The sequence below is a fragment of the Symphalangus syndactylus genome, chromosome 1, assembly GCF_028878055.3.
Source record: "Symphalangus syndactylus isolate Jambi chromosome 1, NHGRI_mSymSyn1-v2.1_pri, whole genome shotgun sequence".
In the NCBI taxonomy this organism is placed as follows: Eukaryota; Metazoa; Chordata; class Mammalia; order Primates; family Hylobatidae; genus Symphalangus; species Symphalangus syndactylus.
Window position 1 is genome coordinate 117,797,098 of NC_072423.2, and position 65,806 is coordinate 117,862,903.

At 44.3% G+C, this 65,806-nt stretch overlaps 1 protein-coding gene across 1 annotated transcript; it reads left to right on the plus strand.

Annotated features, from left to right (window-relative positions):
• Positions 1-30,415: 30,415 nt before the first annotated feature.
• On the plus strand, positions 30,416-59,842 carry POMGNT2 (protein O-linked mannose N-acetylglucosaminyltransferase 2 (beta 1,4-)). Its single transcript, XM_055281113.2, has 2 exons — positions 30,416-30,664; positions 57,535-59,842. Exon 2 carries the CDS (start codon positions 57,640-57,642, stop codon positions 59,380-59,382), a length of 1,743 nt encoding a protein of 580 aa, XP_055137088.1. The 5' UTR covers positions 30,416-30,664; positions 57,535-57,639; the 3' UTR covers positions 59,383-59,842.
• The last annotated feature ends 5,964 nt before the right edge of the window (positions 59,843-65,806 follow it).

Consider the following 65,806-nt stretch of genomic DNA (forward strand, 5'->3'; position numbering starts at 1 on the left):
ACTTCCCAAATTTGATTAAAAACTATCTACACATCCAAGAAACTCAACAAATTCCAAGTAGGGTAACCTCAAAAACATCCACACCTATATACATCATACTCAAGCTATCAAAAGCCAAAGATAAAGACAGAATAACTACCCAGAAAGTGAAAAAATGACCTACAGAATGAAAGTTTTTGCAAATTATGTGTCTGATAAGGGTCATGTATCCAAAATATTTAAAGAATTCTTACAACTGAATGATAAAAAGACAAATAATCCAATTAGAAATGGCAAAGGAGTTGTATACATATCTAAAGAAGATATGCATATAGCCAATAAGCACACAAAAAGTGCTTGACATCATTAGTCACTGGGGAAATGCAAATCAAACCACGAGATACCACTTCATACCTACTTGCATGACTATAATAAAAAGGATAGAAAATAAGTTTTGGAGAGGATGTGGAGAAATTATATTTTATATATTATATGCATTAGAATATTATATATGTATCATCATATATTTTAATTACATATTATATCTTCATTTTATGTATCAACAAAAAATGAAAAAAAAGTCCGGACACAGTGGCTTACGCCTGTAATCCCAACACTTTGGGAAGCCAAGGTGGGCGGATCACGAGGTCAGGAGGTCGGGACCATCCTGGCCAACATGGTGAAACCCCATCTCTACTAAAACTACAAAAATTAGCTGGGCGTGGTGGTGCATGCCTGTAATCCCAGCTACTTGGGAGGCTGAGGCAGGAGAATCACTTGAACTGGGGAAGTGGAGGTTGCAGTGAGCCGAGATTGCACCACTGCACTCCAGCCTGGCAACAGAGCTGGACTCCATCTCAAAAAAAAGAAAAAAGAAAAAAAATACTGTAGTTGCCAATAGAATGATAAACATACCTGCGATATAAACTTTAGCAAAAGGAAAAACAGCTAAAATTGCAAGTTCACTGCAAATGTTCGGTGTATGTGGTGATTAAAACACAGCAATAGTCTTATGCTGGAGAAATTAAAGATTTTTCTGAGATATTACTTTTTAATTAGGTGAAAATTGAAAAAGGAAATATAAGCACTGCTCTAATTAGTTATTTTGACTTTCCTTGAATATTGTCACATCATGGCATAGATGCATGATAGTATTGTATGTATCTAATATTCACTGGAATTAATAGCCGACGTTAGCTAATTAATGGCTAAGTTTGTATATCCAATGTTAACTTATCAAGTTGCCAGAAAACAGAAAATTGTGAAGTAAATCACTTGAAAATGGTGTATTTTTAAACTTTTGATTACCCAGTACATCAGACATTTTCTTTCATATTGGACATCAGTCTCGTAATGAGCCTGAGCTACAATGGATACACACACAATGAGAGAATAGAAGAAGAAAAGAAAGAAATGGAAAAAGAGTGTAAGTGGAGAAGGCAGGAATAACAAAGAAAAGCTTGATACAAAGTGCAAGAGCTACTTACGTGCTTGATGAGAGTTAAATTCTGAGTAAGGGCTGTGATGAGAACCTGCCGATGGCTCTCTGTGTGTTGGGCTAGAGTTTTGATGCTAGGACAATGGACAGCTCTCAAATCCTACATAAAATGCAAATACTTTTCATTCATTTTGGAGCAAAAATAATTTGCTTCCTCCCTTCTAGAACCGTGTAGCCCAGATTTCCTTTCATTATAAAAATTTCAAATATTCTTAAAAACACAATAATACAATAAGCCTCTATCTACCCAATTTCAGTTATCTACATGTTGTCAGTCTCATTTCATCTACCCATCCTTTTGTATATTTGTTTTACGCTGGAGCGATTTAGTGCAAATCCTAACATCATGGCATTTCCCCCCAAATTACTTCAGTATGCATTTCTAGCTGATAAAGACATTAAAAAATATGACCACCACACCATTATCACACTTAAAAAAATTAATAAAAAATTCTTCATATAAATGCTCAATTAGCATCTAGTCAATATTGTGGCCAAGAATGCCTCAGAGTTGGTACTTTACACTTTGCATTGCATCACATGAGTAGGCATATAATGCTTGGTAATTCCATTTTTAGTAGTGCTGAGATGGAACAGTGGATCCAGGTGTTAACACCCTAATATATTCTTCTAAAGTTCTCTATCAACATTTCACCTAGTGGTTTCAGCATCCATTGAGGATTGTTGCCTAAAATTACTCTAAAATACTTACTAATTGTATCCTTCCATCTGCCTTTATTAGTTGGAATTGTCCACACAGAACTTGCATCACCTATTTGGTTACGCTGAAAAGCAGTTAAAGCAGTTCATGCAGGAGGGACGGGACAAATGCTTGAGTCTTTCCCTTTCTTTGTCAGAATCCCTAGTAACATTGAAGATTGACCAGTAAATGTCTATTTTTTAAAATTATCATTATAAACATAGATTTTGATTCAGTCAATGGCAATTCAGTCTACTGCATTAATTTTTTATGCTTAAATTGTTTCATTTTTAGCCAGTGGGAGACCCTTCAAGTTGACCCCTGGGTGCCTTTGATATGAACCACTAAAATTGACAGTTATCTCCTTTTGTGGCACAGCCAGGACGTCTTGTACATTTCCTGCCCTGGGTGTGAAATCAGCCATTCCTCAGGGAACCCTGATGTCTTTTAGTGGGAAATGGTATTTAGAGACTACAATTCAGGAATAAAGGTCACTCATTGCTCCAAGCCCTTTCAGCAAACAGATCTAAGATACACACGTCTTTTTAGAAACAAAGAAATAATGAGGTACTGGTATTTCCTATTTTCTTACGAGATTTCAGGGTTTTCCCATTATTTCTTTGGTTGTACAGTATCTTTTTTTCTTATATCCTCCCAGCTTTTTCTGCCTCCCTGAATTTGGTTGGATAGGCCCAAGACCTAACCCTACCGTGGCTTCAGATCCATCCTTTAGTTCCCTCCCCATTTTTCCATTCGAGCACCTCCCAGCTCTGAAATGTAATGAAATGTCTGAGAGTTTCCTCATTAGAACTAACGTAGTGGAAATGAAACGAACTTGAAGGCATGTGCTGAAAATCTTCCTATTCCAGGCCAGCCCAAGGTCATGTGAGCCATTGGATCCCGTAACGCTAACATTTCCATGTAAACCCCTCACAGCTTTCCCAGGAAATCACTCCTGGCAGAAATGCCTCCCCAGCGAAATCACAAGCGAAAGTAATTAAATGAGTTTGGTAGTCAAGAGCATATCGCCAGAAAGCCCATCTCTGATATTCCTCTGAGACAAAGCTGAGTGTTTTTCCATTCTTTCTTTCTTAAAAAATTGGAGTCAGGTTGAATTATGTTCCATAGCAACTTCCGCCAATGAAGTTGTCATGGTTACAGGTGAACTGGAAAGTGAGCAGTGACAAGCTGGGCTTGCAGTCCCTGAGCTACATGTCTTAAAGATACAACCATTTGTCTTCTGATCCTGGCCAGAAAAGTAATGAGAATTAATAGCATTTCCCAGCAAGGTATAACCTGTGGACAGATGCAGACCAGGGGAAGATAGAGCCACAGGCCTCTTCAAATAAATACTCTCCTCCAGAATCCAGGGTCACGTTATTCCCCCATGCCTTCATCTGCCCACGCATGGGGGATGGGACTGAATCACTGTGTGCTTGCAGCTTCCCAAATGCAGAAACCGTGAGCCACTCCCAGGAATTCTCCTTAGATTAAAAACGGATAAATAATATCTCCCTCTCATCTATGGTAGTGCTGTCCAATAGAAATAGAATGCAAACCATGTATGTAATTTTACATTTTCTAATAGCCTCATTTTAAAAGGTTAAAAGAAACAGGTGAATTTTAATAATTTATATTTAACCCAATATATCCAAAATGCCATTTCAATATGTAATTAATATTAAAATGAGAAATTTTACATTCTTTTTTCATACAAAATTTTTGAACTTTGGTTATACTTTACACTTACGGCACTTCTCAATTCATTATAAACTCTCATTGGAAATACTTGACCTTTACTGAGATTTCATAAATCTTACAGTTGAAAAAGTTGATTCACATACTCAAGTTAATCCAAACATACTTAAGGGTTTTAAAATAAACTGAGTATGTTCTAAATATTAAATTTAAATGAATTAAACTGAAATAAAATTTAAAATCTAATTCCTCCATCTCACTAGCCACATTTCAAGGACAAAATAGCTACATGTGGCTGATGACTACTACATTGGACAGCATGAGTCTAAGGCTTTGCTACTCAAATTGTGGTCCCAGATCAGCAGCATCAGTATCATGTGGGAGCTTATTGGAAATGTGTTCTTGGGCTCTACCTCTGACCTGCTGATTCAGAATCTGCATTTTAACATGATCCCCAGATGATCCTCATGAGCATTACAGTTTAAGAAGGTCTGCTTTAACGGAAAAAAAATCTAAAACTCTTAATGTGGCTTTTAAGGCCCTTGATAAACTGACCACTGCCCCAGTTTCCACTCTCATCTGTCATTCTCCAAACCCATTTTCTATCTCTTCTCCCACAATTCGGTATCTCTGTTCCTGCTGTTCTCCACTTACCTGGAAGCCTGTTTCTTTTTTTCCCATGGGCTCTCACCTTCCTTCCAGACCCATTCAGATGTCACTTTCTCTGAAACCTTTTCCGGTCCTTGCATTCTGGCAGTGTTAAACATCATTTCTCTGCATTTTGTATCACTCTGTACCTTTGCTACAGAGTCCTGTTGTTGCAGCCTGGCTTTAACACCTATTTGCTGTGAAGTCTTGGGCAAGTTATTCAACATCTCTGAGTTTCACTTTTTCACTGGGGAAATGGAAATTATAATACTGCCTTCATGCACTTGCGGGGACTATAGATGCAATAATATTTCCATGTAAAGGTATCAGTAATTTCTAAGTCATGGGGCACCTTTGGCCACTTATCATTTATGTAACATCTTGGACAGTCACTTAAGCCCACCAGGCCTCAGTTTCCTCATCAGCAAATAAAGGAATGAGACTAAGTATTGGGGTTTGAATATCTGTTCCTCCAAAACTCACGTTGAAATTTAATTGCTACTGCGGCAGTGTTGGTGAGTGGGACTTTTTGTTTTTGTTTTTGTTTTTGTTTTTTGAGATGGAGTCTCACTCTGTCACCAGGCTGGAGTGCAGTGGCTCAATCTCAGCTCACTGCAACCTCCACCTCCTGGGTTCAAGTGATTCTCCTGCCTCAGCCACCTGAGTAGCTGGGATTATGGGTACCCACCACCATGCCCAGCTAATTTTTGTATTTTTAGTACAGACGGTGTTTCACCGTGTTGGCTAGGCTGGTCTAGAACTCCTGATCTTGTGATCCGCCTACCTCAGCCTCCCAAAGTGCCGGGATTACAGGAGTGAGCCACCGTGCCCCGCCAAGTGAGTGGGACTTTTAAGAGGTGTTTAGGTCATGGTATTAATTAATGTCATTATTGCAGGAGAGGGTTCACCCGCTCTTGCTCTAGTTCTCTCTCTCTTTTTGCTCTTCTGTCATTTGAGGCCTTCTGCCATGGTATAGCACAGCAAGAAAACCCTCACTAGATGCCAGCACCTTGATCTTGGATGTCCCAACCTCCAGAACTGTGAGCCATACCTTTCCTGGTCTTTATAAATTACCCAGTCTATGGTATTCTATTATAGCTGCACAAAATAGACTAAGACACTGGAGCTCTAATATTACTTTCTGAATTACATTGTTCAGTGTGAAATTTCCTTGAAGACATTAAATGATGCTGAAATTTTTGCTCCTTTCAGCTTATGTGAGCACAGTCTTTAATTTCCCAGAGTTTGCTTTTCACCCATCTCTTTGGCTCTTCTCTAAGTCCTTCCCTTGGTTTTAATCGGTTGGATCTGCTTGTGATTTGATTGACTGGTTAGAACATTAGTCTGTAACACCTATCCCCAAGAGCATAGGTGGGATAAGCAATCTTGGTGAGAAGCCATACTCTATGCATTGTACATAGTCTGAAGCCATTCTTATTCATTCTTAGTGCATATTTGACATGTCCAATCCAATGGACATTGAAGAAGAAACATCCAAAACACAAAGTAACACACCTAAATTATGATTGAAAACATATGCATGTTCATCTGCTAGAGCAGAAGAATGAAGGAATCTATGCATATATGAGGGCATCAGGTGCTCAAATTCGGCCAAGAGGTGGTTTGTTGTGATTGTTCATGAGGCCCATGGGCTAGTGAGGTCCTTTGGTGGATTCCATCACTACTGCCTTCTTCAGGGGTTTCTCCCTCCAGCCGCAACTGTCGTGCACATGTTATTGCCCAGCAGCTGCCATTTTGATATGATCCTGACCCTCCCTATGTGAAGCAGTCGCTTGCTCCTGGAGAGGCACTTAATCTCTTCCTTGAGACTTTTTAGGAATTGGGAAATAGAGTAAGTTCCTCTTTGTTGGCCTGGCATTTCCAATATAAATCTTAAGGATTATGGTTTCTCCCATATGGTGGAAGCTGATCTATAGTGAAGGGAAAAAATTAAGCCAATATGTAGAGAGAAGCTGAGACAAAAGATGGAGCACACCCATATGGCCTCACTCCTGCTCTTTCAGGATTTCATGAACCAATAAATTCCATTTCTATCTATGGTCATTCCAGTTGGATTTCATTTACTTACAACCCATAAACTCTGAATTCCTCTCACATATGAGGTCCTGGTGTGGTTGGCTGATTAGCCTTCTGCCATTGCCACAGATACTGGGAGTGCTGACCAGGCTGTCTGGGGGAGGATGCTCTAGACCTAGATCATGACCTGGCATCCCAATGGCAGCAGCATCCCTAGCATGCAGGTGTTACTTCAAACCATTAGAACACAAAGCTCTTAAGCATCCAGGTCACAAAAGTAGCTCGCCTGGTTCCAACTCATTCTAATGCTGACTATGTGGGGAGAGAACATCAAGCCAGGGGACACAAGTGTCCAGGCCCCCAGCTTCTACATTTCTCCATGTGAATTGAAATTCAGATCCATAGCTTGTGGATATCAGCCTTTTGTGAGGATAATCAGTTTGAATCAATTCTCTCCAATTGATCATTTCTGGGGCAAGTGTAAGACAGCTTCTGGACTGTAAGTTTTTGTGGCACACTGAGTACTGACAGCTTCCCAGAACAGCAGCACCCTGAGGCCTTTTGCTGTTGCTCAGTCTTCTTCTCCTGGCACCCATAGCCCCACCATATGTCTGGCTTCAATGTTCCAGCAAGCTCCTGAGCCTTGTTTGTTTATTGTTTTTAGAAGCTCATACAGTTTTTGGGGTTTTTCTGAGATAGGGTCTGGCTCTGTCACCAAGGCTGGAATGCAGTGGTGTGATCTCAGCTCACTGTAACCTCTGCCTCCTGGGCTCAAGCAATCCTCCAACCTCAGCCTCCCGAGTAGCTGAGACTACAGGCACGTGCCACCATGCCTGAGTTTTTGTTTTTTTGTTTTGTTTTGTTTGTAGAGACAGGGTTTCACCATGTTGTCCAGGATGGCCTTGAACTCCTGAGCTCAAGCAATCCACCTGCCTACGCCTTCCAAAGTGCTGGGATTACAGGCATGAGCCACTGCACCCAGCAGAAAAGCTCTTATAGTTTTCATATGTCAAAAAGTAGGACTTCATGAAAGAATCTGATAATACTAACATTTTTAAACACAGAAAGAGAAAAATGTTTAGGTGAAGAGGTTATTTCCAAGTCACAAACCTACATGAGGTGTTAGGGCAACTCAAAATACTACAGCTCTGGAACAATTGTGCAGACAATACAAGATTCTAGGGGGTAATTTGATAAAGTTTACAATGGAATTTTGTTTGTTTTTTTTTAATTCTCATCTCCTCCAAAATTCTTTTAGGTTGATCCCAGACAAGTATTGGATCTGAATGTGAGGTTTAGACGCTCTCTTGCTATTAGGAAGAAAGCAATGCAAGAGAAGGGTGTGGAAAATGGACGAGAATTTTTAACAAGCAAACATTTCCCAGCGTCTGTACTGTCCGTGTGAATTAATTATAAACAAGAACAGTGCGATAGCCTGTCTCTGAAATGGCCCCTGCGGTCTCCCTGGCCTGGTAATTCACACTCTTGAGTAATCTCCTTCCCCTGAGTGCATCCTGGACCTAGTGAATCACTTTTAACATGTAGAATACAGCAAAAGTTATAAGATATCACTTCCCAAATTAGACTGCAAAAAGACTGTGACTCTGTCTTGCCGGCCCTCTCTCACTGTCTCTCAAAGCCTTTGCCCTGGAAAGCCAGCTGCCGTCTTGTAAGCTGCTCTATGGAGAGGCCCATGAGGCAAGGAACTGATGTCTTTGGACAATAGCTGGAGGACCCAAGGCCTCCCATCAGCCACATGAGCAAGCATGGAAGCAAATACTCACTGAGTCGAGCCTTCACATGTAACCAGCGGACATTGGTCCAAACACCTTGATTATAGCCTTATAGACACCCTGAGTCAGATAAGCTGCATCAAGAGTACTGACCCATAGAGATTGTGAGATAATGAATGTTTGTTGTTTTAAGCTGATAAGTTTTGAGGTACTCTGTTATAATACAGATGACTAATACAAATGACAATGTGAGAGCCAAGAGAGACCCCTGCCTACTTCTCCAGCCTTATTATTGACCACTTTTATCCTGTGCTCCAAACATAACAATTTATTTTTCTATTTATTTTATTATTATTATTATTATTTTACCATTTCCTAACACTCTATGTGCTCTGGCTCATTGGTAGGTTTCTGCCTATTCCATTCCTTCTTCCTAACATACTCTTTACCACCATCCCCCCAACTTCCTTGTCTATCTAATTCCTACTTATTTTTCACCTCTCAGCTTAAATATCATTTCCTTTGGGAACCCCTCCCTGAGCCCTCAGGTCTGGGATAGTGTCCATGATAGTGCCCCCATCACATCCTGTGTTGTATTAATGTTTACTCAAAAAATTGGCTGTCCACCAACCCTAATAGGCAGTGATTGCCACCATGACAGAGATTGTGTCTGTCTTGTTTATTGCTGCCTTGTGTCTCCTGAAGCAGGCACAGAGCCTGGCATATAATAAACAATCAATAAATATTTGTTGAACATTGCTGAGAACTAGGAAAACAGGATTGTAATGAAGGAAGATGGACTGGAAGCTAGAGTAATTAGCCACCACAAAAAGAATCAAAGCAACAACAAAGGAGACCCCAGCTTGGGATATTTCTGAAAGTAGAGCTAGTGGGATAGGAGTTAGGTGGCTTAGCTGTGAGTAGGGCAGTTGAAATTGTTCTCTGAGGTTCATGTATAAAAGCGGGTTGCTTTCCACAGATGCCCAGAAGTGAGAGAGAATTTAGGTGGGGTGTTGTGATCAAATCTAGGGGTGGGAAAGGAGGGAGGCTGTATGGAAGAACATGTCGGGGGCGGAGGACTTTAATTGGATGTTCACACCAGAAGTACCTGTCTTGTCACAATGTTAAAACATTTTCAAATCTTCTGGTTATGATCTTCTCACAAGGCAGAGGCATTTGGAAAATGTGCAAAGCATTTCCGGGGTCTTAAAATGTGTCATTTGCCAGCTTTACCATCCAAATCCAGTTCCATCATCTATCTTGGACCTCAATTTTCTGACCCATAAAATGAGGAGCCATCTAAATCATTGCTAAAGTCCCTTTAACCTCTGTAAAATAAATAATTCCTCTATGATCTGAAAGACTAAGCAATTGGCTCATGTTACTGGTATAAGTAGATTCTCCTCAATGAAATAAAATATAATAATCTCAAACAAAGTAAAAACATGCACCATAGCAACAAAGAAAATTAAGTGCTTATTAAAAATAGAAAATGATAATTTTACAACATCTGCGTTCATCTCTAAGGCACTTAAAGGAAAGTGGTTTGGGCCAAGGCAGATGAGTCAGTTCCCTCATTCCAATCTATTTGTGATTCCCATGAGAATTGCTGTCACTTCTTAAAGGCTCCTTTTGCCTAGACACTTGTGATCTATGGGTAAATGAAAAAGGCAGGTTACAAAACAAGGCACTCAGTATGACTTCTCTTGGCATGTTGATGTACTTACACAAAGAAAACCTTTTAGGAGGTGATATACCAAAAGGCTAACTGCAGTGCTCTCTGTATGGTTAAATTAAGGGTAATTTTAAATTACGTTGTTTTAGCTCCCATGGCTTTTGCTTTTGCTCATAAGAAACATACTATTACTCCTTCAATAAGGCAAGCGCAAAAGCTTTGTCAAAACTCCTTTTATTTCCAAACTTGCACATGCTGAGTAGTATAAGCCTTGCAGAAAGAAGACTGTGTCACAGACATCATTTTATCAACAGAGCTCCAGCGATCTGCAATGTGAGCAGGCTGGGCTCCCTGGGGCCTGTGTCCAGTCCACTCGCCACCTACATGCATGTCTCTGATGTGCCCTTCAGAAAACAGAGGGATTATTTCCTGTTTTCAGAATGTTGTGTAGTAGAAACTTTGATTAGGCAAAGGAGGCCTTTTCCAGCTTTTAATTATTATGACATCCACAATTCTTTTTAAATAATGTTTTCCAAGATTCAAATAAAATGCACTATAAGTTGATTGTAGACACTTTGGAGAATATAAAAAAGTAAAAATAAAATAAAAATCACCTATGATGTTACCACTCACAGAAACATGTTTCATCCATTGAAACATGTTGGAATATGTTCTATTTTTTTTCTTTGCTCTCTCCCAAGCTTACATATGTGAATGTCTGGATGTGACCAGTCATGTCCTATTTTTTCCATATAAAATTATATCTGGAGCATTCTTCCATATAGTTGTTTTTCAAAAGCAGGGGTTTAAGTGGATTCATGAGATGCTATCATAAAGATGTGTCATAAGATACTTACTCTCCTATTGTTGGACAGTTGGGTTGAAGTCTTGCTTTCTTTCTTTTTTGGCTACTGTAAAAATATAGTTATTATATTTTCCTGGATTGATGGTTTTGTCATGATGAAATGTACCTGTTTCTGCCAGCAATATACTTCTTGGCCCTTTAACATGCGTTATCTTCAGTTTTTATTTGGTTAATTCTTGCAGTGTTTGTAGTGTTTTCAATTCTTGTGCTTTCTTGTAAGCAGCACATAATCAAATTTTATTTTCCTTGATCTAGTCCGAACTTCTTTGTCTTTTAATGGAATATTTAGTTCATTTATATATAAATGTGGTTACTGATATCTTAGGGGTTTAAATCTACAATATTATTATTTGCTTTACCTCTGCTATGTTCCCTTTTTCTCTTTCCCTGTCTCTAATTTAATCATCTTTGTTGTTATTTCATTTTCTCTCCTGTTAAGGTTTATTAGTTATCTATCTTTTTAGTGGTTACTCAAGAGATTTCAACATGTGTCCTTGACTTTTGAAAGCCTAATATAAATTAGTACTCTTATCATTCTTCTTCAATTTTGTAAGGTTCTTAGATCATATAACTCAACTTCCTCCTCTTTTTTGTATAATTGTTGTCATATATTTTAATTCCATATGTACTTTAAACCCCACAAGACATTATCATTAAAATGGTGTGCTACAGTCAACAATCCTTTATATTTATTCACATATTTACCTCTACATTTTTTCTTCATTCTTTTGTGAGTTTCCATACTTCCATCTGGGATCATATCCTTCTGCCTGAAAAACACCTTCACTATTGGTTTTATTACAGATCTGGTAGTGGCAAATTATCTCAGTTATTGTTTGTCTGAAAATGTCTTTATTATCCCTCTATTTTTGAAGGCAGTTTTTGCTTGGTATAGAATTCTATATTTGTAGTTATTTTCTTTCAGCATTTAAAAAACATTTAAATTTTTAAATTAACATTTAATTTACTCTGAATTTTATTTTTTATTTTTATTTTTTTAGAGACAATGTCTCCTTCTGTCACCCAAGCTGGAGTGCAGTGGTGTGGTCACAGCTCTCTGCAGCCTCAAACCCCTGGGCTCAAGTGATCCTCCTTCCTCAGACTCCCAAGTAGCTAGGACTACAGGCGTGCACTACCATGCCTGGCTAATTTTTTACATTTTTTGGTAGAGAAGAGGTCTCGTTTTGTTGCCCAGGCTACTTAAAAATTTAACAACAATTTAAATTTTTTTAATTTTAAAAATGTTTAAATGTTTAAAGTTGCATTTTGATTTCCATTACTTATTTTAAGAAGTCAGTTGTCAACCTTACTATGACTTTTTAAAATGCAATGTGTCTTTTTTCTACCTTTTACGATTTTTTTCTTTATTTTTGTTTTATAGCAGTTTTACTATGATTTGCCTAAGTATGATTTTCTTTGTAGTTACCTTGCTTGGATTTCTTTGTGTTTCTTAATATTTTTAATCAAGTTTTATGTCTTTCATCAGTTTGGGAAAATATTTTGCTATTTTCTCTTCAAATATTACTTCTATACCATTTCCTCTTTCCTTTACAGAGTTCTAATTATATGCTTATTAGATTTTATTTTTACTGTCTCCCATTTGTCTCTTAAATCTTTTCTATATTTTTTCTTTTTTCTCTTCATGTGTCATCTGGATATTTTCTACTAACTTAACTTCCATATTGCTAATTATCTCTTCAGATACATTTAATCAGCTATTAAACCTATCTAATGTGTTCTTAATTTTCTTTACTATATTTTCCAATTCTTGGATTTTCTTTAAATATGTTGAAAAATACATTCCAATTCTCTGACAAAACTTTTCATTTTGTCATCTGCTTTCTTAAACATATTAAGAATAGTTATTTGAAAGACTATGTTTAATAATTCTAATATATGGATCACCTCTGGGTCTGCTTTTATTGTCTGATTTTTTCTTTCTGCTGTCTCTTGATATCCTGGGAATTTTGGTTGAATGTGAAACATCATGTGTAAAATATTGTAGAAACCCTAAATGAGCCTTTAGCTTATGGCAGGCAGTTAGAGTTAGGACAGATCATGTTAAGCCAATTGCAGATTGACGGTGAGTATCAGTTTTTTTGAAGTCTAATTTATTTTTAGCTAATCTTTACTCCCAGGGTGTAAGGTCTCTAGGGATTCCATCTGAAAGCCTGAGTTATTTACCAGAGTCTCTCTTTTTTAGTGGGACTTCAAAACCAATTTTTATCGCCCATCTCTCTGAGGCTGCAAAATCTGTTAATCTCTTCAACCTCTTAGCTGACACTATCTGCTCAGTTTCTCTAAGCCTACACTATTGGTGATTTTGTGATTCTGTATCACTTAAAAACTTCTTTTTGTTGCTTAGCATCTCTGACTACACCACTCATGAATCCACAGATCTTTTGTTTGTTTTTGTTTTTTTGAGACAGAGTCTTGCTGTATTACCCAGACTGGAGTGCAGTGGCACAATCTTGGCTCACTACAACATCTGCCCCCTGGGTTCAAGCAATTCTTCTGCCTCAGCCTACCAAGTAGCTGGGACTACAGGCACATGCCACCACGCCTGGCTATTTTTTGTATTTTTGTAGAGACGGGGTTTTGCCATCTCTACAAGACCAGCCTGGGTTGGCCAGGCTGGTCTCAAACTCCTGACCTCAGGTGATCCACCCCCCTCAGCCTCCCAAAGTGCTGGGATTACAGACATGAGCCACCATGCCCAGACTGATCCACAAATCCTTTGAGGGGAAAACAGCACAGAGTGTCAAGTCACCTTATTTGATTTCCCATGTATCCTGAATCTTGGATCCTCAAGTTATGGCTGTCTTCATAACTTTCCAATCCCTAAACAGATTTGCCTGAGTCTGAGCTTTCTAGCTGTTTTCAGTAAGATGTTTTTTCCTGCAACAAGCTAATCTAGCATTATCCTCTTTTTTTGCTATTCTAAATATTACTTCAGTTAGCATCCTTATACATAAACCTTTGTCTATATCTCTCCAAATTCCTTTGGATAGATTTGCCATAATGGAAATTTCTGAGTCAAAGAGCACACATTTTTAAGGCTTTTGATACATATTGTCAAATTTCTTTCTAGAAAGATCATATCAACTTACATTGCCAGCAGCACTGTGTGAGGGTGTCCGGCCCAAACTGTTAATTGATTGCTATATCATAGAGTATGCCAAGCTTTATAATAAGCAAAGATAGCTTCAAATGCTTGGAACCAATTTATTTTTACTTTTAAAATCAGAGTCAATTACCCAACATTTGTTGAAAAGGAAAGCAGATGTAGGTATTAAAAACCTACAACATGATTGGCATGTTATATATGTTACCTAAAAAAGTTCTGTTTTATAGGTATAGTCCATTACATCGATGCCCCAATTCCTGATCTGTCTCTGTGTACATGTTCTTTTCACTTCTAAGAATCATGGATTCAGAGTTCAGCAATGTGACTTTCTTTGGCCAATGGGATTGCTGACTGACATGATACAAGCAGAGGTGTGAAAAAGCATTTATACCGTTGGGCCAGTGCTCTTGCAGTTTTGCCAGATCCATTAAAAGGGCATGCTTCCCCTAGCTTGTTGGTACCAGGACAAGGGGAAGAGACATGTAGAGCAGAGCCGTGCAAGGTAAACTTCTCTGGCCAACCCACAGATGCATGAGCAAGCCCAGCCAGGATCAACTGAGCCAGCCCCTGCTGACACACAGACACGTGAGTTATAATCATAAATGATTGTTATTTTAAACCCCTGAATTTTGAGGTAGTTTGTCAGGCAGCAATAGCTAACTGATAAGAAGGTATCATTGTATACATTTTAGGAAGGAGAAAACTGAGGCTTAGATAGATTCAAGTTTATAGCCAACCTGTGTTACGTACTTACATATTTTATGCCAGGCACCTTTCTAAGTTCAAAGCTTATGTTATCATGTTAAGTCTCCTCGTAACCTATGAAATAGATTCTATTACTATTATTGCCATGTTACAGATGAGGAAACAAATAATTTGCCCAAGGTTAAGTACTTAGTAAGTGGTGAGTCTGGCATTGGAGCCAGGACTCTCTTATTCCAAATTCCATATTTTATCCACCTCATTATGCTGCTTCTACTAAACTAGGTATAAGGGAGTAGAGGTGTGGCAAAGATAGGGGGTTAAGTTAAAAACCCTGAACCCACAGAACTTACAACCTGGATGGGAAGACAAGGTGTACACACAAAGCATTCAATATGAGTATAAGGTAATGTTACAATATATCAGTGCCAAAGGCTTTCAAGGTCATATCTCCAGCTCAGCCCACTTCATCTGAGCTCCACACACATTGATCTGCAACTCTGTGCTTAACATCAATGGCTATTTCCCACTCTGATACATTCTCTGCCTGACAGCTATCTTTTTTTTTATGTCTATCTTTCAAAACTCAAAATCTAATCATATTGAATCTTGAGGACATTATGTTAAGCGAAATAAGCCAGTCACAAAAGGACAAATACTGTACGATACCCCTTATATGAGGTACTTAGAATAGGCAAACTCATACAGACAGAAAGTAGAAGGATGGTTTCCAGGGGTTTGGGGGAGAGGATAATGGAAAGTTATTGTCTAATGGGTATAGAGTTTCAGTTTTACAAGTTAAAAAGGGTTATGGGCATGGATGGTGGTGATGGTTGCACATTATGAATGCATTTAGTGCCACCAAACTGTACACTGACAAATTGCTAAGATGGTAAATTTTGTTATGAGTATTTTACCACAATAAAAAAATTTGGAAGAAAAAAGTGTGATCACTTCCTAGCTTAACACAGTCAATAGCTTTCACTGCTCTGAGAATAGAGATAAAAACCATGAGCACAGTTTACACGGCACTGCATACTCTGTTCTGTGCTCACCTCTTTAGCCTCATTCAGCTCCAATTCTCCCACTTGCTGTTTCCCTCTTGATCTCCAGCTTCACTACCCTGGTTCCTGGTCCTGAGGGCCTTTGCACATGTCATTCTTCCAGCATAAACTGCTTTCCAGAGTGCTCTCACCTCTATTTAGATAGCTCACATCTTCAAAGTAGCCCTCCATGATTTCTCAAACAGGAGCATGTTTTCCTACCATCCTCTTTTAGAGCTCTTGGTTCTTTTCTTTCACTTCACTTTGTCACTGGTTTTATTATATACTTCTGTGCTTATTTGATTAATTTTGGTCTTTCCTGCTAGATTTTGAGCTTCAGGAGATCATGGACAGTGTCTGTCTTGTTCTTCATTGCAGCTACAGCATCTGGCACAGGACTTCATACGAAGTGATAAATTAATGGATCAATGAGGCAAAGTACAGGAGATGCTGTTGGCTCCTGCTCCTACCACATCCCCTCAGCCTTCCTCACTCCCTTATATATTGAAGGCTTTCTAAGGAAAGTACCTGGGATTCTCCATCTGAGGGCTTTCTTTGGAATGTTCAGTCCACAGGTGTGGGGCAGAAGGAAGTGCTGAGACTCCTGAAAACAGCTCCTGCCAAGATGGACGGTAAAGCCTCCTCACTACCCTAGGGTGGCTATGAGGAGCACTCTGCACAGCCTCCAGAGTTTATCTCTGGACTGAGCTACCACTTCCTGCAGTGATGGCTTTAGTTCACCCTGTGTTTGGCTTCCTTTCCTTCCTTGTCTCACTTCTCACTCCCTGGTTAGCTTCCTGATACCCTCTCAAATAAACCAACTGAAGAGAATGTCACAACAAATGAAAATCATGGGGAGGGAGGAGACATCTCCACAGAGGGTGATTTGGACAGTTTCTATGCAGCACCTGGGCTGTTAATTGGACTTTGCAAGCCTGGAATTGGAGAAGGAGCATGGATGCAGCTCTATTTGCAAAGCTGCAAGGGAGAGGTGTAGAAAAATGAGCAGCCTGTGTTGGATCTCCTTCCCTGCCCACAGAATGAATGACTTTTCTTCTCTAACAAGCTGTCTTTGGGTTGTTTTAAGAATTCTTTTCCATCACCTTCAGGAACCTTCCTTTTCCTAAGTGGCAAATTTTAATGTGACAGTGAGATCATTTGTTCTTTAGGTCACATTGCCAAATCAGCCCTATTACTATTTTTGCTTTTTTACAAAATGTCTCTTTCACAGTACAGGATCAAATACTTGACAGAGTAACAAAATATGGGACAGAGCAAATTAAAGAGCCTGATCTCCAACCCTCAAAGTCAGGCCAAGGGCTGGCGATTTCTCCAGTGAACTAAGGAGAAAAGGGGTGATGGAAATATGATCAGAATAGGACAAACAGAAGGTTTCTTCTCTTTCACCCCACAGTCATTTAAAATGTCTGTCAAATGATTGCCCCCATCCAGCTTGGCTGTGAACCAGTAGATTCAATCAGACTAGAAGAGGGTTTTTTTGGTTTGTTTTTCTTTTCTTTTCTTTTCTTTTTTTTTTTAAATAAAGGAAGCGAAGCCAGCAAGCCTACAGCCTTCTCTTTGATGGATGTAATTCAGCCCAAATGCCCAAATGTACGTTGCAGATTCTCCAAAACACTGATAAATATCCCAAATGATATATTGCCTAGGGAAGGAAACTGTTGAAGAATGGTGTTCCCCATGCAGAACTAGGGACTCAAGGCTCCTTCTTGATTTGGTGCAAGAATTCCAGCAGTGGCAAGGCTGCTCATATAGCATCTGGGTAAAAGTCAACTCACCCATAGCTGGGCCTCCACAAGCTAATCTGCAGATATTTTCTTGATAGAATTTGTGTATGATATACAGCAGATCGTTTAGGTTGTTTGAAAAAAAAAATAAAGCAGAGTCTCAGTGAGAAACTCAATAACTGAGCATTCATTACTATCTTCCAAGCTTTCTGAGGCATTATTCAAGGCAGAGACCTTATCTATCTTGTTATTTTCAGAGTTTTTACCTGGATATAACGTATCCTCCAGTCCTGCACTTCTTGACAATAAACCAAAAATTTGTGCAGGCTGATGGAGATACACAGTGGAAACTAAGTCAGAGACTACAGATGACTCTGGAGTCTTGTGAAGAGCTGACTTGTTCGGACTTTCAACAGGTGGAGTCAATGCTAAGTGAAGCTGGTCATTCTAGTAGAATGAAAAGACATTCAGGGAGAATTGAAATGGAACATAGGGAGAAAATTAAAGGTCAATAATTTGTTTTTTTCCTTTTGAGACGGAGTCTCGCTCTGTCGCCCAGGCTGGAGTGCAGTGTGGCGTGATCTCGGCTCACTGCAAGCTCCGCCTCCCGGATTCAGGCCATTCTCCTGCCTCAGCCTCCCGAGTAGCTGGGACTACAGGCACCTGCCAACATGCCCGGCTAATTTTTTTGTATTTTTAGTAGAGACGGGGTTTCACTGTGTGTTCGCCAGGATGGTCTTGATCTCCTGATCTCGTGATCTGCCCTCCTTGGCCTCCCAAGGTGCTGGGATTACAGTAGTGAGCCACCGTGCCCGGCCTAAAGGTCAATACTTTTTTAATGGGTTCTCTCTCTCTCTGCTCTCCTTCTCTCTCTGCTCTCCTTAAGCATCTTGGGTTGGAAATCCTTTCCAACCTTGAAGGGCCAACTGAAAAGGTAACTCCCTACTGCCTCACTAGTTAATAGTTAGTAAGTACTGAACCATCACTATGTGATAGACGTGCCAATAACTTCCCAGGCGTATTCTATTTAATTTTACACTGCCATATACTAAGATAGAGAAAAAAGTCTTAAAATGTGGCAATAGAATTTCTCTTACTAAAAAAACTGTCTTTTGAAAGCATGAAGTATTTGATGAGTATAGGAGATCGTACAAACTGATTCACTGAGTGCTCTCTCCAATGCCCTTCCGCCATGCCCTCCCCTCCATGCTGGAGATGGAGAACTACAAACTCCATCTCCAGACTTTGTGCAGGTTGGGGGTCACCTAAGACCCAGGTTCCACCAAGCAGATGCAAGCAGATGTAACTTGAAAGAAGGAAAGGAATTCCACAAGGTGGTATCCTGCATGGGGAAATGGCAGAGAGGAGTTTGGCTTCTCTATGGCTGGCAGGGACAGGTCACTTCCTGCTCATAGGAGGGGCAGCATGATCCTGGGGCCAAGATGGCAGCTGTTCCCTCGGCAGTTTGGTTCTCGGACATTGTGATTGTAGGACTTGTTCCTAGAAACCCGTCTAGAGTCTGTTTCTTCTTCATCCCAGTGAATCTGTGGGTCACCTAACATCCCTTGATAAACCATCTTTTGCTTAAGCCAGCCAGAGTGGATTTTGTTGTGTGCAACTAAGATCGTTTCTAACACACAAGGCAGAAGATGAATCCTCAAGGGCCTGGGTCCAGCTAGTGCTGAAGCCTCAGAGAGCAGCAGTGACTGCCCTGCATAAGGCAAAGAGAAGCCATTGTGTTGAAAAAGCCAAGGGCAGGAGGAGAGGAGAGGAAAGCAGACAGCACACACATGGCATGGAGTAGAGGAAGCGGCAACAGAAGCCTCCATTGTAGTTGCAGACGGAGAGCAACTAACTTGGATGTTGTTTGCTATGTGGTGCATGGGACATGACACATCCCCAACTTTGTCAGTTCTTTGGTAAAGTCTATTACTCTATGACTCTCACAAATGCTTTATATAAGTGAGGGTTTGTTGCAGGAACTAGCAAAGCAGCAAAATTTCTTTGGACTGATGCCTAATAGCAACCATGATGGAAGTTCACTGAAGCCATGGGGCGGCCTTGCAACCAACCAGGTCAAGAAGCTGGGAGGATCCAAGTGCCTTTCCCTGATTCTCAAGGAGCAAGAAGCCCCCAGCTGACATCTGTGCATCATGCCTGCACAGCATCATTATTTCCATTTTCTGAATGAAAAATTTGAGGCTTAAAAGGGTCATATAGTGACTCAGGTGTTCATGGTTAGATCTGCCTGATTTCAAAGCCTGAGCTCCCGCTCATAGTAAGCCAAATTAAAGTACCAGGAAAAAGCATATGATAAATACCAAGCCAGCAAGTAGAAAATGCAAAGGGGACAAGTCCCTGTGCCACCCAGTCCCAATCTGGGGATCCCTTACTGTCCACATGGACATTGCAGAGTTGAGGGTTCTCTATGAGCTGCCTTCCCCTGGCCTTTGCTCTACGTGGCTTTCTGATGATCTCACCTTCTCTTGAGTCTCAGCTGTGAGCTCCCTCCTAGCTGTCTCAGAGATCACTAGCATTGTTGTGGCCCTGGTCATACCCTTGGCTGTGTTCTTTGCTCCCTAGAGTCCTTCAAAGGCAACATTTTATCCCTCGAGAACTTGAAAGATGGGAAAGAGAGAAAGTGGCTTTCTGTACTTTTTCAATGCCCTATCTTTATCACTTTGCCGCATGCCTAACACTGATGGAAACCTTACTCAAATTGGATCAAGCAAAAAAGGAAAACAAAGGAGAGAAGGGAATTAATTGGCTCATGTTTCTGAAAATCTCAGGGATTTTAGCTTCAGGTCTGGTTGGATCCAGGGACTCAGAGGGTCTCTCATTCTCTTACTCTCTTTCCTTTCCCCGCCCCATCTCTTTACTGCATTTCTTTTATTCTCCAGTAGAGCCTCACCTTAGGTGCCTCTTGGCATATTCCAGGCTCACATTCTTAATGACTCCCAAAGAAAGGGGCTTCTCTTTCTCAGGAGGTACAGCTCAAGTCCTAGAACTGACTCTCATTGTCCACTTCTGAACCAAATCCTGTGGTCAGGGGTAGAACTGCTGTAATGGCCAAGACTGGGTTATGTCCCACCCCTGGCACTGGGACAAGAGCAGCTTACTCAAACCACATGGACCAAGATAGAAGAGGAATGGCTTTCCATGAGAACTCCAGGGAGCATCCCCACAAGGAGAACAGATGCTGGCTGAGCTAAAACAAGAAACATCCACTGTTCTGCCTTTACTGCCTTCTCTACACCCAGTCTTCCCTTCTCCTTCACCATATACCTTGTTCAGAGCATCACTCCTGGGCTCTATTGGAATCTATCTGAATGCATCTCCTCCCTTTCTCAGTGGAGCTTTCCAGATCGTGGCTCTGCAAGGGACACACTCTGACTTGCTGGCCATGTCTGCCCAGCCTTGCCTCATTTTATTCCCAATGTTCGGCACAGTGCCTGGCACAGATACAGCGTTTGGACAATGTCTGTGTCCTGACTGGATGAGGCCGGGGGAGCAGAGAGGCCACCAAGCTCTTTTTCATTGCTGGGGTGGACCCAGAACAACTCCATGGTGCTGTCTCAAGACTGCAAGGGAAAGACCCCAGATTCCAGGCTGACAGAGCCATTGTGTTGGGATTTCACTTGGCTCTGCTTCTTCTTTCAAGTTGCCAAATTTCTTACAATAACATATGCCAAAGGGCTCACCATACATGGAATGTATCCCTTAGTTGAAAAGAGCCCCAGATCCAGGGTCTGGGGAAGGAGACGGAAGCCAGGATAGATGCTGCTTGGGAGTGAGGTACACAGGAAAGATGTCCCAGGGATGATGCTCTCTTCCTATCTGCTGAGGCCTGTGATGTTTTCATGGGGAGAGGGGAGGATGGAGGAGGCACCAGCTGTACTCCCACACGTGTTCCTGCCATGAACGTACAGCATGGGACGAATTGACAATGCTTCACTGGGATGACTCTCGAAAATCTCCACCCCACTGTGGCTGTTTGAACAGTCAGGGCAGTAAAAATGGTCATTTCTCCCCATCTTGATCGTATCAGAACTTTGAGTCCTTCTTTTCCAAATGCCTCACGAATTTGAAGAAAGTACGAAGCCATGGTTGGATGATAACCCAGGGCTTTTTCCTCCCCATAGATGGGGCTGTTCCCACACAAACCTCCAACAATGCCCTTCCAGGGGCCCTTTCGGGATTTCATTTAGCAGGAGCAGTTGTTAAATGGAGCCTCCAGGGACCTGGAGAGCCATTTGCTTTGAGCTACTATATTAGTGCTGTGTCCTTATAGCCAGCCAGGCAGGAGGCCCACAGCACACAGACCCAGTGGGAAGACTGGGCAGCGCCCACTCATGAATTGCCAACTTAGTGCTACTGGCACTCCTCTGAATATGGAAGAAAATGACTGCTGTTAACTGGGTAACTGTGATGGCCTTAGAGTGTCTGAGAATCTAGTTTAAGACAGACAATCTCCAATAAGCTGACCTAGAAAATTCCTGTCACCACTGCCCCTATGCCTCTCTGGGTCTCAGTTTCTTCCCCCGAAGATGAAGGGTAGACTCTCATTGTCTCCAAGAGTCTTGAGTGTTAACAGCCACACACTGAGCTTCGCCTTACCTGCTTCCTCTACCTGGAAAAGAACAAAAGGAGAACAGTTATTTACAGACCATTGAGCAGCCCTCTTCAAACTTGGAGATGGTCTGCCTGTCTTCTGACTTTCTGTTGAATGCTTGCTTTGGGGGCACTGCAGCTACAGGGGAAGTGTTTGTGTCATCTCCCTACTTTTGTGCTTTGGTTCAGAGAAGGGAGGCTGCACCCATACTTCTGCTCCATGTCTCTTCCCACCTACCTCCTGGGAAAAGGAGTTGATAATCCAATGGATCCAAGCCTGACATTTACTGGGGCTTTACGCTTAGTACAAATGCATTTCCATGAGCCCTTTCCTGCTGCAAGTAACAGCTTGTAGTGTGTAAGTGCACGCACATATGTTAGAACACATCTCCAGGATAAATTCCCAGTGGAGGAATTTCCGAGTCAAGAGCAAATGCATTTAAATTTTTAAACTTCTGATTGTCCTCCAAAAAGGCTGTACCTCATGGCAGAGAGTGCTAGTAATCTACCCAATATCCATTCTCCCTTAGTAATCAAAAAGCTACATATCTGGGCCTCTCTTGTAAATGGGGTGGCCAATGAGATGTAAGCAGACGTTTTGAGTAATACACTTAAGAAGGCCCCTTTGCTTCTGGACCTTCCTCCACTTTCTGTGTGGATCTCTGTCTTGATGGCATGAGCTATAGCAACCTTGTTATAACCTCGGGGATGGAAGGTGTGTACTAAGTACAGGGATAAGAAAGGCCAAATGAGCCTGGGTCCCTGAAAGTCCTTGTAGAGGCTTCAAACAGTTCTGAGCTGTTTCTCGTAAGTAAGCAAGCAAAGTCCTAATTGTTCTAAGCTATCTCAGTCAGGCCTCTACTGCTAACAGCTCAATGTAGTCCCTAACTGATTCACACTGACTTTCTCACCAATAGCCAATAGTGTATGTACATCATATGTGTGTGTGTGTGTATATATATATATAGTGTATGTACATCATATGTGTGTGTGTGTATATATACACGTATATATATACGTGTGTATATATACACGTATATATGTACGTGTGTATATATATACGTATATATGTACGTGTGTATATATATACGTATATATGTACGTGTGTATATATATACGTATATATGTACGTGTGTATATATATACGTATATATGTACGTGTGTATATATATATATATATATATATATAGAGAGAGAGAGAGAGAGAGAGATGGAGTCTCACTCTGTCGTCCAGGCTGGAGTGCAGTGGCATGATCTTGGCTCACTGCAACCTCCACCTCCTGTTTTCAAGCAATTCTCATTGCCTCAGCCTCTTGAGTAACTGGGATTACAAAGGCCTGGCACCACACCCGGGTAATTTTTTTATTTTTAGTAGAGGCGGGGTTTCACCATCTCTGGTCTCTAACTTCTGAACTCAAGTGAGGCCAGGCCAGGCTTACTTGGCCAGGCTGGTCTCAAACTCCTGACCCCAAGTGATCTGCCTGCCTCGGCCTCCCAATGTGTACACTATTTTTGACCATTACATTTCCAGTGGAATTATCCTCCAAGAAATCCAAGATGTGGGGCAAGAAAGACTGAAGTAAATTACTGAGTTGTAGATTTCAGAAGCAGCCATATTCAGGGGGTAGCTGTGTCTATTTGAATAAATGAGCCGCTAAACAGATCCAAGCAAGTGACCCATGATTGTCCTGTAGGGTGTGTGGAGGCCAGTTCATGGGGTTCTCGGTCATGTATTTCTCAGGATGTGTACCACATGGACTTTTTTTCAATGAAACCCAGAGTATTTACCACTAGAGGATGTGTGCTTCCTTCTCTCATTCAGAAAAAAAATCCCCTTCCGTAAGCCTGTATGGGCTGGACAATTCAAATAACAGTCATCTGCAGGAGCAAAGGAGAAGGGCAATGTTGAGGATGAAGAGGTAAAAGAAGGGAATGATTCAGAATTATGCAAATTGCACACAACCACAACTTAAAGTTGATTAAAGGCACTGCAATGAGTTAATCTTCCATTTCAGGAAATAAATGTCTTTTATAATTATCCTCCTCCCAGGTAGCATCTAATTATATATAAAAATCAGTGCATAGCAGGAGCCTTATCAATGCCCTGATTTCACCTCCCGCTCTTGCAGGATGGTGAATACTCACTGTGGGAGGGAAAGTGGAGGGTCCCCATGGCAAACAGACTTGATAAGCTCAGATGCTAGCAAAACGGCCTATCATGCTATCAATGAGCTGGCCAAATATAACCTTGAATTTAAAATATACAATAGGGAAGATTTACAAAAATTATATGTTATCAAAAATGATTATTACATTTTCAAATGCGTTCTTTTAAAATTCCTTCAAAACTTCATTTCAGTGCCATATCTGGAGACAGAAGGCCTGGATGCTTGGCTGGGGGAAGGACCCTCGTGCTTTGCCTCTTCTCTCACAGCAGCTCCCCCAGGCCTTACTCTGGCCTCGTTTTTCTGATGTGGGCACAGCTTCCACTGGATTATCTGGCTTCCCATTTCTCCACTTGCTTTGTGTCTGAAGATCACTTTTAAATACCCAAATAGATGCATGGGTTTTAAACTGAGTAGAGTTATAACAAGTTGCTAGAATTTCTTCATGCATTTAACAGACAAGTACTTTTTAAAAATCTTATATATTTTTTGAAATGGCCTACACATATAGGGCCACCCTGTAACAAAACAGTAGAAGCAAGACTGGAAGAGGATGGGGGGAAAGAGAGATATTGCAGGAATTTACACAACTTGGCAGTGGGGAGGGAGAGGGAGCAGAAGGGGTGCAGCGTGGCATTGGGGAGAATGGAGGGGGAGATGGCAGGTCAGAGATGTTAGTGTGGCATCACACCAAGCTGGGTTCCATCTCTGTGCCTCCATTTGCCAGCTACATGGCCTAAGGCAAGACATTGAATGACTTAGCCTCAGTTTTCTCATCTGTAAACTAGGGACAAAAATAATCTACTGCATAAGGTTGTAGTGAGGATTAAATGAGATAATTTCTACATAAAGCCAAACACATGATAGGCACTAAACAGATGGTATCTCTTATTATCATTGTGGTAGGCAGCCTCCAAGAAGGTCTACTATGATCCTTGCCTCTTGGTATTCAGCACCTTGGCATGATCCCCTCCAAAATGAATCAGTGCTGACCGATGTGATCAACAGAAGGCTGCAGAATTGATCATTTATGAGGCTCTGAGCCTTCTCAAGTGAGATCACAAAAAGGAATAGCAGCTTCTGCCTTGGTCTCTTGAATCAATTGCTCTGGAGGAAGCAAACTGTCTTGTCTTGAGGACATTCAAGCAGTTGCATAGAAAGGCCTGCATGGAGAGATGCAAACTTTCCACCCATTTGAGCTAGCCATCTAGGATGCAGATCCTCCAGGCTCACTCAGTCAATCCTTCAGTTGACTATAGCCTCAGCTGACATCTGACTGCAACTTTATAAGAACCAATCAGCCAGGTCACTTGCAGATTTTGGACCCAAACAAATGGTGAGACATAACAAATGATCATTGTTGTTTTATGCCACTAAGTTTTGGGGTGATTTGTTATGCAGCAGTAGATAATTAATATGGGATGAAAATATTCATTACCTAAAGCTACATAATCAGATTTGAAAACCTAGTGGCTCAAAAATAACAAAAATCATTGATTATTTATTGTGGTTTCTGTGGGTCAAAAATGTAGATAAAGCACAACAGGGACAGATTAACTTTGCTGTGATATTCAGGGTATCAGCTAAGGTGGCTTGAAAGCTATGGGCTTGTATTAGTCTCTTCCTGCACCACTATAAAGAACTACCTGAGACTGGGTAATGTATGAAGAAAAGAGGTCTAATTAACTCACAGTTCTGCAGGCCGTACAGGAAGCATGGCTGGGGAGGCCTCAAGAAACTTACAATCATAATGGAAAGTGAAGGGGGAGCAAGCACATATTCACATGGTGACAGGAGAGAGAGCTTGCAAAGCAGGAAGTGCCACACACTTTTAAACCATCAGGTCTCGTGAGATCTCACTCACTATCATGAGAACAGCAAGGGGGAAATCTGCCCCCATGATCCAATTACCTCCCACCTGGTCCTTCCCACAACATTGGGGACTGCAATTCACCATGAGATTTAGGTGGGGACACAGAGACAAACCATATCAGGGCTCGAGTCATCTGAGGGCTCATTTGCTCATATGTCTGGCAATATATATTGGTTGTCAGTTGAAAGCCTAGCTGGGGCTGCTGGCTAGTATACCCATTGTTATGGACTGTATGGTATCCCCCTGCCCTCAAATTCACAGGTGGAAGCCCAAACCTTCAATACCTCAGAACGTGACTGTACTTGGAGATATGGCCTTTGAGAGGTAATTGAGTTAAGATGAGGTGATTAGGCTCATTTTAGGGTTAGGCCATAATCCAATCTGACTGGTATCCTCATAAGAAGAGGAGATTGGGACATACAAGAGACACCAAGGATGGGCATCCACAGGGAAAAGGCATGTGGGGGCTCAGTAAGAAGGTGGCCATCCTCAAGCCATGGAGAGAGGCCTCAGAGGAAACCAACCCTGCTGACACCTTGATCTTGGACTTCCAACCTCCAGAACTGTGAGAAGTAAATCTCTGTTTTTTAAGCTGCCCAGTCTGAAATTTTGGTATGGCAGCTTTAACACATTAATACACTCATGCTCATCCTATCCTTGTAACCTGAGCTTCCTCACAACATGGTGAATCTGTTCCCAAGGCAACCAGAGAGACAGAAAGAGAGACAGAGAGAGAGAGAGAGAGAGAGAGGCTGTACCACTTTTATGACCCAGTTTCAGAAGTCACATAGCATCACTTCTGACATTTCCTGTTCATTAGAAGTGAGTCACCAAGTTATGCCCATATTTGAGGGAAAGGGAACTAGACTCCCCCTTTCAAAGGAAAAATAGTCAAATAATTTGCAGACATATTTAAAAACCATCCCAATCTTTACCATCACCACCATGTTCATCATGCAGATTTTAAGATGCTAGCAGGCCAGCCAGGTGGAGGTGTGTATGCCCCAAGCAACTTGGATTGGGAATGTGGATCTGGAACTCAGGGCTAGAGATGTGGGTTTAGAAGGCATCCACATAGAGAAATAGAAACGGAATGTGACCCCAGACAAAGGGAGAGGGCTTGGCCTTGAGGAATGCCAAACTCAGCTTGGTGCACATGAATATGGATTTAAAATGCTGGGAAAGACCTCAAAAAGCCAGCTACCTAACTCACCTTGGATATTTAATAAAAAGAAATGTACTAGTTTTTTCCAGTCCACTAAAGCTTCCTACCAGCAATGCTCCACAGCCAGAATAGTTTTCAAAACTGATGGACTCAAAGATGATCAGTGTCTGCAAACTGGGTCTTAGGTGACCTACAGGCCATCCTGTTAGATCCTATCCAGGAGATCTGGCTTTGGCCAGAACCCAATCCCTGTCCACCTCCAGCAAGGGGCTGCTCTCTTGGGCTGTTAGGTGCCTCTTTCCATCAGTGACTATGACTGGCTAGCTTGTAGAGACTCATAAACTCAACAAAGGAGCTTTTTAAAACTTAGAAGTTTTTAAAACAACTTATATTTAAAATAACAAACAATATATGTTCATTTCAGAATAAATTCATATAGGTAACCAGCAAGACGACAATAAAAAAACACCCATAATCTTACCACGCTGGGTCATGGCTCATTGAAATTTTGCTGGTATCTTTCTGTGCTCTGTGCTCTTACTGTGCACAAATACATCCTTTTTAAAAATGGGATCATATAGAATATTTGGTACTTTTTTCATTAAATATGATATAATGTGAAATGTCTTCCACTCCATTAAGTAAATATTATTTTGCAGCATCCTTTTAATGATTTCTGAGATGATCTGTGATTTTACTTAATCCTGTATGACTGAGGAATTAAGCAGTTTCCAAATTTGTTTTCTTCCTACTTTTTATCTTGAAATAATTATAGATTTGTGAAAATCTATAATAAGATAGTACAGAGAGGAATCTCTTCATCCAGTTTCCCCCAATGGTTACATTGTACATAATTATAATACAATATAAAAATCAGGAATTTAACCTGGTAGAAAGTTTGTGTGTAGTTTCAGTCATTTTATCACATGTGTAGATTTGTGTAACCACTACCACAATCAAGACAAAGAACCATTTCATCAGTACAAAGATTTCCCTCCTGTTACCCTTATATATTCACACCTACACCCTGTCTTCAACCTCTGACAACCACTAATATTTTCTCCATCTCTATAGTTTTGTCTTTCCAAGAATGTTATACAAATGGGAACCATAGAGTATGTAACCTTTTGAGAATGACATTTTTTCACCCAGCATAATGCCCAAGTTGTGGCATGTGTCAATTGTTCCTTTTTATTGTTGAATGATATTCTTTATATAGATGTAATCACGGTTTATTTAACCATTCACCTATTGAGGGGCATTTTGTTTGTTGACAGTTTTTGACAATTACAAATAAAGAAAGTAGGAACAATTGTGTACAACTTTGCATGTTTCCATTTCTCTGGAATAAATGCTCAAGAGTGTGATTGATGAGTCATATGGGAAATATATGTTTAGTTTTTTAAAAGAAACTACCAAGCTATACCCACCAATCAGTAATATATGAGAGATCCAGTTCTGTGCATACTCACCAGCATTTGGCATTTTATTTTTTAAGCTGTTTTGTTGCTGTTGTTTGTTTGTTTGTTTTTGAGATAGAGTCTTGCTCTGTCGCCCAGACTGGAGTGCAGTGGCGTGATCTCGGCTCACTGCAACCTCCGCCTCCTAGGTTCAAGTGATTCTGCCCTGCCTCAGCCTCCTGAGTAGCTGGGTTTACAGATGCGCACCACCACATCCAGCTAATTTTTGTATTTTTAGTAGAGGCGAGGTTTCACCATGTTGGCCAGGCTGGTCTCGAACTCCTGACCTCGTGATTCGCCAGCCATGGCCTCCCAAAGTGCTGGCATTACAGGAATGAGCCACCATGCCCTGCATTTTTAAGTTGTTTTAATAGGTTTATGGTGATATCTCAGCATAGTCTTAATTTGCATTTCCTTTATGGCTAGTGATGTTGAACATCTGTCCTTATTTGCCATCTGTATAACTACTTTGGTAAAATATATATTAATGTCTTCTGTATGTTTAAAAATTTATGATCCAGGATACAGTTTATCTTAATATATATACCAAGGTTGCTTGAAAAGAATGTGTATTCTGTTGGTGGGTGAAGTATTATGTAAATATCAATTAGATCAGGATGGTATTAGTGTTGAGCTTTTCTATATCCTTGCTGACTTTCTGTCTAGTGTTCTATCAGTTGTTGAGAGAGGGATGCTGAAGTCTCCAATTACAATTGCAGAGTTGTCTATTTCTAATTATAGTTCTATCATTTGATTTATTTATGTTGAGGCTATGTCGTTAGGTGCATCCACATTTAGAATTATGTCTTCTTGGTGAATTGACCCTTTTATCATTATATAATTATCCCTTTTTTATTCTTGGTAATTTTCCTTGCTGTCGATTCCACTCTCTCTGAAAGTAATATCACCACTTCAGCCTTTCAGTTTATTATCATCTAAACAACACTATTCAGCCTTTGCAATCATCCACAATTATTAGAATTTCTTGGTTAGAGTCTTGACTACATGTTTTTAAAGGTTTTTGGCTGTATTGACAAACTGCCCTGCAAAAATTTACCAACTTAATACCTCAACATTTGGGCAATCCTAAATTAAAGGCAGGGCTTTCCCAATTTGATAGGCAGAAATCTTATAACTCTATGGAGGTGGAGTTGGTGGTGGTAGGTGCATCTCTAGATGACTTAAGTTCAAAAAAAGTCAAGAGATCTAAAAAAGAAGTCAAAAGATCTAAAATTCATAAATCAAGAAATAGGGGCATATGCATATTCTGAGAATCCGCGGGAATGCCAGATGCCACAGCCATTAGTAGCTGCCCTTGAGGACTGGACAGCCAGGACTGGACAGTGGGATAAGATGACAGCTGGTTAATGGAATGGTGCCACAGAAGACTGGTGCTTTTGTATTTAAGTTCTCTGTAGCATTACAATTTTTAAAAGCATGTAAACGTATTAATTACCTTGACTTTACAAATGACATTTGGTTGTTGGTTAAGCTTGCATTTAAATGTATTATCAGAACTCCCATAACTGTGTAATCCTAACACTAAGTAAAACTCAGCCTCTCTGGGCGCAAATTATCACTCCCAACATTCCGCAGGCTGGTGGCGGCGCGGGTTGTCTTCGGACGCAAACTACACCTCCCAGGATTCCGCGAGCCAAGGTTCTGGCCGGGGCCGGGGCAACTGAACTCGCGGTTTTGCGCACGCGCACAGGCTCCGCGCCGGGCTCGCCCGCCGGGCAGGCGCACGGCGCACACCTGCGAGCCTGGAAGTGGCGGTGGCTGCGAACCCGGCGGCGCGGCCAAACCTGCGCTGGCTGCCTGGGCCTCCTGGGCCAGAAGCTGGCGCCGGGGGCGGCGGCGGGGTGGGAAAGCGGCGCCGCGGTAGGGCTTCCTGGACGCGTCGGCAGAGGTGGCTTCGTTCCGCCGAGCCCAGGCTTCAGGTAAGACGCGCGCGCTCGGGGCTGGAGCGGACACCGACATCCGCCTGGGACTTGAAGTGGAGGGGCCGAACCCTCGACCCCCTGGAGGGGACGACGCGGTGCCGGGCCCCGGGGTGACGGGGAGGTTCTAGGACGCCTTCGGGAGCCAGGAGTTTGCAGAACGGAGGGGTGACGTGTGAAGCGAGCTGAGGGAGGCGCGGGAGGTGGGCGGGGCGGGGGTGGACCCTCAGGGTCGGGGGTCGGGGACCGGGGACCGGGGACCGGGGCAACGCCTTGGGGCTTGCCAGTTGGAGCCCTCAGCTCGTGGCAGGCACTGGCGTCGGGTCCTCAGGCGCTTTTGCTTTGGGAGGTGATGGGTAGTGCACATTTGGCGGGGGTGGTGGGGAGCCACGCCAGGTGCGCGGAGCGGGCCTGGCCCTCCCGAACTGCCTTTGAAGGCAGAACCCGGGCAGGCCTGCAGCTGATCCCTGGGCGTCTTGGGGGCCAGTAGGGCACCTACCGTGTGTGTCCGGTGGTAAGAGCTTGCCACGGCCTGCTTGGCAGTGCCGGAGTAGCCTCTGAAGAAGGAACCCAGTGAACTCCTGACCCCATGTGTGTGTTTAGGAACCCGTCTCCCGCTCACTGATGGGAACTCTCTGCTAAAGTATGTGACCCTCAGGCCGGAGTCTTGCACCAGGGGCAGAGCGACCAGTGTCCGCCTACTTTATGCCAGCCAACACTTAGAGCCTACTCTTGGGAGAAACAAGGCTCCGCGTGGAAAGGGATGACTTCAGGGTTATGGGGCAAGCTTGATAGGGCTTAGTAGCTAAGAGCATAGACAAAGGAGGTTTCATTCACCAAATGTTTGCTATAATATGTGCCCCGCCTTCAAATCTTGGTTCTCCGCTACTAGCGGTGTGCGTTTGAGCAAGTCACTTATCCTCTCTTAGCCTCTGTTTCTTTCTCTGTGAAGTGGAGATGAAAGTACAGTGCCTTTATCACGGGGTTGCAGTGAGGATGAAATAGTGCCAGGCAAGTCCTCAGCCCAGTATGTCTAACAGTGTGTGGCAAATATCAGCAGTCGTGGTGACTAACGATAGAAAGTGTTAGAGGTGCTTCGAGTCCAGGTTCATCTTTAATGGGACTAGCTGCCCTCTCTGGCTCTCGTGAATCTTACAGATCTTCCAGCTCATCCTTTCATATTAATCTTGAGGAATCTCAGTCCCTGCAGAGCTAGGAAAGAGCATAGGTCCCCTCATGCCCAGGGATGGTCAGCACGTTCCGTCCTGAGCCTTGGGACCCTGCGAGAATGAGAAGAGGAGAATGGAGATCTTCAGCAGAAAGGAGGGCATGGTGCTGGTGGCTGGGCCCTCCGTGACCATGTAAGCATGCTAGTTGGCAAGTTCTTGCTCTGACCCTTGCTTTAGAAAATATTTAGCAATAAACAAAGCCTTCTAGTAAGTATTGCACTAACTAGAAAATTAGATTACCAAATCCCCCATTCCAAGGGTCCTTGCCAATCTCAGCTTGGTTGTCAGTGGGATACTTTCCCCCAGGACCTACCAATCACGTGATTTCCAGGGTTTCTTAAATTGGATGAAATAATGAATGTGAAAGGTGGAACCTGCAAATGTCATCATGGGCTTTGGAGTCAGTTTTGGTTTTGAATCCTAACCCCTCCACTTAATCGCTGTGTGTCATTGGGCAATTCACTTAATGCCTCTAAGCATACTTCCTTAAATGTAAAATTGAATTAATAGCATTTACTTCAGGTTTGTAGTGGGGAATAAATGAGATAATGCATGTAAAGCAGTTAGCACTGTGCCTGGCTGAGAGTGAAAACCAGTGAACAGGAGTTATTTTACCATTATGATTAATAATAATATTAGAAAATAATTGTCAGGCATGGTGCTTTGCCTTTGCTGTCTCTTTGAATTCACAAAACCACCCTGTGAAGTAGGTATAATTGTGTTTTTCAAGCCAGGAAGTGAAGGCTTGGAGAGGTTAAGAATTGGCCTAAGGTCACATAGCCGCTAAGTGACAGGGATGGGAACTCATATCCTGGCATCTCCAGCTCCAGAACTGGCGCCATGTAATTCTCCTTCTCTGCAACCCATCGTCCTTGCTGTTCTTGCATTCTTGAAACCCAGTTATGACCTGGGGCAGCCTCCAGTCTTGCAGCAGGGAGTCTTCTCACACCAAGTGGGTTGGAGGCAGGACCCTGCAGCCTGGCTATGTGTTTCCTCTCTGTGGCTGGTGTTGGATGCGTGGTGAAGCTGTAGGGGACAGTCCCTGAGTGAGTTCAGGGGAGGAGGTGTTAGGAAGAGGCAGCCCAGGCAAGCCCCGTGGCCTCTTTAGGGTCTCATCGCAGGATGGCAGGGCTGGGTGAGGGTGCAGGCTGGGTGGGACCTGGGAAGCTTGTGTATGAGAAGAAATGCCTTCGTTTAGCTCCTGGGAAATGTTCTGGGGCTGCATAATTCTCTGAGCCTGATCTCTGCTTTGCGAAGGAGAGCAGCCCTTGAGCTGTGGATAAGGGAGGAGAAGGAGCCCCAGACTGAGAGCCAACATTCTGCCATTTTAATCCTGGCTGCCTGTGAGAGCTCACACTGCCTCTCAGGACCTCTTTTATGAAATAAAGAGTTGGAGGAAATCATTCCTAAGGGTTCTTATATCTCTTAAAGGACAGTGGTTTTGTAATTCTAAATTGATGGCTTAACCCTCTCAGCACAGTACCAGGGAACATGGGATAATTATCACAGTAGTATGTTACCTAGACTCTCCTTAGGGTGAGAGAATGGCCACAGCTCCCTAAGCCACCTGTCACAGCCAGGTACTCTCTGCCTGGCTGGGTGGGGAGGAATTACAGCAAGAAGCATTGGGTTGCTAAGTTACAGTCCAGGGTCTGTGGTTCTACATTTCCAGGGCCACCACACCTGCTCTGCCCTTTACTAATAAAAAGTCACTGCTCTACAGTCTACTCTGCTTCTCTGCCATTGAGTGTTCCTCCGAGTCTAATGACAGATGAGCACAGTACTAAGAACAAGACCTTAGTGAGAGGCACATTCAAATCCTGGTGCACCTTCTTGGCTTTAAGACCTTAAGCAAGGTACTTAACTCCACTAAAACTTGGTTTTCTCATGTTAAAAGAAAATGGGGATAATACTGGTACTGCTTTGGAGGGTGAGGCTTAAATGAAATAGGTCAGGAAAAAGGCTTAAGACACCACCTCTCGCATAGTAGGTGCTCAGTAAAGTAAGATGGTGAGACCATTCATCTCTATCCCCTACCCAGAGGCCAACATCCTTTTTTTCTTAGCTACCCTGGACAAGGATCAATCCTTTTGTTTTCTCTGGCTTCCCATGTCCTCACTGGTACATACTCCAGCACCTCTAAGAGAATCAGATCTTTCACTCTGCCAGTGGTGACTGCCATTGGTACAATCTTATGCTACAGATTTAACTGTTTTCTCCATTCTGAAAAGGCTAAGAGAAGGCCCCTTCTTTGCTGTGTAGTTGCTCTTCAGCCCTGAGCTAAGCCTTAGGAAGGGATTGGGGACCTGGTCTGCTGTATTGCCACACCCAGTGATGAAACACACCCCGGGGTCCTTTGACAGTGGAGGTTTGTGGCAGGAATCATGGCACATCCTGGAGTGGCATCTGGAGTTGCTACAGTTGTGCTGGGTCCCAGAGCTTCCAAGAGAGTCACACAGTAGCCATTGTAAGGAACTGGAGATGCTGTCCAAATTTGCTCTGTTCAGGAGCTCCTTTCTCAGGGGACCTACCTCCTCTCTGCTGGCCTGCAGGGATGGCCATCTCCCTATGTCCTCTACTGGTGGCTGCTTTAGACCCAGACTCCATCCTTAGTCCATTTAGCTGTGGCCAAGAGACCTGGACTCGTTTCTTGCCACTCCCACACCACAAGTGGTGCACTTTGTGTGGGAAGGAATGGGTTGGGGCAACTTGTCTCAAAAGGGAGCTTAGAGTCTGGCAGGCTTCTCAGATTGCCCCAGAGCTTAGGCTTATGCATCATCTTAGCAAAAGCTGGGAACAGAATTTATTTAGCCTTTACTGATACTTATGGGGAGGGTTATTCTCAATTGAGTTAGTTGTTTAACCTGGGCTAGATGGAAATGCCTTGCTGAATATCGCAAAATTGTGAAATGTTAGAAGAACCTCAGAGCAGTTCCTCTCAATATTGTGCACACGTAAGAATCACCTGGAAGCTTTATTAAGACACAAGTTCCTGGGTCCTCCTCTCAGAGAGATTCTGGTTCTGCAGGTCTGAAGTGGGGCCCAGGATTCTGCATTTCTCAGATCCCAGGTGATGCTGCTACAACAGGTCCACGGATCCACTGAGTCCTGCTTTGGAGGACACCATGGCCAGCCCTACTCCCCGCTGTGGAGTAGCCCACATGGGTTGTTTTTGTTTTTCGCTAGACCACTTCCAGGCAGGGGCTCACTGCCCTACAAAGTAGCTGGTCCTCCATGCTCAAACAGCTCTAGTCTTTAGAAAAGTCTTCCTCCAACTGACCATGCTGAGCTCCACCTCCCTGTGACTTCTTTTTGCAGTTCTTACTCTAGGTCCCTGAGCAGCTGGCACAGCTGTGCTGGGCAGGACAGAATGGGAATCATATGTGCCCACAGTCCACACTTGTGCCTGGGGCTTGGGTTGCACGTGTCACCATCATGCATGTGTGTCCAGTCAGGTAGAAGGGGTTGCATCCACTCCTTAGAAGCAGCCTCACTCTTGTGCAGCAACTCAGGTATTTGAAGACACCATGGGTGCAGGGGCTTCTTTTCTCCAGGAAAGTGGCCCTACTCCTTCTAGCATCCTACGCAGTATAGGGGTTCTCAGTCCTTCCTCATCCTGGCTGCCCCAAGGTGAGTGTCCCAGAAAGATTCACATAGGGTGGGGTCGTATTAATAACTAATTATACAGACTCTAATTCCTGACAAAAATGCATAACCTGAACCTAATCATGAGAAAACATCAGACATTGAGGAATATACTAGAAAATAGCTGGCCCTGACTCCTAAAAATTGTCAAGATCGTAAGTCGAAGATAGACTGAGAAGCTACCCCAGATCGGAAGGAACTAGAGAGAGGTGATAACTGGATGCCATGCTTCATCCCGGACTGGATTCTGGACCAGAAAATAGAAACCATATGTTAATAATAATATCATTATCATTATAGTATCAATATTCATTTCGTGAAGTTTTGTTGTGTAAGAGAATGTTTTCATTCTTAGAAAATACATGCTAAAGTATTGAGGGCTAAAGGGGCCAGATTTCTTCAACTTATTTAAAAATGATTCAGAAGAGAGATAGAATTTGTATACAGTTGCCCTCCTCAGGGAGACTTGTTCCAGGACCCCCCACAGATACCAGAATCCAAGGATGCTCAAGTCCCTGTTATAAAATGGTGTCATTATTTGTGTATAACCTACGCAATCCTCCTGTATACTTTAAATCATCTCTAAATTCTTTATAATACCTAATACAATGTAAATGCTATGTAAATAGTTGCTATACTGTATTGTTTTTAAATTGATACTTTTTTTTGTATTTTTAAGTTTTTGGAATATTTTTGATCCACAGTTGGTTGAAGTCACATATGCAGAACCTGCAGATATAGAGGGCTGACTGTATATAGAGAGAATGATTAAACAAAGATGTCAAATGAGCAGTTAGTGAATCTGGGTAAGACTGTAGGAGAGTTCTTTGTCCTATACATGCAACTTTTTTTAAGTTTAAAATTATTTCCAGATAAAAAGGAGATTGCAGACCCTGTAGCCAGCCTACTTGGGTTAGTCTTACTTCCTCTGTAAACTTGGCTTTCTAACCTTTCTGAGCTTTGATTTTTACCATCTATAAAATAAAGATTATCATTGCAAAGTGAAGAACCTGGCATCTAGTGATTGGCCAGTTGATCTTAGCTATGATAATATCATTATTATTAGGAAAGGGAGGAGTTGAGGGTGACACGGTGGTAATGAGACCAAAGGAAAACTCAGCCTAATCCTGTCACCTCCTTCTGCTTGCTGATGTGGGATCTCAGGGTCCCTGGGTGTCTGGCAGGGACCAGGCTGCCATAAAGCATCACCCTGCAGAAGGCTTTGCAAGTAGTCACCTGAGCCCATAGGGCTCCATTGTTGAAACCCAGGTCTCCTGGCAGCTTTATCCCCTGCCTTCCCTGGCACTTCTGTGCCTGCCCCACAGCCTGGGCTCCCCGGGCTTTTCCTGTCTGGGTATGCAGTGCCCACTGAACTGCACATGGCTTTGGGCCTGGCCATCACTGCCCATGGCTTGGAGACTTCGTGGTTTGCTGGACATTTGTGAGAACTAGACAGTGATGCTTGCTGCAGACAGATTTATAGCAGTCGTGAGTAATTGGGACATGTAGACACATAACAGAGATGCTTATCTTATCCTCCATCACCACCAAAACACCTCCAAAAACTTGCTCAAAACTCACCCACCCTCCAGCCAGCTTCCCTGGACGATTTCTTGTTGTGCACACTTCCTCATGTTTCTTTGTGAATGTTTTATGCTTCCTATACTGGGTGTTTTCGGCTCTCTTGATCAGTTCAGCCCTCTCAAATTGGGCCTGAGGGTCCATCTGGATCTGTGTACACACTGGAGTCTGAGCATTCCCTGTAAGAATTGTTTTCATTTGATTTTGCAGTTCCACCTAGAAAACCTGGTGTAGGCATGTTCTCCGTTACCTTTATGAGCCACACAACAAAGGTTCCCACCGTTCTCTTCCCTGTTTGCGTCCCTGTTTATGACCACACTGGTATACAGTGATGCCAGAGAGGGCCAATACAGGCACATGTCACTTCCAAGTGACCCATTTGTGCTAAGCAAAAGCCAGATGACACGGCAGGCTGTGTGGCAAGCAAAGATTTCTGCGTTATTTGGAGGCTGAAAACCGGTGAGAGGGTTGCAAATGAGCTGGTGGAAGGCCGAACGTCCTGCCCCACACTCAAGCCTTGGTTTATCCTCAGCAAAGACTGACATCACCCTTCTCACCAAAGTAGTACAGACTTGAATTCTGTTGGAGTTTTTCCTGCTTTAAAGGGGTTCCTTTTCTATTGATAAGGCAATATAGTCACAGTTATCAGCCATTGATGGTGGATTAATGTCTCCAGCTTTGACTTTGCTTTGCTTTTTATTCTAAAGCAAGAAGATACTACCCATGTCAAAGTTTTAATCTAAGAAAGTGAGCCTTTAACTAAATGTTAAATCTGCCTTGATAATTAAATATGTTAAGTTTTACAAGAACCACTCAGGCTGCCAAGATTTTGCCAAAGGATAAATACCTTGGTCAGAAAACCTGATTTATAAATGCCTGAATTTATCAATAGCGTTAGGTTAATATTTAATTTAGGAGCAAATGTAAGCATTATGTTATTAATACCAGTTCCACGTACTACTTCCGATAACCAAAAAAAAAAAAAAAAAAGGAGGGGGAAAGAGATCATTCCAAGGATAAGCTTGAGTTAGTGAAACATGTTTACTCCTTACTAATTCACAACATGTAAGACAACAAATCAATACAGGACTGAAAGCTTCCACAATCTAGCACTAGTACTTCAGGCTGCATTTAGGACAAAAACACTTTTCAGTGACAAAATAAGATTTCTATAATTTTCAATTGGAAGTGTGAACAATCCTTAAAAGTCAAATTGCTGTAAAAGTAAAATATAAAACCTTCTGCACCATTGCTGACCCCCTCCTGGCCTAGGCCGTGCCTGATCTTCTGCAGCCTGGGTCTGGCAGGTGCTGGCTGTCTGGTCCCTCCACCTCCGTAACCCTTCTCGTGGAGGAGTGACCTGTGAGCAGCTGGTTCTGGCAGTCACAAAACTGGGAACCCGGGCACAGGCCATGGTGAGGCCAGTGGGACGGGATTTGCTTTAGACCAGAGCTTGCAAACAAGCATCCGTTTTTACCCGGCAACCGAGAGGCCAGCAGCCCCAGGCCTTGGTGCACGTTGTCTTCACTCAATTTGAATAATTGCCAGAAGTTACAAATTAGGACATTTCACATTTTAAATAGATTTTTGCTTCTCTGGGAAAATCAGAAGAGTATTGCTATGGACTGAATCATGTTCCCCGCGTTTATATGTTGAAGACCTAACCCCCCCATGATAGTGTTTAGAGATAGATCATCCTAATAATGAAGCTTAAATGAGGTCATAAGGGTGGGGCCCTAATCTGATAGGACTGGTATCCTTATAAGAAGAGGAAAAGAGATCAGAGTGTTTCTGTCTCTCCCCACCTCCCTCTCCTGGCTTCCTTTCTCCCTTCCTTTCCCCCTTGCTCACCTGCCCCTCTCCTCCTTCCCCACCACACAGAGAAGAGGCCATCCACAAGCCAGGAAGAGAGGCCTCACCAGAAACCAACCCTGACAGATCTGTGAGAAAATGCTGTCATTTAAGACACCCAGTCTGGTATTCTGTTACGGCAGCCCAAGCAGACTGATACAGATAGGTACCACCAGGCTGCTTTCCCGCCATTCTCTCATCAGCTGGCATTAGGTGTTCAGTCTGCAAGTCACACAGCCCACCCTCAGCTTTACTTTCTCCAGTGGCTCTGGCCCTAGCAGGCATGTGAGTGTGCACCTCCTACTCTGGGCCCCGAATTCCTGGGGCTTTTACTCCTTATCAAACCTCAAAGCCCTTATGGGCTTTTCTGTGCCTGTGTCTGGGGCTGGCCAGGGCCCCCAGAAGTGCAGCCTGCATCCGGCACCAATGACCAGCCTCACATGGTGAGATCCCCAAGGCAAGTGGCCCCACCCCACCTGCCCAGCTGTTACGGGGGTCTGCAGTTGCAACAGCATTTTTGACACTATCCTCTGATGCTCAGAAAAGCTGGGATCCTAGAAAGGAGGATTCACTAAGTCTGGGAATCTGATAACATTTAGCTGTTCTTGGGAGCTTAGTGAAGTGGTTTGGGGGAGTGAATTGGTAGTTTCCTCCTGTCTGCCTCAGTTTCTAAAGGGATTTTCTAGGCATGTTTTTAATCTCTTCTTGACTTCTTTTTTCTCTTTCTTTTGAAAAAATTTTTGTTTTATCATGCTTTGTCCTGGCTGAGCCACTAAGCCCTTTGTTCCCCACTCCAGTTGGTCTCTAAATTTGGTGCCCAATGTGGAGGAGGCAGAGGCAGATAAACATGGTGGTGTTGGAGTACCCTGGTCTGTGTGGGACTGGAATGCCAAGAAGGTGAGGTCCAAATGGTGCCTGGGCTATTAGCATAAGACAGTGCTTAGAATCCATGTTCAGCCATACTGCCCAAGGTAATTTATAGATTCAATGCCATCCCCATCAAGCTACCAATGACTTTCTTCACAGAATTGGAAAAAACTACTTTAAAGTTCATATGGAACCAAAAAAGAGCCCGCATCGCCAAGTCAATCCTAAGCCAAAAGAACAAAGCTGGAGGCATCACGCTACCTGACTTTAAACTATACTACAAGGCTACAGTAACCAAAACAGCATGGTACTGGTACCACAACAGAGACATAGATCAATGGAACAGAACAGAGCCCTCAGAAATGATGCCGCATAGCTACAACTATCTGATCTTTGACAAACCTGACAAAAACAAGAAATGGGGAAAGGATTCCCTATTTAATAAATGGTGCTGGGAAAACTGGCTAGCCATATGTAGAAAGCTGAAACTGGATCCCTTCCTTACACCTTATACAAAAATTAATTCAAGATGGATTAAGGACTTATATGTTAGACCTAAAACCATTAAAATCCTACAAGAAAACCTAGGCAATACCATTCAGGACATAGGCGTGGGCAAGGACTTCATGTCTAAAACACCAAAAGCAATGGCAACAAAAGCCAAAATCGACAAATGGGATCTCATTAAACTAAAGAGCTTCTGCACAGCAAAAGAAACTATCATCAGAGTGAACAGGCAACCTACACAATGGGAGAAAATTTTTGCAACCTACTCATCTGACAAAGGGCTAATATCCAGAATCTACAATGAACTCAAACAAATTTACAAGAAAAAAACAACCCCATCAAAAAGTGGGCAGAGGACATGAACAGACACTTCTCAAAAGAAGACATTTATGCAGCCAAAAAACACATGAAGAAATGCTCCTCATCACTGGCCATCAGAGAAATGCAAATCAAAACCACAGTGAGATACCATCTCACATCAGTTAGAATGGCCATCATTAAAAAATCAGGAAACAACAGGTGCTGGAGAGGATGTGGAGAAATAGGAACACTTTTACACTGTTGGTGGGACTGTAAACTAGTTCAACCATTGTGGAAGTCAGTGTGGCGATTCCTCAGGGATCTCGAACTAGAAATACCATTTGACCCAGCCATCCCATTACTGGGTATATACCCAAAGGACTATAAATCATGCTGCTATAAAGACACATGCACACGTATGTTTATTGCGGCACTATTCACAATAGCAAAGACTTGGAACCAACCCAAATGTCCAACAACGATAGACTGGATTAAGAAAATGTGGCACATATACACCATGGAATACTATGCAGCCATAAAAAATGATGAGTTCGTGTCCTTTGTAGGGACATGGATGAAACTGGAAAACATCATTCTCAGTAAACTATCGCAAGGACAAAAAACCAAACACCACATGTTCTCACTCATAGGTGGGAATTGAACAATGAGAACTCATGGACATAGGAAGGGGAACATCACGCTCCGGGGACTGTTGTGGGGTGGGGGGAGGGGGGAGGGACAGCATTAGGAGATACACCTAATGCTAAATGACGAGTTAATGGGTGCAGGAAATCAACATGGCACATGGATACATATGTAACAAACCTGCACATTCTGCACATGTACCCTAAAACCCTAAAGTATAATAAAAAAAAAAAAGAATCCATGTTCAGATCCTGCCTCCATTCCGTACATGCTGAGGGACTTGGACACATTTACTTAGCTTCTCCCAGCCTCTGTGTCCCAATCAATAAAATGGAGTAATAGAAGTAGTGTTAGCCTCTTAATGTTGGTTTGAAGATTGAATGAGAAAATATACCTACAGTGTTCAGTATACTGCCTGGAACATAAAGTGTTAGAGGCTGGTGATTTTGAGTGTGTGTTTCAAGGTAAGAGTGGGTTCATATTTAATAGTTGTTGGTAATCTGGGAATCAGTTTTAGGTGCTGATTGGATCCTTGCTTGGTAGCAGGATGGGATGGGAGGTACAGCACAGGAATCAGCTGCTGGTCCCAGAGCAGTGGAGGGGCCAAAACTCCACTTAGGGCACGAGTAAGAGGAGTGATAGGAAGAGCCAGCTTTTCCTAGTTTAATTACCTCCACTTTTCTAAAGGAAGGCAAACAAATAAGGATCAAGGTTGTTGGGTCCCCTTTGAAGCCCTTTCGTCTCCTTCAAGAGTTTCACCACTGGGCACTGTGATCACATCCACCCAGCATTCACTCATCTTCCCTTCTCCCTGCCCCAAAGTCTGATGACTTTCAGCTGGTCAACCGGTGTCATTCTCTGGTCATTGTCATGGGTCCACGAAGGGACTGGGCTGCAAAGTAGGGTGGGATGTGCGTGCCCTTATTTGGGCTTGCTCCTCCCTGATTGAGTCCTCTGAATGTCTGAGGTGTTTCTTTCTCTTCTCTGCCCCTTGCCCCACTTTAGTGAAGACTGGATCTTCTGTATCTTGAGGGTGGTTTTCAACACAGTCTTTAGAGTCCAAGAACATTGAGTTAAGACCTAAGCTTCACACCTGTTGTAACCTTGGGCAAGTCACTGACCCTCCTCAACCTCTGGTTCCTCATCTAAAAATAGGGAATAATGATACTCCATAGGGTTGGGGCTAGTACCTAGAGGAACGCTTTAGGGCAAGACAGCCGGGAAGCACTGAAGCACGCAGCTCTCCTGGCATGGAGCAGGAGCAAGGCTGGAGGACCCTTTGTTAGGGCACCTGTCATGTCCTTGCCAAAGCAGGAAAAAGGCTGATCTGTTTGTTTTTTTTCCTCTGTGTGGAATGGCTCGTGTCAAAGACCATCTGTCCTGTACAGATCCCATCTCATTGGAGGCTCTGTAAGCCCAGAGGGCGATGGGGTCCTTTGCATCAGTGACCATCGGACCTTCATGCCCACCCGCACATCCTGAAGAATCAGCCTCTGTTTTCAGGAAGGCACTAAGTAGAGACAAAATGTATTATCCTGGGTGGCCCATGCCTCCAAGTGCCACCTCTCACCTCCTCATGACAAGACTCCATCTGGGCAGCCCTTGTCTCTGAGAGGCAGCACAGGTGGATGTGCTTGGTGTTGAATCCTGGACTGTTGACACATGGCTCAGCCTCTGAGCCTCTCTCTGGATGGAAAATGGAGACAAAGTGCACCACCCTGCTGAGCAGGGGTAAGGAAGGATTTAGCAAGGCTGCGTATGCGTGTGAGGGACCTAGCATAGCACTGAGACGTAGCAGGAGCTCAACAGGTTGGGGTGCTAGCCAGATCTGACTGCAGACAGGGTGAGCTTGCATGACTGCTCAGAAGTGAGTTCACTGGGAGACAGGATTACGGACAGCAGGTGCAGGAGAGGCACATTCCAGCTCTGCTTTTGTGCTCTCAGAGTAAGTGCACAAAGGAGGGTGGGCTGCTTAGGACTGAGAGGGAGTTCCTCGTCACTGCACAGTCAGATTTCTTGTGATGCTGGGATCCTGGCCCCTGCACATTTCAGCAGAGCCAGGAGACAGATGAAGTGGGGCATGGAGGCCTTCAGTCTGAAAGAATTCTTATCCCTTTGTCACCAGTGCCCTGGGGAGGCAGTTGGTGCACAGACTGCCCTGAACAGTCAGACATTAGGACCAAACAGACAGTGTCAGTCAGACCAGGCCGCAGTCCTGTGGAAGACAGCGGCTTAGCTCCAAGTCTCTTCAGTCTCCAAGGCCAAGGAGGGCCACCTGGGCTCCCTCACTTCCCTTGCCTCCTTGCTGCTGTTCTGTTGTCAGTGAGACTGGCAGCCTCTCCAGGCTGTGATAGCCCCACAGCAGTGAAAATTGGCCTGGAGAAAGGGGAAATCACTGGGTCTGTTGCCCAGTAAGCAACTTGGCCCAGTTATTCTCCAACATTGTGAATTTTCCTCCTAGAGAATTGTGTGTTTATTATCCAGGAACATTTCGATGTGGTGATGGGGAAAGGCCTCTTTATCTTCTTTAGGGCTGGAGATCCGATTAATATACTCCTTGCCTCCATCTGTTGTCTTTTGAAAACCTTCCTGAAGATTTTGCATGATCCTTCAGTTCGGCTGGCTTATGCAGGCTGTTGGGAGGAGGGGCAGGTGCCACAGGAGTGTGGGAAATAGACTGACAGTGTTTTGTAGTGACCACTGACTGCCCAAGTACTTGTCGGCTTCCTACTACCACACTTTGGCTACCTAATTCACAGTAGGTAGAAGTGCAAGGGTGGCTTTCCGTGTCTCCATAGTGACAAAATACAGTAATATCTATGTTTATTAAGGTTCTCCTCTGGATTCAGGACTAGATCTGTTTTTTTTTTTTTAAGTCTCCCAGGAGAGATCCTGAGATCCTAAGACAAGGATTCTTTAGCAAGTAGATGATTTGTATTCAGTCCCAATAGACTTGTAAACATGAATGGGGAGTGAGAAAGTGAGAGAGGGAAGGGAAGGCAGCCAAAAAGTGTGTGTGTCATGCTTGTTACCAGTGTGGACAGCTGGGGCTCAATCCCACTGGGGAACCCTGGGAGCCAGTGTAGAACATGTCTGAAAGCTAACCTGCCTGAGGGGTATGGGAGTGGGGTATTCATCAGACAGTGGTGTAGGCTGCCTGCTCGTAAGTGGTAAAGTTGGTAGAAACTCCCAGGCAATCAGAACTCCAGGACCTATGCTCTAACCACCATGCTGTTTCTAGCAAAATGTTGTTCTGTCCATCCCCAGCAAACCTTTCTTCCCATTTTCCCCTTGGAAGGGTAACTCAGAAACCTGAAATGCCCGGTGCAGGTCCATGCAGGCCAGTCTGTCCTGCCTTCCATCAACACTATTCTGGCAGGGCCTGAGAGTGGGGATAGGAAGATGGTAGTTAGGAGGGGTTAGGGACTGGGGGATTGGGAAGACTTAGCAGCTAATTAGAAGCAGCCCCCATGTCCCCCAGTCTCGAAGGCTGGTCTCTGCTTAGTTGCCAATTTGCCTCACCAGGCCCCCACCCATGTTTCCTGGTTTATGAGCTTTGCCCTAAGGCCCTGATCTCAGTGCTTTGCTGGGATTGGCCACTGCATGTACAGTCAGCCAGGTCCAGATGTGGACCCTAGACTCCTGCCTGCGGCCACTGCCCCATATCCCCACCTGCTGCCAATTCTGCTTAAGAGAGGGACAGGTGGCAGAATGATCACTAGAGAAATGATGCCTGGTGGCTGAGATGCCCACTCACATTGGAGGTAAGTCTTTCCTCTCTTCTAGCTGATATTCCCTGGGTTTGTCTGTTTTGGCTTTAGCTTCTGTTGGAAACTATTCTTTGATCAGGGCAAAATGTGCATCAGCTCATAGGGCATGCATCTGCCTCCCGTCTCTCCAGAGAGGGCCTAGTTTTGTTTTTTCTGAATATCAATTTATTTCTTGTTTACTCTTCAGAATTCTCTTGTAATTTATAAATAGTGATTTCTTTAATTCTTTATTGTTTCCTTTTTAACTTATTTATTTATTTATTTATTTATTTATTTATTTATTTTGAGACGGAGTCTCGCTCTGTCACCCAGGCTGGAGTGCAGTGGCGCAATCTCGGCTCACTGCAAGCTCCGCCTCCCGGGTTCACGCCATTCTCCTGCCTCAGCCTCTCCGAGTAGCTGGGACTACAGGCGCCCACCACCACGCCCGGCTAATTTTTTGTATTTTTAGTAGAGACGGGGTTTCACCGTGGTCTCGATCTCCTGACCTCGTGATCCACCCGCCTCGGCCTCCCAAAGTGCTGGGATTACAAGCGTGAGCCACCGCGCCCGGCCTAACTTATTTATTATGTCAAGTAAACACAAAAGAGTACAAATATATAAAGAACTCCACCATCCTCCACAGTGATCAGTATCCCCCTGTCGGGTTCTGTCTGTCTACTTTGTTCGCTGGAGGATTTTAGAGCAAACCACATTCATGTCATTTTACATGTCATTAACATTTATAAAGACTCATGTTCTCAGCTGGGTTCGGTGGTTCACACCTGTAATTCCAACACTTTGGGAGGTTGAGGCAGGATTGCTTGAGGACAAGAGTTCAATACCAGCCTAGGCAACATGGCCAGACCCCTTTCTCTACAAAAAATTTAAAAATTAGCCAGGCTGGTGGCCCACGCTCATACTCCTAGCTACTTGGGAGGCTGAGATGGGAGGATCGCCTGAGCCCAGGAATTTGAGGTTGCAGTGAGCTGATATCATGCCACTGTACTGTAGCCTGGGCAAGGCAACAGTGAGACCCTGTCTCAAAAAAACAAAACAAAACAAAAACTCATGTTTCTTATCTAATTTATTTTAAAAATAAATAATTTAAAATAACTTTTTTATTTTGAATACATTTTAGACTTACAAAAAAGTTGCATAAACCACTCCTCCCCACTTCCCCTACTATTAACATCTTACAGAACACAGTATAATGATCAAAACCAGGAAATTCACACAACACATTAAACCATAGACCTTATTCAAAATCGTCCCACTAATATTCCCTTTCTGGTCCAGGATGCAAACCAGAATCCCACACTGCATTAAGTTGCTGTGTCTCTTTAGTCTCCTCCAATCTGAGGCAGCTCCTCCATCTTCCCTTGTCTTTTATGACCTTAGCCCTGTCAAGTACTGGCCAGGTATTTGGTAGAACATCCCTTAATTTGGGTTTAAGGTCTTTTCTATTAGCTAACCTACAGACCTTATTCAGAGCTAGAACTGGAACGAGAATCACAGATTGAAGTTACGCATTTTGGGCAAGAAAATCACAGAAGTGAGGTCCTGTCTTAGTGCATCATATAAAGGGGTACATTACGTCAATATGTTATTACAAGTGATGTTAATTTTGATTACTTGGTTCAGGGCATGTCTGCCAGGCTTCTGTACTGTAGTTTCTATTTTTACCTTTGTAATTAATGTGCACCTCATGGGAAGAATCTTTGAGACTATGCAAATATTCTCTCATCATACTTTTTCACCCACTAATTTTAGCATCTATCAGCAGATCTTGCCTGCAACAGTTATTACTGTGATGTTTGCCAAATGGTGATCTTCTATTTCCATGATTGCCTCTACATTTTTTAATTGGAATTCTCTAAGGAAGATCTGTCCTTTCTCTCCTAATTATTTATTCATATCAATATTGACTCATGGATATTTTATTCTATGGGTTATAATTCATTACTATTACTTTTTAATTTTGGTACTAAAATTATCCAAGATTTAGCTGTTGGGAGCTCTTTCATGCTGGCTCCTGTGCCTTTTCACTGTCTCTCCATCATTTTTTTTCAATACTTTTACATTCTGGCACTACAAAATGTTCCAAGCTTGTCTTGTACTTTCCCTGCCCTAGCCCTGGAATAAACCATTTCTGCAAGGAGCTCTGGTTCCTTTTTGTAGAGAAAGATTTTTAGAAACCCAGATCTGGGTGCTGGGTATACTGATTGCTACTGCACTGTCATTGCTTCCAGGCCCTCTTGGTGAACTGAACTAGGGACGCCTATAATTCCAACCATTTCCTTAGCTATGATAGTTATCACTAGATACTTTGTGGGAGGAGAATCAGTGTCTGAAATTAGCACCTTGATATTTTGTGTATACAAAAAGTGTTTGAACTGTGCTTGACATAGTTCCTCTTACACCTGTCAGTCCAGACATTCCTTTAGGGTAAACACTCACAAATATTCCCACTGTTCCTCCTGCTCATCTTCCTCCCTGGTGCCTTCCTCCCTGCCACCCCAGCGTGAGTTCCTCTTCAGTTCCCTGGTCTAGATCTGAGCTGAGGATCTCAGGGTGGTCTCCTTTCCACCCCCTGGTAAGACAGTCTCTCCTCGCTGTATTTCCATTCTCTTTAAACCTTTTCTCCCTTTTCTTATTTTATCCTTTTTTTTTTCTTCTCCTAACCTCAAATGTCAATGAACTCTCCCTCTTTCTGGTTTCTTTCTAGCTCCTGGCTTCTCCTCTTTCCTCCTAGAGATCAGATGTCGGAACTCCAGCTGAGGGCATGTCTTACTGGGCACACAGGTGTCCTCTCTTGAGAAGAACTGTCCATACCATGGTGGTGGTAAGGATAGCTGGTTCTTATGGCAGGACCATGGGACACTGGTCAAAAATGGTCATATCAGCACTTTAGTGTGGTTCAGCACAGTAGTTCTTAGCTGGTGGGGTTGTATGGAGAATGTCCAGTTGGGGGCATGCCTATTTGAAAGAGCATGTGCAGTGATATAATTTTACATTGAAAAGTAAAATATATAGATAGATGTTGATATAAAATACCGACTTCAGATAGTAAAGGCTGATGGAATCCACTGGTCTTGAGGAGCAGACTTTGCAGAAGAGAGTCTTATGAATGAGGGAGAAGGGGATACTGAACTTTACACGTCAGTTTGGGGCATGAGAGAGTTTCTCTTTATTATCAATGAGTGTATGGGTTGGAAAAGACTGAGGAAACACTGAGTTTAATTAGATTTCTCAGCTGCAGGGTTTCTATGCTCACAGAGACACTCCCCTAGAGATGAACTAGGCTGACTGGAGGTGCTGTTAAAACCCAGCTAAGAAGGCAGCCACAGAGCTCTGGCCTCTCACCTGTGGCTGGCCCAGAAGTTCTCAGCCTGTGTTCCACAAGAGCTTTGAAGACCTGAATGAAGGACATGAAGTCAGGGCCCCACTGTATTCTCCTTTCTGCGGGGCCCTCAAGATAGCTGTGACGTTATCCTCTTCTCTCACCACCAAGAAGGCCCATTAAGATGTGAATGAGTGGAAGCTTTATTAAAGGATGAGCTTTGAGTTCGTCAGAATTTATTTAAATTTAAATCTTCTGCAGACTTTGGGACTTGAATTGCCATCGGGAACATGCTCCTGTGCCCACTTCATGCAGACTGTGACCCACCAGCTTCCTCTGTGCGCTACCTTCTAGGCCCCCCATTCTAACACTCAGGCTCTCCTCTCTTGTGTTAAATGGGGAGACTGACCTTGGGAGCTCCTAACTGGTTTTTCTATCTCTGTTCTCCCAGAGAACCTCCAGGCTGCTCTGCTCCAAAACCTATAATAGCTACCTATTGCCTATAGGATACAGTTCAAACTCCTTGATCTGGCTTCACACCCTCAGCTGATTTTTCTAAGTTTCTCTCTACTTCTCCTTGTGAACCATCCATTCCAACCAGACTGGGCTGTGTGGTGTTCTTGGGTCACATTCCCTGGACTGCCTCCTAGCCCCTGCCTTTATACTGTTCAGATATCACATCTCGGTCCCTCTGAAAGCTCCAGGGAACAGCCACACCAGAGGACTTGTTTGCTCCTCAGGAGGGGTCTGGCACTTCCTGACTGCAGGGCTCACTGAGGCCCACCTTCTGCCCATTTTGTGACACTTTGGTGGCCTTAGTTCTCATTCCCTACTGGCAGGTGGCACCTGTATAGAAAATTGTCGCAGATCCTCTATTTGATTGTTTTCATGTCTCATGAAAAGGTTTCTTAGGGAGGGGGCTTCATTTGCCCAAGTTATAGAAGAGTCCAGGGGAAACTGATGCCAAATAATCCCCCTGGGCTAGAGCACAGAGCTCAGGAACAGGAGACGCAGCCAGACCCTGCATGTTTGCCTCACGCATGACACTTTGCAAACAAGTTCTCCCTCCATACCAGTTGGAATGTTCTGGCTGTGGGAAGCCAAAATCCCAATCCAACCTGGCTTTAGCAATGAGGAGTTACCATTTCTCACAGCAGGATGTCCAGAGATGGGGCTCGGAGATGTCACCAGGGTCCTCTGTATCTCTTTGGCCATGCCATCCTAGGCACTGTATTTGCCTCAAGCTGGTTTCCGCATGGTCAGCAGATGGCAGCCAGCAGCCTTGGGACAACACCTTCTTTTTCTGTCCAGTGGGTAGGAACATGGCATGCGACACCTCATTCCTCAGCTGAATTGGTCCCATTCAGGTAACTTGCCATGGCTGGGCCAGTAACTGGCCGAAGAAGTAGGCTTTGCTGACAGTCCACCTGAGGTGCAAGGTCTGAGCTTCTCTGAGCCTCGTGGGTGTCAGCAGGAGGGTGGCTGTCTGGACACACTAGGGATGTTGTTAGGAAAAGGAAGAGGGCAGAGGGCCGTGGCTGCTGGGGGAAGCAATAGTGTCCATTGTGTTGTCTTGTCAGTACACTCGACCTGGACGCCCAAGAAGCAGAGGGTTGGCGACTGACCAGGCCCAAGGTGCCAATGACATAGTGACAGCGTTCACTGTCTGGTCTGTCTCCATCTTCTTTGGAAGGAATCTTCTCCTGCTTAGCTATAAAATCCTTTGTTTCAAATGACTGATGAAAAGTGACAGTGCCTGCCTCACCACTGATCAGTTTTTGCTTTGAGTCAGATGAAGGCAGCCACGTATGTCCAAAATGTTTTAAAATGCCAATGTTTTGTCTATATCCCAGTGGCCCTTTATTAGCTATCTGGTGCCTTAAAACCTTTTTATTTTCCTCTCCGCTATATACTGCATCTGTTAGGTTGAACCTGATGGAATGAAATTGTGGTTTTTATAAGTGAAAAGTGGTTGAGTATCACCATTCACGAAATTCAACTATACATCATTTCTGACCTCCACATTCCTGTGAGGTGGGTACTGTACCCCCATCTTCATTGATGAGGAGCCTGAGTTTAGAAAGGACATGCAGTAGGTCAAGGAGCTGGGGTTTGAACCTGAGTCTTTCTGTCTTTTTATCCTCAAACTTATCCAGACAGTGCATATCCTCTTCTGGGAGCTACCTGCAACCAGTAGTGCATTGGAAGCTGAGAGCCAGGCTGGTTTGGGAGATGATGTGATAGCTACTGATTGATCAGTGATACCTTTAAAGGTGTCTCCAGAAGAGCAAATCCACAAGTCAAACTAATGTATGGAGTTGATCTCCCGAGACTGAGGTGTTCTGACCGTCCTAGATACAAGTTCCCCATCCCTCAAGAGAGTTCGAGCAGCTCATCCATATCAGACTGGCCCAGGCCCTGGAGCTAGGCAGGTGGATGGCGAAGCGGAGACCTAACTTCATGAGAACCTGAAACAGAAGCTGCACAGCTGGGCCTGCTGGTGACCTGCTGGTCTCCCCAGTCATCCCCACTGGGAGGCAGCGCTGCAGCAGGTGTGTGTATTCTAGAACACTTCCATTCTTATTCCTGATTTGCTGTGTGACGTTGGGCAAATTGCTTCTCTGGGTAAAATGAGGACTTGCTTAGTGGTTGTTAACCTTTGTAGCAATGGAATTCCTTCTTAAGAGCACAGAACCCCTTTTTCAAATGAATTCTTATGGTCCCTGTATTAGTTTCCTAGAGCTGCTGTAACAAATTAGCACACATTTAGTGGCTTAAAATGAAAGAAATTTTTTCTCTCCCAGTTCTAGAAGCCAGAAGTACAAGATTCAGGTGTCAGCAGGGCCATGCTCCCTCTGAAGGCTCTAGGGGAGAATCCTTCCTCGCTTCTATTTTGCTTCTAATGGTTTTGGTCATCCGGGCTGGTTCTTTGGCTTATAACTGCGTCACTCCAGTCTCGTCCTTATCTTCACATGGCCTTCTGTTTCTCTGTGTGTCCTTTTCTGTCTCTTTTAAGGGTAGTCACATTGGATTTATGACCCATCCTCATCCGGTATGATCTCATTTCAAGATTCTTATCTAATTGCCTGTGCAAAGAGCCTTTTTCCAAATAAGGTCATCTTCTAAGGTTCTGGGTAGACAGGATTGCCTGAGTGGGAGTCACCTCTCCTTTCTCCCTTCTGAGAACAAAAAATGAAGCCACTCCTTTGTATCCTGGCTTAGCTGGCCTTATGTTTATTGCTGGCATCCTGCTTCATAGCTGATTGCTAAACAGGTGAGAAGCCAAGGTCAGCGTGATGCTTTATCTGATCATCCAGGCACCCAGGAGCCAGAGAGGCATAGCAACATGTCCAGTGTCACACAGCAAAGTGATAGACCTGATCTGAAGTTCTGCAGGGTTCCGGCTGCAACATTTGGCCCTTTGTCTTTCCCCCATAGTACGTGATAGGGGAGAGTCACATGCATAGCATACTCCTATGGGCATACAGGTGTTGTTGAAACCCAAAAGATATTTTGCAGTGAAGTAAAGCAGAACAGTAACTCATACTAGCTGTTGCTATTAATAAGGCATAACTAACATGTAGGCTGCTCACTGCTGCCCACAGCTTAGGCAGTGGGGTTGTGGGTTCTTGTGCCAGCTAAACGGTGATCATCTTCCTGACTCAAGATGTATCAGAAAGCAACTGAGTGATGGTGATGTGATTATAACACTGAGCCTACTCTAATTTATATACAAAAGAAATAGGAAAACATTTCCAAGCTTTTAAACTGGTAAGTGGTAATGTGGTTCATGGCCTGCTTCTTTGGTTAAGAGCTACTTGGTTTTCCTCAAATCTGTTTGTACCCCAGAATCACCTGAGAGCTTGGTTAAAAAAAGCAGGATGCCAAGGATACCTCAGGTTCTGGTCAAGATAGAGTAGACAAATTTATCCCCATCCCTTTTACTAATAATAGCTATAAATACTGGACATTATATATAAAACACTGGAAGACTGAAAGGTGGAGAAAAGAGTGAACCAACTAGGGATCCTGGAACTCACAGAACAACGTAATGGTGAGTTCTCTGGGTTTGCTTCTTGCCTCCTATATATTCTACCCTGGTGCTAGAGAAACCCACAATCCAGGAATGCCAGTGAGCACAGAACAAAACAAAGCCCCAGGGAAGCTTGGTCTCTTTTGTCAAAGGACTGGAAGAAGAAACAGTTTAGCAAACTGTTTTTTTTTTTTTTTTTGCTGTAAATATCCCATTCCTGCAAAACACCAGGGAAAATTGCCTCCCCCTCCACCCCTCAGTTTTAGTGAAGGCCAGATGGATGGCATATTAGTCCTTTTCACGCTGATAAAGACGTACCTGAGACTGGGCAATTCACAAAAAAAAGAGGTTTATTGGACTTACAGTTCCACATGGCTGGGGAGGCCTCACAATCATGGCAGAGGGCAAGAAGGAACAAGGCACATCTTACGTGAATGGCAGCAGGCAAAGAGAGAACTTGTGCAAAGAAACTCCTGTTTTTAAAACCATCAGATCTAGTGAGACCTATTCACTATCATGAGAACAGCACAGGAAAGAACCCCCCCAACCCAAGATGCAGTCATCTCACACCAGGTCCCTCCCACAACACGTGGGAATTATGGGAGCTACAAGATGAGATTTGGATAGGGACACACAGCCAAACCATATCAGATAGCCTAGACTTCCACCTTTGCCTAGTGGTAACCAGCTGCCCCACAGCCTCCCCATTTGATGGGAAGCCCAGACTTTCACGACCACCTAGTAGTAACATACATCCTTCACTGCCATAGTCCTCTTGGGGCCTAGACTTCCATCCACACCCCAGGGTGTCATTGGAGGCCAACTGCAGAGCCTGGGTTTTGGCCCCCTAACACACACTCTGTGCTGAGTATCCTTCACCCTCCCAGCCACGATGGTGTTGGTGGAGGCTGAGTAGGGAGCCTGGTTGCCCACCCCCACCCTACAGTAAAGAGTCAGTGCTCTCCTTTCCCCCACCAGTACAGTTTTAACGGAAGCTACTAAAATAGAAGATTTAAGTAAGATCCAGAGTATCATAACATTATGACCAAAATGTCCAGGATACGTTTTAGCAAAAAAAAAAAAAGTTATAAAAACTAAATGGAAATTTTAGATATGAAAAATAGAGTAACCAAAAATTTAAAATTACTGAATGGGCTCAATCAAGAATGGAAAGGACACAGGAAAGAATCAGTGAACGTGAAGCCAGAATGATAGAAATCATCCAGTCTGAATAACAGGGAGAAAAAATACCGGAAAAAAATTAACAGAGCTTCAGAGATCTGTGGGACGGTACAATTTTTTTTTTTTTTATTTTTTTATTTTATTTTATTTTTTTATAAATATATATATATATTTTTATTATACTTCAGGGTTTTAGGGTACATGTGCACAATGTGCAGGTTTGTTACATATGTATCCATGTGCCATGTTGATTTCCTGCACCCATTAATTCGTCATTTAGCATTAGGTGTATCTCCTAATGCTGTCCCTCCCCCCTCCCCCCACCCCACAACAGTCCCCGGAGCGTGATGTTCCCCTTCCTGTGACCATGAGTTCTCATTGTTCAATTCCCACCTATGAGTGAGAACATGCGGTGTTTGGTTTTTTGTCCTTGCGATAGTTTACTGAGAATGATGTTTTCCAGTTTCATCCATGTCCCTACAAAGGACACGAACTCATCATTTTTTATGGCTGCATAGTATTCCATGGTGTATATGTGCCACATTTTCTTAATCCAGTCTATCGTTGTTGGACATTTGGGTTGGTTCCAAGTCTTTGCTATTGTGAATAGTGCCGCAATAAACATACGTGTGCATGTGTCTTTATAGCAGCATGATTTATAGTCCTTTGGGTATATACCCAGTAATGGGATGGCTGGGTCAAATGGTATTTCTAGTTCGAGATCCCTGAGGAATCGCCACACTGACTTCCACAATGGTTGAACTAGTTTACAGTCCCACCAACAGTGTAAAAGTGTTCCTATTTCTCCACATCCTCTCCAGCACCTGTTGTTTCCTGATTTTTTAATGACGGAGTCTCACTCTGTCTGTTGCCCAGCCTGGAGTGCAGTGGCGTGATCTCGGCTCACTGCAAGCTCCGCCTCCTGGGTTCACGCCATTCTCCTGCCTCAGCCTCCCGAATAGCTGGGACTACAGGCGCCTGCCACCACACCTGGCTAATTTTTTGTATTTTTAGTAGAGACGGGGTTTCACCGTGTTAGCCAGAGTGGTCTCGAACTCCTGACCTTGTGATCCACCTGGCTTGGCCTCCCAAAGTGCTGGGATTAGAGGCATGAACCACCGCACCCGGCCAATACAATTTTTTTTTTTTTTTAATCTAGCATTGGTGTAATTGGAGTCCTAGGAGAGCAGTGTGGGGCTGAAAAAGTTTTCAAGGATAATAATGACTATTTCCCACATTTGGGGGAAGGCATGAGCCTACAGATTAAAGAATCTGAGCAAACCCCAAAGAGGATAAACCCAAAGAAACCCACACCAAGGCACCTCAGAGTCAAACTTTTGAAAACTCAACAAAATCTTAAGAGCAGCAGGAGACAGTGCATTCCCTCCAGGGAAAAACAATTCGAAGGGTAGCAGTTCCTCATCAGCAGTCACAGAGGCCAGAGGAGGTATCACAGCATCATTTTTCACATACTGAAAGAGGAAAATCTGTACCCCAAATTCTATACCCAGTGAAAATATCCTTTCGGAATGAAGGAAAACTAAGAGAATTTGTTGCCAGGAAATTGACCTTAAAAGAATAGCAAACTCACAGAAGTTCTTCAAAGAAGGGATATAGGAATGGAAGGAAACCTGGAACATCAGGAATGAGGGACGAATATAAAGAGTAAAAATATGGGTGAATATAATAGATGATCCTTTCCCTCTTGAGGAAATCATGCTCGACAGTTGAAGCCAAAATTACTGTCTGATGTGGGTCTCATTATATGTAGAGGAAACACATAAGATAATTATAAAAGAACCTAGGTGGAGGTAAAGTTTCTACACTTACTCGAAAAGTAAAATGTCAATACCAGTAGACTGTGATAAGTTACAGATTATAGTATGATGCCTAGAGCAACCACTAGAAAATCTGTATCAAGAGATATACTCAAAAACACTACTGATAAATCAAAGTGGAATTCAAGTAATTCACAAGAAGGCAGGAAATAAAATAAACAAATAATGCAGATGCTTGAGCCATACTGCAGACCTACTGAATCAGAACCTCCAGGACTGGTGCCTGGGAATATGGATTTTTATTTAGCAACTATTCCTGAGGATTCCAGTAATCAGCCAGGCTTGAGAACATCTGGAGTAGACCAGTATTTTTTAAATAGTAAGTTGCCAACCTGGTGAGTAGGTTGGAAAGTTAATTAAGATGATTATGGGCAGGTTTTTTGTTTTGTTTTGTTTTTTGTTGTTGTTGTTGTTAATGAACTTAGAATAAAGTGTACTAGGAAAAAAAAGCTAGAGTGTATGATACTTGGTCAGGATAATTCTCATTTCCTGAAATTTGGGGGTGGGGAGTATATAATATATTCATATGTCAGGGCTCAACCTTTGGATAAGAGTAGGCCAGAAGAGATCTCATGCCTCCAGGAATGACCTTCAACTAAGTAATGCCCAACAGGAGTTGATAGACATGTATCCCAGCTTCCATACTATATCCAGCATATGATCATGGGAGGAAGGCTACACATGGCATTAACTGCTCATTAATGTACCCTGTATATGTTGGCTTTGGTCCCTTCTCTGTCTCACTTTCCCACTCCCCTACAGGTGTTTCATGGGATAATTTCTCAAACTGTTTGGATTCAAATCCTTGCCCCCGACTCTACTTCTTAGGGAACCTAGCTAAAGACACCTTCTCTTTCTAGGCAAGATGCACTTGGATTCTTTTCATTGCAGGGAGGCAGGAATTGCATCAGGACCTAGCCACAAGGGAATAAAGGAGCAGCTACTCCCGGTGCAGTGCCCTGCAGGTGTCAGGTGTTACCTGCGCTGCTCCTGTGTTACTAAGGATGAGCTTCTTCAACTGTCTGAATAATCCTGGGTCCCAGAGCAGGCATGATACCCTTCACAATATCACAAGAAGAGGGAGTAAATGCTAACCCCTAGCCAGGCCTCTCTGTCAGTGTGTGTATATGGGAGAGGGCATTTAAAACCCTATTGGGTTTTTTTGCCTCAGTATACAAAACATTTTTCAATGATGATACCCAGATACAATTATCTTACCACTTAGGGGATGAGTTTCTACCCTCCTCCTAAGGGATTCTAAAAGCCAGCAGGCATGATTTCTAAAGGAGCTTTAAGCAGGAGCAAAGCTTAGCTAACCATACGTGTGTGTGTCTCTCAGAGGCGGCATACCGGGGTCTTGGTGTGCAACCTGGGAACAATGTTCACAGATCTCCAATGCCAGTTGTTCTCATTTAAGGAAAAGTCATTACCCAGAGTCCAGGAATGTCAGGCTCCTGCAAGGGATTTTCCTAAGGCCTGTCATCACAGATACCTCTCTTGGTTAGCTTTTGCTGCAGCAGTGCTTCATCACAAACAGCCCCAGAATTTCAGAGGTGTTTAATCAGCTGTTGCTCAGCCCCGATGTCTTATGTGTTGGCTGATCTTGGCTGGGTTTGGCTGATCGCGCTGCTGCTCTTGGCTGGGCCCTCTCAGTCATGAGCAATCAGCTGAACTAGAACAGGGCATGGCCGGAGCAGTTCTGCTTCATGCATATCTCGCTCCTCTTGGGGCCAGCAAGTTAGCCTGAATACATTTTTCTTATGGCAGTGTCATAAAGAGGGCAAGGCCAACCCAAACACTTTCCAAACCTTTGATTATGTTCTGTCTGCTGACATCTCACTGGCCAAAGCAAGTTAAATGGCTAAGCCCAAAGTCAGGTGTGGGGATGCATTCTCCAACATGGAGGTGATGGGGAGGGAGTGAATATTTTAAAAATGGTCTAATCTACTACGCCTACCAATGTGCACAATGGCTGCAAGGATCCAGGGCTGTAGCGGGCACACAGAGCCTAGCTACAGTGCCTGGCACATAACAGGAGCTTGTAATGATGCCAGGAAGACTGTGCCAATTCCTTTTTCTTTTCCTTCTCTCCTCCTGCAGGCTTTCACCAGTTCTCAGGATGCCCATAGGGATGGGTGAAGCCCGCCTGGCCTGTGGTGCTTCCCAGTGGCCGTCATCTCATTAGGGCCCCACAGTGGCATTAGGATGCACCTCTCGGCGGTGTTCAATGCCCTCCTGGTGTCGGTGCTGGCAGCGGTCCTGTGGAAGCATGTGCGGCTGCGTGAGCATGCAGCCACACTGGAGGAGGAGCTGGCCCTCGGCCGACAGGCCACAGAGCCAGCCCCAGCACTGAGGATCGACTACCCGAAGGCACTGCAGATCCTGATGGAGGGCGGCACACACATGGTGTGCACGGGCCGCACGCACACAGACCGCATCTGCCGCTTCAAGTGGCTCTGCTACTCCAACGAGGCTGAGGAATTCATCTTTTTCCATGGCAACACCTCTGTCATGCTGCCCAACCTGGGCTCCCGGCGCTTCCAGCCAGCCCTGCTTGACCTATCCACCGTGGAGGACCACAACACTCAGTACTTCAACTTCGTGGAGCTGCCTGCTGCTGCCCTGCGCTTCATGCCCAAGCCGGTGTTCGTGCCAGATGTGGCCCTGATCGCCAACCGCTTCAACCCCGACAACCTCATGCACGTCTTTCACGACGACCTGCTGCCACTCTTCTACACCCTGCGGCAGTTTCCCGGCCTGGCCCACGAGGCACGGCTCTTCTTCATGGAGGGCTGGGGCGAGGGTGCACACTTCGACCTCTACAAGCTGCTTAGCCCCAAGCAGCCTCTCCTGCGGGCACAGCTGAAGACCCTGGGCCGGCTGCTGTGCTTCTCCCATGCTTTTGTGGGCCTTTCCAAGATCACTACCTGGTACCAATATGGCTTTGTGCAGCCCCAGGGCCCAAAGGCCAACATCCTCGTCTCAGGCAATGAGATCCGGCAGTTTGCACAGTTCATGACAGAAAAGCTGAACGTGAGCCACACAGGAGTGCCCCTAGGCGAGGAGTACATTCTGGTCTTTAGCCGAACCCAGAACAGACTCATTCTGAATGAGGCAGAGCTGCTGCTGGCACTGGCCCAGGAGTTCCAGATGAAGACAGTGACAGTGTCCCTGGAGGACCACACCTTTGCTGATGTCGTGCGGCTGGTCAGCAATGCCTCCATGCTGGTCAGCATGCATGGGGCCCAGCTGGTCACCACCCTCTTCCTGCCCCGTGGGGCAACTGTGGTAGAGCTCTTCCCATATGCTGTCAATCCCGACCACTACACTCCCTATAAGACGCTGGCCATGCTGCCTGGCATGGACCTCCAGTATGTAGCCTGGCGGAACATGATGCCAGAGAACACAGTCACACACCCTGAGCGGCCCTGGGATCAGGGGGGCATCACCCACCTGGACCGGGCTGAGCAAGCCCGTATCCTGCAAAGCCGTGAGGTCCCACGGCATCTCTGTTGCCGGAACCCCGAGTGGCTCTTCCGAATCTACCAGGACACCAAGGTGGACATCCCATCCCTCATTCAAACCATACAGCGCGTGGTGAAGGGCCGGCCAGGACCACGGAAGCAGAAGTGGACAGTCGGCCTATATCCAGGCAAGGTGCGGGAGGCACGGTGCCAGGCGTCAGTGCATGGCACCTCCGAGGCCCGCCTCACTGTCTCCTGGCAGATCCCATGGAACCTTAAATACCTGAAGGTGAGGGAGGTGAAGTACGAGGTGTGGCTGCAGGAGCAGGGGGAGAACACCTACGTACCTTACATCCTGGCTCTGCAGAACCACACCTTCACTGAGAACATCAAGCCCTTCACCACCTACCTGGTGTGGGTCCGCTGCATCTTCAACAAGATCCTCCTGGGACCCTTTGCAGATGTGCTGGTGTGCAGCACGTAGCGAGCGGCCACAGCCTGGCCTCGGGAGGGTGGCTTCTGCAGTTCAGCGTCCCTGGGCCCATTAATCCCATTGTGGAGACTTCTGGGAACTATTTATTGAGCAGGCCTGTGCCTCCAGGTCATCTTGTTGCCTCTGGGGTGTGGTGTCACAGCACTCCTCTTTGCCCTAGAGATAAGGGACCTGACTTCCCCTTCTCCCATCCTGAACATTTGTACCCCTGGAGAAGTTCCTTAGCAGGGATGAGGAAGAGGAGAGGAGGAAGGAAAGAAAGAATCACAGGGAACCTCTGGCTAGGTGATCCTGATGTTTCCTACTGAGTTTTTCTGGTATCCAGATTTCTGGAAACCGAGTAATCATGTACTGTTTGATTGGGTGGTTCATCTGTTTCCATCCCAGTGAAATTTACCTGTAGCCCAGTGAAGGGTGTGTTTGGAACATTGATTAAATGATTCTAAGCATCTTGGTCAAGTCTTCTTATTGGATGGGAGGAAGGGGAGCTGGTCGTCAAAACCCAGGTGCCTTTTAATCTTGATTGTTAGCTAGGGAGACATGGCAGTGGGAAAGCGCCCAGGACGGCGAAGTGAGCAAGCTCGTTGGATTTCATCTTGACTAGCTGGACTAATATCACAGTTCCACCTACATGGGATAAAAGCCTAGAAGTAGGTAGGAGAGGGCTGAGGGGAAGAAGAGCTGTATCCACCATGGGTTTTTCTTGGGTTCAACTGGACATTAAGTTGAGACCTGGACAGATCATACCTGGCATCAGAGTTTCTTAGAAGGATGGAGATAGATGCTCAGCATGCCAGCAGGGCCGTGTCAGCAGTTCCCTTCCACGGGAGCAGTCCTCACATCAGTAGTCCTGAGGGCCACCTTGGTTCAGAAGCCCATGCCCCATAGGAGTCAACATGTTTTCAACAACCCACAATCAGTTCCCAGGGTCCCTCAAGGGACATGCCCAGTTATGAGTTTCTGCACTTAGGGAAGCCTAAGGCCATGGTTTCTTAGCAGATGGTGTAGCTTATTCTTTGTCCTTCCAGCCCAGGTGTAGCTTATCAATCAGAACTCAAAAACTCCCATGGGCACTTTGGCCTAATACCGTACCTGACATTCAGCTAACTGGCTTGTCTGGCTTCCATGGGAGCAGAGCTAGAAAGCCCAAGATAAAATCTGTCCTGAAGAAAGAGGAGTTTTGGCCTTTTATTGTTGGGGAGACCTGCTGCAGGTCTGACTCCTGTAAGGGGGAGAGGGAAAGAAGCCGGAGAGAGGAGGTAGAGCCTCAGGCTGTAGCTCAGTGCTGAGAACTTCTCAGCAGGCTGATCAGGGAGTTCTTGAGCCAAAGGTGTCCATTAGATAAGTATTCCCCCCCACCCCCCAGTGCTAGTCATCACCTGGGAGCCACAGTGGGAAGTGTGGCCTCAGCGTCAGTACCTTGGTGGATTCAGCACGGCAGCTGGGCCATCCCATGTTCCCTGCTGCAGGAGATCTGAATGGTGCATTTTCATGGTCGCCATGGATCTTTATGGCATTCCTTTTACCCAGAATATCTTTCTCCCTAACTGTAGCTTCCATCCGCCACCACCATAAACTGCCATGAGAATCCACACATCAAGACTCAGCTCAAAGCCAGAGATCTCATACACTGCTGGGGCTGGAGTGAAATGGTACAACCACTTGGAAAACCATTTGGCGGTTTTTACTGAAGCCGAGCACTTAGTTGCCCTATCTCTCAGCAATTCCACTTCTTGAGATATACCCAAGAGAAATGAGTGCTTATTTCAGCAAAAAGACATGTCTTAAAATGTCCATGGTTCTACTATTAATGGCCAAACACCATAAACAATTCAAGTGTCCATCAACAGGTATATTCATACAATGGACATGACAATTTTAAAAAGAATGAAGTGAATCTCAGACAACATTGAGTAAAAGAAGGCAGACCCAAAATAATACTTAACTGTATGATTCCATTTGTATGAAGTCCTAGAACAGGAATACAAACTTACAGCGATGGAAGTCAGAATGGTGGTTACCGGGAAGGGAGGTAAAGACTGGGATGGACACAAGGGGGTTGTGGGTTGGCAACATTGTGGTCTGGATGGTGGTTGCACCGTGGACATTGAGGAAAGCCATCATCCTGCTTACACGGTACATTAGTGCATTCACTCACCTCTGTGCTTTCTGTACGGCACACCTTGATTTAAAAGGAAGACCACTTAGCCCAAGGGCCAGCTCTCCTGAAAACCCAGTTCGTCACACCCACAAAGCCTTAACCCTGCTGGCCCCACCACTGTCTCCTGGGAAGCACTTACCTCTCCGCAAGGCATTGCTCACAGGCTGAGAGCTCAATGAGGGTTTGTGTCATGTGGGTCACAGCCAAGCAAAAGCTCAATAAATGGTTCCTTGCCTCAATCAGTACATGTATCTCTGCCTTTGTCCAAACTTTTTTACAAATTGGGAATCTGCTTTATGTGAAACTTTGCCCCCCTTTTTTTTCCTCTTTAACATTAAGATATGAACACTCTGCCATGCCACTGATGACTAGTCTTTGGAAACAAGACTTTGGTTAGCTAGAGAATGTTGTGTACAATCACTAGGAAATTAGGCTCCTTCCCCCAGGCTCCATGGAGGAGCTGGATCCATGCCCAGCAGCCCAGGCCACCCCTTGACAGCACTGAGTAGTAGCAGCATTTTTTCTTTTGCTGCTGCTGCTTTTTATTAAAAAACCATTTATTGGTGTTTATGGTGAAATACACAGATCTTCAGTGTAGGGTTACATGAGTTTTGACATATATACATCCACGTAACACACACATCCCTACACGATAGAGACCATCTCCATCATCCTCATATTCATAGGGGGATGAATGTATAAATAATCTCTTATGACTCCTATATACTCACACACATATACAGGAGTGATAAGAGCTTACGTAACATTAAGGGTATTTACATTTCTCTATCCTGTTTATTATAAATCTGCATCTTAACCATCAAAGTCAGGTGAAGGTAAGAGCACAAGAGAGAGCTGAGGTCTGGGATATGTAGGTAGCTACTAGGCTAAAGCCTGTCACAAGTAACCCAGCGGCTCCCTGGGCCAGAGCTCCTCAGCCCTTGGCCTCTGCTCCTCTTCCCCCTGACCTCCACCATGAGTCAGCTCTGAAAGCATCCTTCTGGCTGTAGGTGGGGTGGCAGCAGGGGTGTGCCACGTCTGGGCAGGGGGCCAATGTGGGAACTTAAACCCATAAGGAATGCCTCAGGTGTTCCTCAGCCCCTGACCAGCCTCCAGCTGTTCCAGTCAGCCACAGCCCGATATAGTCAGGCTGTCCAGGTGCACCAACCTCTGCACCAGGCCCTGCCTGACAGTCTATGTGGCCCACAGCTGACGGAAGACCTAGTTAAGCCAGGGTTTCCACCCTTCAGGACAGGAGGGCAGTTTCAGGCCTCCAAGTAGTCCTCTTCCAGAGGCAGGGAAGGAAAGAAGGGAGGCAGCCTCCTGCTGCCACCATTGGTCTCTGCACAAGTGCAGCCCTGCACCCTCCCAGTCCACAGCGCTGGTGATGATGATGGCCTGGCCAGGCCCTTGCAGTCAGCACCAGAGGCAGCGAACCAAGGCTGCATCGACCTGTGGACCGGCACTGTGGGCCTCCCTTCAGGAGGGTACAGGTTGTGGGGCCCAGGTCCCACCACAGCAGCAGCATAAAGCCAGCCTCGCAGTCAGCTCTGGCCATACTGAGCCTGTGGGAAAGCAGGTGGGCAGAGTAGTTACCTTAAAGGGATGTGGTCTGAAGCCTCCTGTGTCGTTTCTGTTTCCATTATGTTTATATATGAATTTTTGAAACCCAAATAAATTCTAATTAACATTTTAAAAAACACACCCCTTCCAAACAGCAGTATAGTCAGAAAGCTGTGTGTCCTTTAACCATAGGAGTTTCTCTTCTCGAAAAAATTTCATGAAGTCACACACAACTAATTTAGAATTTGAGATAATTCTATCCTGGATCCTGGAAATGAAAAGTACAAGAAGATGTAATCTTTTTTTTTTTTTTTTTTTTTTTGAGACAGAGTCTCGCTCTGTCGCCCGGGCTGGAGTGCAGTGGCGCGATCTCGGCTCACTGCAAGCTCCGCCTCCCGGGTTCACGCCATTCTCCTGCCTCAGCCTCCGAGTAGCTGGGACTACAGGCGCCCGCCACCGCGCCCGGCTAATTTTTTGTATTTTTTAGTAGAGACGGGGTTTCACCGTGGTCTCGATCTCCTGACCTCGTGATCCGCCCGCCTCGGCCTCCCAAAGTGCTGGGATTACAAGCGTGAGCCACCGCGCCCGGCCAAGAAGATGTAATCTTTGCCTTCTGGGAGCTTACATCTAGTGGAAATAATCAAATGATGTGTTTTTGAGTGTTGTACTTTCAGACTTTTGACTGGTTCGGGTAGGTCAGCCTTTTCCTAGGGTTGCTAAATTTAGCAAACAAAAGTAGGGGACACCCAGTTCAATTTGAATTTCTGATAATATTTCGCAATGCTACCTTTTCCAACTAATGGAAAATGGGGGTGGGGGTGGATTACTGTATAACCGTGAGGTTAATATCCCCAAATCATTCCCATTTTCCAAGTTCAAATATAGCGACACTGGTGGAGAAGGAAGACTCAACCATGCCTCCACTAAAATAAGAAACAGCAACAATACCGAATGCCAGCAAACATGCAGAGCAACTGGGTTTACATTCATTGCTGGTAAGAATGTAAAATGGTACTCTGTGAAATACATTTGCAGTTTCTTGAGAAATTAAACATATACTTACCCTATGACTCAGAAATTGGACTCCTGGGCATTTACCCCAGAAAAATGAAAATGATGTTCACACAAAAGCCTGTACACAAATGTTCCAAGCAGATTTATTTGCAATAGCCAAGAACTGAAAATGACCCAGATGTCCTTCAATGGGCAAATCGTTAAACCGTGGCACATCCATACCACGGAATACTACTCAGCAACAAAAGGGAGTGGGTTACTGATACATCAACAACTTGGATGGGTCTCAAGGACATTGTGCTGAGTGGAAGAAAAGCCAACCTCAAAAGTTTACATCCTGGCTGGTTCCATTTATGTAACATTCCTCTTGAAATGACAAAGTTATAGAAATGGAGAACAGATTTGTGGTTGTCAGGGTTTAGGAATGGGAGAGAGTGAAAGGGGTACGTTGATTATATAGGAGTGCAGGAGATCTTTGTGGTGATGAAATACTTCTTTATCTTAATTGCTGTGGTGTTTGATGACTGTACACGTGATAAGAGGACTGTGGAATCACACATGTTGTACCAACGTCAAGTTCTTGGTTTTGATATCACACTACAATTAAGGAAGATGTAACTACGGGGGAAACTGGGTGAAGGGTACAAAGGACCTCCCTGTACTATTTTTGCAACTTCTGTGAATTTATAATTTTTTCCAAAACAGAAAGTGTTTAAGAAATCCTTGGAAAGGCTGGGGGAGCATGCTCCAGGGTGGGCCTCAAGGAACAATTCTGCAAACACCACAACCCCAGAGGCTGCTGCTGGGGCTGTGAATTCAAGAACCACAAATGGAGCTGGGATGTAGGGATCAGGATGCTGTCACCAGTGTCACAACCACCTCTCAACCATCACAAAGCTGGTGACTGGGCACTGGAATCACCGTCCAGCCCCACTCTGCCAGCCTCCCACCCTTGGGACCCAGAAAGCTGGCAAGTGGATACTGAAGCCTGCTCTAGAACACCTCTCATCTCCACCACTTTGCCTGTGAGCTGAAAATAGCTAAAAGGTACAGGAGGACGTCTACACAGGAGGATGGCCCTCCCAGGAGAGCATCTGAATGGTAGAATCTAATTTGCATCCAGAGCCCAGCTGCAAGGGAGCCTGAGTAATGGAGTGTGCAGCTTTTCAGTCTCAGCAGCACAGGAGGCTCCATAGAAGGAGGGTGGGTGGAGGTTGGGCAGCCCAATCCCTGACATTCACCATGGTCACCCACCAGAACTAGATGTGCCTTCATGTGGGCCGCAGAACTTCCATGTGGGCAGGGCAGAGAAAGGATGCATCCATTCATTCCCGATGTGAAAATCATCCAAGATGCCTGGGATCCTACCCCACTGTTGTGTGTGGGTGTGTGTTTTAAATGAAGCAGCCGTCATGAGAACCAGGCAATCAGATGTCCAAGAAGCAGGGCACCCTTAGCATTCCCTTTAGGCATGGCTTCCCGGGTCATGCTCCTTGTACCCAAGGTGATGCCCAGTGCACCACTTGCCTGACACATGGATACAGGGAGGGCAAAGCCCTGTTTCCTGTTGTTATGCAGAGTCTGTGGTATACAATGATCCCATAGCAAATGTTGCTGGGAAGACACACACAGGAGACTGTAAAAATCCATACCCTCATATCCGTCAGCTAAGTGACT

Bases quoted from the DNA above. Each gene is read 5' to 3' on its own strand.
- POMGNT2 (XM_055281113.2), top strand. From the start codon at position 57,640: ATGCACCTCTCGGCGGTGTTCAATGCCCTCCTGGTGTCGGTGCTGGCA.